This window comes from Bufo bufo, chromosome 6, assembly GCF_905171765.1.
Source record: "Bufo bufo chromosome 6, aBufBuf1.1, whole genome shotgun sequence".
In the NCBI taxonomy this organism is placed as follows: domain Eukaryota; kingdom Metazoa; phylum Chordata; class Amphibia; order Anura; family Bufonidae; genus Bufo; species Bufo bufo.
This window is the reverse complement of record NC_053394.1, coordinates 181,761,715-181,833,803: the sequence shown is the minus strand read 5'-3', so window position 1 is coordinate 181,833,803 and position 72,089 is coordinate 181,761,715. Positions and strand designations below refer to the sequence as shown.

The window sequence follows — 72,089 nt, the reverse complement described above, 5'->3', positions numbered from 1 at the left end:
AAGTTCATTGAAGTCCCCTGATGAGTTATGGTAATTCGGGACGAAACATGGCATGTAGGGCTTTGTACAATAGGGTATAATAGGAAGGCCCCAATACAGCGACAGGTTCCGTATGGGGTCGCCCCTATTGGGGCGGGTGCTCTGTGTTTGGTAGGCAGGTGTACTGTTTAGTCCCTAACCCTCCATCCAGGTAGGGCCGTTATTTCAGGGCATAACAGGAGATTCCATCACTGCCGTTTACCACCTAAGTGCCGGTCACAACTGTCCTTCTGTCATCCACGAAAGGACCATCACGCCATCAGGTGTGGATCTCTCTACTGAATTTGGTAAGATCCACCCTTTTTCTCTATTTCATCTTATGGAATGAGTAGGTGGCGTTCTTATTTATTTGTGTCTTGTCTCACAATGTGGTTCTCTCAAAACCTATTTTAAAAATTACATAGTAAAAGTTATGTTTTAAGATACCCAGTTCACATGATATTCTGATTAGGAGTTGGAACTTTCCCTTCGCTGCTACATCTTGGCACGTCTTTTCTGCTCCACTGTCTAGACTGGAATAAACTAGAACTGGAACCCCTCCCTTTGATAGGAAACAGGACTGGCCCACTTATGCCTAAAAGGGGGAGAATGGAATTGTAAGTTCCATTCTATCTAAGGATGTCTTTGCCATATATCCGCTGCCACCTGCTGGTGAACCAGGCACATTGCATGTCCAAAACTGTTTCATAACAACATTAGGAATGCACAGTGACAGGACCTGAAATAAGTACACAGATGACATTGTGGTTAGCTGTTAAAGACAGTAGCAGGGTGAAGAAATGGTAATACCACTCTGTTGTATTACAAGATGAAAGTCAATTTTGCATTTCATTTGGAAATCAAGATACCAGAGTCTGGCGGAAGAGTGGAGAGGCACACAATCCAAGTTGCTTGAGGTCCAGTGTGAAGTTTCCACAGTCAGTGATGGTTTGTGGAGCCATGACATCTGCTGGTTTTGGTCCACTTTTTTTTATATCAAGTCCAAAGTCAGCACCGCTGTCTACCAGGAAATTTTAGACCACTTTATGCCTCCCTCTTGCTGACAAGCTTTATAGAGATGCTGATTTCAATTTCCAGAAGGACTTTGCACCTGCCCACACTACCAAAGGTACCAATACCTGCTTTAATAACAACAGTATCACTGATTGGCCAGCAAACTCACCTGACTTAAACCCCATAAAGAATTTATGGGGTATTGTCAAGAAGATAAGACACTAGACCCAACAATGCAGACTAGCTGAAGGCCGCTATCAAAGCAACCTGGGCTTCCATAACACCTTAGCAGTGCCACAGGCTTATCGCCTCTATGCCATGCCTACCAAGTATTGAATGCATATATTGTACATACTTTTCAGTAGGCCAAAATTTCGGTATTAAAAATAAATTTTTTAATTGGTCTTATTATAATCTCATTTTTCAAGATGCTGACTTTTGGGTTTTCATTAGCTGTAAGCCGTAATCATTAACATTTAAATAAATAAACGCTTAAAATAGATCACTCTGTGTGTAATGAATCTATATAATATGAGTTTCTCATTTTTTTTATTTTTATGAATTACTGAAATAAATTAACTTTTTAATGATATTCTAATTTATTGAGATGCACCAGAATACTGATGGTTTTACAGATAAGAACCCCAATAACACTTAGGGCTCATGCACATGAACACATTTTTTTTGTCCGTGCCTGTTCTTTTTGGGGCCTATATGCAGAATAATTATCTTAAATGGGGCCGCAAAAAAACGGAAATGACTTTGTGTGCATTCTGTGTCCGTATGAACACATGGCCATTCTACGGAAAAATAGAACATCTCATATATATAAAAATTAATTGCTGTCTGTCTGTCTGGACGTTCTTTATGCGTGACCAAACGACTAGACCGATCTTCACCGGGAAGGTTTTAGACCGGGTCTCAGCTCTCTAGGACGTACCGTTCCTGAAATATTCCCAAAAAAATAACCCATATAAGCCTGCAAGTCTTTCTCTTCAAATCCCAACTGCCATAAACACAGTTTTACTCCAGGTTTCCATAACAACCCAGCCATTTTTCTTTCCTGTTTAAAGGGGCAGTCACTGTCACTGTGGAGGTCACTGTTATTAAATGGGCGGTCATTGTGGAGGTCACTGTTATTAAAGGGGCGGGCGCTATGAAGGTCTGTGTTAAAGGGGCGGGCACTATGAAAGTCACTGTTAACCTGGTCCGGACACATGAGGTACCGGTACGTCATGTGTAGTTCCGATCACCGCCGCCCGGCGGGCGGTGATCAGAACAAGGTGCATGCTCAAATCATTGAGCAGGCATCCTGGTCCCCGTGCGGCTGTAGGGGGGACCCGATGGCATGGAAGGCAGCGCGATGCATTGTAAAGGGGATTAGCCCCCCAAAAGTTGAAGTCCCAAAGTGGGACAAAAAATAAAGTGAAAAAATTTTTTAGGTATCGCCGCGTCCGTATCGACCGGCTCTATAAACATATCACATGACCTAACCCCTCAGATGAACACCGTAAAAAATAAAAACTGTGCTAAATAAAAAAATTTTGGGCACCTTACATCACAAAAAGTACAACAGCAAGCGATCAAAAAGGCGTATGCCCACCAAAATAGTACCAATCTAACCGTCACCTCATGCCGCAAAAAATGAGCCCCTACCTAAGACAATCACCCAAAAAATAAACTATGGCTCAGAATATGGAGACACTAAAACTTTTTTTTTTTTTTTAAAAAAGCTGTTATTGTGTAAAACTTAAGTAAATAAAAAAAAAGTATACATATTAGGTATCGCCGAATCCGTAATAACCTGCTCTATAAAAATATCACATGACCTAACCCCTCAGGTGAACACAAAAAATATATAAACGGTGTAAAAAAAGCAATTTTTGTCACCTTACATCACAAAAAGTGTAATAGCAAGCGATCAAAAAGTCATATGCACCCCAAAATAGTGCCAATCAAACTGACATCTCAACCCGCAAAAAATGAGACCCTACCTAAGATAATCGCCCCAAAACTGAAAAAACTATGGCTCTCGGAATATGGAGACGCTAAAACATGATTTTTATTTTTTGTTTCAAAAATAAAATAATTGTGTAAAACTTACATAAATAAAATAAAAATTATACATATTAGGTATCGCCGCGTCCGTAATAACCTGCTCTATAAAAATATCACATGACTTTAACCCCTCAGGTGAATACTGTAAAAAAAATAATAATAATAATAATAAGTGTAAAAAATGCTATTTTTTGTCACCTTACATCACAAAAAGTGTAATAGCAAGCGATCAAAAAGTCATACGCACCCCAAAATAGTGCCAATCAAACCGTCATCTCATCCCTCAAAAATCATACCCTACCCAAGATAATCGCCCAAAAACTGAAAATACTATGGCTCTCAGACTATTGAGACCCTAAAACATGATTGATTTTTTTTTTTTTAAATGAAATCATTGTGTAAAACTTACATAAATAAATAAAAATTGTATACATATTAGGCATCGCAGCGTCCGTGACAACCTGGTCTATAAAAAACCACATAATCTAACCTGTCAGATGAATGTTGTAAATAACAAAAAATAAAAACTGTGCCAAAACAGCTATTTCTTGTTACCTTGCCTCACAAAAAGTGTAATATAGAGCAACCAAAAATCATATGTACCCTAAACTAGTACCAACAAAACTGCCACCCTATCCCGTAGTTTCTAAAATGGGGTCACTTTTTTGGAGTTTCTACTCTAGGGGTGCATCAGGGGGGCTTCAAATGGGACATGGTGTCAAAAAACCAGTCCAGCAAAATCTGCCTTCCAAAAACCGTATGGCATTCCTTTCCTTCTGCGCCCTGCCGTGTGACCAAACAGCAGTTTACGACCTTGAAATTACAGAATCAGGGCCATAAATACTGAGTTTTATTTGGCTGTTAACCCTTGCTCTGTAAATGGGAAAAAAATAATAAAATGGAAAATCTGCCAAAAAAGTGAAATTTTGAAATTGTATCTATTTTCCATTAATTCTTGTGGAACACCTAAAGGGTTAACAAAGTTTGTAAAATCAGTTTTGAATACCTTGAGGGGTGTAGTTTCTAGAATGGGGTAATTTTCGGGTGGTTTCTATTATGTAAGCCTCACAAAGTGACTTCTGACCTGAACTGGTCCTTAAAAAGTTGGTTTTTGAAAATTTTGGAGAAATTTCAAGATTTGCTTCTAAACTTCTAAGCCTTGTAACATCCCCAAAAAATAAAATATCATTCCCAAAATAATTCAAACATGAAGTAGACATATGGGGAATGTAAAGTCATCGCAATTTTTGGGGGTATTACTATGTATTACGGATGTAGAGAAACTGAAAATTTGAAATTTGCAAATTGTTCCAAATTTTTGGTAAATTAGGTATTTTTTTGTGCAAAAAAAAATATATTTTTTTTACTTCATTTTACCAGTGTCATGAAGTACAATATGTGACGAATGGCCTGGATAAGTCAAAGCGTTTTAAAGTTATCAGCACTTAAAGTGACACTGGTCAGATTTGCAAAAATGGCCTGGTCCTAAGGTGAAATAAGGCTGTGTCCTTAAGGGGTTAATATTTTGGTGGGGGTTTTTTACCCTTTTTTTTAACTGTTTATTTAATAACTATTTCCCCCCTTAAGGGCTAGAACCTGGGATCTTTTGATCACTTGTCCTATTCACCCTGATAGAGCTTTATTAGGGTGAATAGGGCTTCACACTCTCCCTGCTGCCCTGTGCATAGTACACACAGCAGCAGGGAGATTACCATGGCAGCCATAGAAGGCTTCAGTAGCGTCCTGGCTGCCATGGTAACCGATTGGAGCCCCAGGATTACACTGCTGGGGCTTCGATCAGAAGCTGCCACTGCCACCAATAAGGAGGAGGAGGGGACCCTGTGGCCACTGCCTGTCATGCCCTGCTCTGACTATGTGCGGAGGTCGGCCAGAAAAGCAGCACGTGTTTAGTTTTTGTTTTGTTTTGGAGTCGTGCTGGACCCGCCTCCCATCAGGTGCACTGGGTGGGGTCATTGGTTTAAATATCACTCTAGTCCAGTGTTCTGAGCGGGTTATTGGAAATCAGTCTTGCCTTGGAAGCAAGGAAGGAAGGTTGTCTGTTCCAGCTCAGAAAAGATAAGTGTGGTTTCAGTTTTTGTTTATTGCTGTCTAGGTTGTGTTTGTGTCATCTTTCCCATCCAGGTTCTGTGCGAGCAGGCTGCTCCTTTTCCCCTTTTCACCATCTCAGGGAATCTAGGGTGTTTTAGCCCAGGCACGAGGTCACATCATTCCTACCTTCAAGGTCTGAATGTGGGCTGAGCAGAGCAGGGAGAGAAGTAGGGGTTTAGCTAGGAGGTGACCCTTCCCCTGCTTCTCGCCTAGAGCCTTGTTGTTGGTTTATCTGTGTGTCTGAGTTCCCCGTCCGCCGTGACATTATAACCTGCCATACTGTGACTGCCATTACTCAGCGGTTTGGTGATGGCATCAATTGATGCACTGGTTGACCGCATGCAGGGATTATTTATAGAGGTTGCGGATCTGCGTAGTTCGGTCACACGGTGTCAGAATGCTCTGGCATCAGGTGCAGGTCAAATTTGTGTGGAGCCAAAAGTGGCTCTTCCTGATCGATTTGCAGGGGGTACGGATGACTTTATCAGTTTTAGAGAGTCTTTCAAATTGTATTTTCGGCTGCGTCCTTCGTTGTCAGGTGATGAGAGTCAGAGGATAGGTATAATCATTTTTCTGCTTAAAGGGGACGCGCAATCCTGGGCCTTTTCTCTGCCGCCCGGTTCTTGGGCCCTCCGGTCGGTGGAGGAATTTTTTAAGGCCCTGGGATTAATCTACGATGACCCAGATCGGGTCTCGATGGCGGAATCGAGATTACGTAATTTATTTCAGGGTGAACATACTGCAGAGGCTTACTGTGTTGAGTTTAGGAGATGGGCTACCGAATCAGAGTGGAATGATCCCGCGTTACGTAGTCAGTTTTGTCAGGGGTTATCTGAGAGATTGAAAGATGCCCTTGCTTTTCATGAGTACCCAGATTCTTTGGAGAATGCAATGTCTTTAGCAGTACGGTTAGATAGATGTATTAGAGAAAGGTGTAGGGCTTCCTCCGCGCTAGGGATCCCTTCTGTGAGTGGTTTCGTCTCTACTGCTTCCCAGGGTGATGTTACAGGTAGCTCTGGGGTAGCGGAGAAACCCATGCAGCTGGGTCAGGTTTCTTGCCGTTCTGATAGTAGAGACTTTAGGAAATTGCACAAACTGTGTTACTACTGTGGGAAAAGTGGTCATTTTATTTTTGCTTGTGCTTTTGTTAAACCGCAGGTGGAAGAGAAAAAGAAAAAAAAAACTTTCCTGACTCTTGGTGGCAAGCTCCCTGCAGTTCCCATTTTCTCCTTCCAGCTGTGGTGGCGCTACAGTCAAGAAAGATTTTTGTTGAAGTATTCCTTGACTGTGGTGCTGGGGTAAACCTAATTGACTCTCTTTTTCTTCAAAATCTGGGTCTAAGTACTTGCGCTTTAGAAAAAGAGATTCGGGTTTTTGCAATTGATTCTTCCCCTCTTTCTCAAAGGAGTCTTACTCACATTGTTCATGGTATTCACTTAAGGTTGGGTGATTCACATGTTGAGATTATGTCTTGTTTTGTCATGAAGGATTTGCCAGCTCCTATAGTTTTGGGGTTACCATGGTTGACTAAACATAACCCAATTATAGATTGGCAAGCGAGACAAATCATTGGTTGGAGTGAGTTTTGTTCGGATAATTGTTTTGGCACATCTATCGCTGGTGTGTCCACTACGGCTTTACCTCAGTATCTCTCAGATTTTGCGGATGTCTTTTCGGAGGGTGGGGCTCAGGAATTGCCCCCTCATCGTGACTATGATTGTCCAGTTAATCTCATCCCAGGGGCTAAATTGCCAAAGTCTCGGCTTTACAACCTTTCTCAACCCGAAAGAGAGGTCATGCGAAAGTATATCGCCGAGAGTTTGGCAAAAGGTCATATTAGGCCATCTAAGTCTCCGGTGGCAGTAGGCTTGTTCTTTGTAAAAAAAAAAAAAAAAAGGATGGATCGCTAAGACCGTGTTTGGATTTCCGGGAATTGAACCGTATTACGGTCCAGGATCCATATCCCCTGCCTTTGATCTCTGACCTTTTTGATCAGATTGTTGGTGCCAAGGTGTTCTCCAAGTTGGATTTGAGAGGGGCCTACAATCTGATCAGAATCAAGGAGGGGGATGAGTGGAAAACGGCCTTCAATACGCACGAGGGTCATTTTGAGAATCTGGTTATGCCTTTTGGGTTGACGAACGCGCCAGCAGTATTTCAGCGATTCATCAATGACATTTTTCATCATTTGGTGGGGAGATTCGTGGTGGTTTATTTGGATGACATTTTAATTTACTCTCCTGATCTGAAGACCCATCAGGATCATGTGAGACAGGTCTTGACGATCCTTCGGGAGAATAAATTATATGCTAAATTGGAGAAATGTTTGTTTTCGGTGCAGGAGCTTCCGTTCTTGGGTTATCTGCTTTCTGACTCTGGTTTTCGTATAGACCCCAAAAAGGTCCGGGCGGTTCTGGAGTGGGACCGACCAGAGAATCAGAAAGCTTTGATGAGGTTCCTGGGGTTTACTAATTATTATAGAAAATTTATTTCAAACTATTCTACCGTTGTAAGACCTCTCACTGATATGACTAAGAAGGGCGCCGACGTCTCTGTCTGGTCGGATGAGGCATTGCAGGCCTTTTTGGCTATTAAGGAGCGTTTTGCATCTGCTCCCATTCTGGTGCAGCCCAATGTGTCTCAGCCATTCGTAGTGGAGGTTGATGCATCTGAAGTGGGGGTTGGAGCAGTGCTGTCGCAGGATCCATCTCCTGGCAAATGGGTCCCGTGTGCTTTTTTCTCCAAGAAGCTCTCAGTCGCCGAGAGGAATTATGATGTTGGAGATAGAGAGTTGCTGGCTATCAAGTTGGCCTTTGAGGAATGGCGTCACTGGTTGGAGGGGGCGTCTCACCCCGTTACGGTATATACAGACCATAAGAATTTGGCTTACTTGCAATCTGCCAAGCGTCTGAACCCTAGACAGGCCAGATGGTCACTGTTTTTTACCAGGTTCAATTTTGTGGTTACCTTTCTCCCAGGGGTTAAGAACGTCAAGGCGGATGCTTTGTCTCGCAGCTTTCCTGGGGGAGGTGATTCAGAGGATCCTGCTCCGATTTTGGCTGATGGGGTGGTGGTCTCCGCTCTGTACCCCGAATTGGAGATGGAGGTGTTGGGTTCTTGGTTCTTGTCCCCCAGGGAGGTTGTTTGTTCCTGAAGGCCTGCGATACAAGGTGTTCAAGGAACATCACGATACTGTTCTTGCTGGACATCCTGGTGGTAAGTCCACCTGTGATCTGGTGTCTCGGAGGTTCTGGTGGCCAGGGTTACGTAAGAGCATTGAAGATTACGTGGCAGCCTGTGAGACCTGTGCTCGGTCAAAGGTTGCTCATACTCGACCTGCTGGTTCACTTCTTCCATTGTCAATTCCGTCTCGTCCTTGGACGCACTTGTCTATGGACTTTATTACAGATCTGCCGAGTTTCTCCGGGAGAACAGTAATTTTGGTGGTAGTTGACCGTTTCAGTAAAATGGCTCACTTTATATCATTAACTAGTCTGCCTAACGCCAAGACTCTTGCGCAGATTTTTGTGGATAATATTGTGAAATTGCATGGTATTCCTTCGGATGTGGTTTCTGATAGGGGGACGCAGTTTGTCTCCAGGTTTTGGAGGGCGTTCTGTTCTCGGCTGGGCATTCAACTTTCGTTCTCTTCGGCTTTTCATCCGCAGTCGAATGGACAGACAGAGCGTACTAATCAAAACCTGGAGACCTACTTGAGGTGCTTTGTGGCTGAGAATCAGGAGGACTGGTCCTCATTCTTGTCCCTAGCAGAATTTGCGTTGAATAACCGTAGGCAGGAGTCCACGGGTAAGTCGCCATTTTTTGGTGCATACGGTTTCCATCCTCAGTTAGGTACCTTTTTCTGGGACTGGTTCCTCTGGGATGCCAGAGGAGGAGAGATTTTCTTCTGCCTTGTCCTCTATCTGGCGGAGGAGCCAAGGGAATTTGGAGAAGATGGGTGAGAGGTATAAGCGAATGGCTGACAAGAGACGTGTGACTGGTCCAGACCTGTGTGTGGGTGATCTGGTGTGGTTGTCCACTAAAAATATTAAATTAAGAGTGCCATCTTGGAAACTGGGTCCAAGATTTATCGGTCCGTACAAAATATCTGCGGTGATCAATCCAGTAGTGTTTCGGCTGGATCTTCCGCAGACTTGGAGGATCCATGATGTGTTCCACAGGTCTTTACTAAAAAAAATACGTGAAACCGGTGGAACCATCGCCATTGCCTCCTCCTCCCGTTCTGGTCGATGGAAATTTGGATTTCGAGATCTCCAGGGTTCTCGACTTTAGAGTTCTTCGGGGTTCCCTTCAGTACCTGGTACACTGGAGGGGATACGGCCCTGAGGAGAGGACGTGGGTTCCGGCGCTGGATGTCAGTGCCAGCCGACTGGTAAGGGCGTTTTTTATAGATCCCATCCGGATAGGGTTGGTCCGGAGGTCACCCGTAGAAGGGGGGTACTGTCATGCCCTGCTCTGACTATGTGCGGAGGTCGGCCAGAATAGCAGCACGTGTTTAGTTTTTGTTTTGTTTTGGAGTCGTGCTGGACCCGCCTCCCATCAGGTGCACTGGGTGGGGTCATTGGTTTACATATCACTCTAGTCCAGTGTTCTGAGCGGGTTATAGAAATCAGTCTGGCCTTGGAAGCAAGGAAGGAAGGTTGTCTGTTCCAGCTCAGAAAAGATAAGTGTGGTTTCAGTTTTTGTTTATTGCTGTCTAGGTTGTGTTTGTGTCATCTTTCCCATCCAGGTTCTGTGCGAGCAGGCTGCTCCTTTTTCCCTTTTCACCATCTCAGGGAATCAAGGGTGTTTTAGCCCAGGCACGTGGACACATCATTCCTACCTTCAAGGTCTGAATGTGGGCTGAGCAGTGCAGGGAGAGAGGTCAGGGTTTAGCTAGGAGGTGACCCTTCCCCTGCTTCTCGCCTAGAGCCTGGTTGTTGGTTTATCTGTGTGTCTGAGTTCCCCGTCCGCCGTGACACTGCCACCAATGACTTTAATACTGGGGGCTTGAGGAGGGGGGGTGCACTGCGCCACCAATGATAATTAACGTTTAATACAGGAGGCTGGGTGCCTGCAGCAGAATCACATAGCTGTCACCCAGCCTCTATTACCGGAAGCTGCGATCAGCGGCAGTTAACTCCTGGGGTTAACTGCCGCTGATCGCAGCTTCCGGTCATAGAGGCTGGGCGACGGCTATGTTATTCTGCACCCAGACTCCTGTATTTGTATTAAACGTTAACTTTTATTGGTAGCACAGTGTGCCATCCCCTCCTCCGCTCCTCTCTCTCCTCATTGGTGGCAGCGGCGGCACAGGTGGAGGGAGAGAGTGACTTCTTCTCCTCTGTGCTGCTGACTGAGGGAACATGGAGCGTGCTCCATGCTCTGTGATACTAGGCTGTGCAGTAGCGCATCCTAGGATCGAAAAATGTCAAATCCTGGTATCGAGGTCGATACCGGACAAAAGTATCGGAAATTCGATACCCAAAACAACAATCTGCAATATCTGTCCGAGACTTTTCCTCTCCCGATCCCTAGTACTAAATCCATGTTTTGTCTGTGGAAGCACATGTTTGAAAACTGCAGAAAATGTTCGGCAAAATCACAGTGGCCCATGCCTAAAGTTTTTGCCCCTTGCCTACGCACCTTGAACATTTCCTCTGTAGTGAAAATGCACCCAATATGGAACATCTCCTGGGTGAAGGCAAAATGCGTGAAAGGCCAACTGCAGTAAATCTGGAAATATTCTGGGTTGTTACGTGTGAAAATAGCTCAAGTGTAACACTTTTATTTTTGCTACTAATGATAATTCACATTTAATAACAGGTATATACCTATGCGAGTGTATATAGTTCAAATTTAACCCCTTCCCGACATCTGCCATACATGTACGGCACATGTTGGGTCTTTAAAATATGGCGCCATAGCAACCGAGTGCCTGCTGTTTCATACAGGAGAGGTACCCGTGGCTAATGCCCACAATCGGCGGTAATGCAGACATTTAACCCCACAGATGCTGTGATCAAAAGTCTCCACGGCATCTGAGAGTGATAAAAAATAGAAACGCATGCTTCTGGTTCAGACACCCTTTCCCCCGGCAGAGATTGGGGAAAGCGCCCTCTTGTAATAATGAGTTGCATTCTGTACTAGGCTTCCAGGCTCAGTACAGAATAATGGACCATTTTACATTATTCTGTACAAGTTGCAATCTGATGATTGCAAGTTGTGGTCCACTTGGGATCCTAACAAAAAATGTATAAAAGAAAAGTTAAAAAGTTTTGAAAAATATAAAAATTCTAATCATTCCACTTTCCCTAAAATCAAAATAAACAATAAAATACTGTGGGCATCGCCGCATGCAAAAACGGCAATATTATTCAAATATAAAAGAGAATAAAAAAATAAAAAAAACTGATTAGTTGTTTTTTCACGAATAGAAGGGGTTTAAAAAGTCATACACACCCCAAAATGGTATTACCAAAAACGACAGAAAATGAGCCCCCACACATCTCCGTAGACAGAAATATAAAAAAAGTTATGGCGTTGAATAGAGAAAAAATAATTAAGTTTTTTTTTTTTTTTTTTCAGTATTAAAAATGCAAAAAAAACTATACATATTGGTATTGTCAAATTCATACAGACCTCTAGCATTAAGAACACAATTAAATCTTGCCTCATAATGAATGCCGTAATAAAATAAAACTGTGGCAGAATTTTTTAATTTTTTTTCCAATTCCACCCCATTTGGGATCTATTTCCCGCTTCCCACTCCATCTTATGTAAATAGTAAATGGTGGCGGTAGAAAGTACAATTTATCTGGCAAAAAACAAGCCCTCATACGGTTATGTGAACGAAAAAAAAACAAAACTATGGCTCTGGGAAGGCAGGGGGCGAAAAATGAAAATTGGCACATTAGGAAAGGGTTAATGATATCAGGTAAGTTATCTGCAGAAAGCATAGCAAAGGCTAGTCAGGAACTGCAGTGCACCGCATCAGCAGTTGACATGTAATACACAACATGACCATTAGATGGCGCCAATAGACGGCTTATAGGAGCACAGATCAGTACCTAGCTCTAGCGGTGCTGAACGTTATGTCAAAATCAAACTCCCCTTTAATACACAGAACCAATCTGCCTCCCCTCTCTAACTAATCTACACCTGCAACAATCACAGAGTCAAGGGCAGAAACAGCAAGTCTGTGTCTAAATCCCGGGCACCCAAAGGACCTTGTCACGTGACATTGAACGCCTCATCATTAGCGTCACTATTACCCACGTGACCCGGTGACATCGCGCATGACCATAAACTGGAGGCTAGTCTCCTCAATAGAAAACGGATGAAAGGCGGCGTCTTTCTGCTGAATGATAGGACCAATAAGAGTGAAGGGGTGTGAATGTAGAAGGGAAAGTGTAATGATGGCAATCATTTCCGGGGCGGCGCGGCCGGCACAAAGAGGACTGGCAGGGGTGATGTATCAGTGGATGTCCCTGCCTAGAGCAGGAGGTGTGAGGGCCTAATGTTCTGGGACTGGTTGGGCACGACCATAACCCCTGGATACCCATTCTCTAGTACAGCTGTGGTGAAGGTAGTGACTGAGGACATGTGTAGGAGGCTTAGAACAGGTCACCCGTGTCAGATTGATGGGGATCCCAGCGGGAAATAACACAGAGAATGGGGTGAATTCAGAAAGTTCTGTTATTGATGACCTATTCTAAGCATAGGACATCATTATAGGTAGCCCTTTATAGGTAACACCTTTTAACCACTTTCAGGGCTTTTTTTTTTTTTTTTTTTAAATATGTTTTATAGGCTAAAGTTATTTTTGTAATTTATTTTTTGTTCTGCAGCCTGCATGTATTCCATTACATAGCACCCTTCAGTGTGATGGTGGCATGACCTCTGCTCTCCTGAAGGCTTATCTGACTGATCATCATGAGCTTAGATCAGCAGATGCAACCATTAGAGAGATACCCACCCAATCCTGTTGGCATGTTTGTGGTAAAGATGGTTCTGCCAACAGTTATCTCTATGGCCATCTTATTTATTTTACTCACTTATTCCGCAGCGCTTTACAGACATCATCACTTGCTGTCTCCACTGGAACTCACAATCTATAGGGGTCACTTATCAAACTGGTGTAAAGTAGAACGGGCTTAGTTGCCCATAGCAACCAATCAGATTCCATTTTTCATTTTCTAAAGGAGCTGTCCAAAATGAAAGGTGGAATCTGATTTAGGTGTGAAAACGGCTCAAGTGTAACACTTTTCTGTTTGCTACTAATGATAATGCACATGTAATAACAGGTATATACCTATGCAAGTGTAGTTCAAATTTAACCCCTTCCACTGCACCATAGCAACCAAGTGCCTGCTGTTTAATACAGGAGGTACCCATGGCTTATGCCCACGATCGTCTGTAATGCAGACATTTAACCCCTCAGATGCTGTGGTCAAAAGTCTCCACGGCATCTGAGAGTGATAAAAAATGGAAACGCATGCTTCTGGTTCAGACACCCTTTCCCCCGGCAGAGATTGGGGAAAGCGCCCTCTTGTAATAATGAGTTGCAGTCTGTACTAGGCTTCCAGGCTCAGTACAGAATAATGGACCATTTTACATTATTCTGTACAAGTTGCAATCTGATGATTGCAAGTTGTGGTCCACTTGGGATCCTAACAAAAACTTTACAAAAAAAGTAAAAGGTTTTGAAAAATGTAATATAAAAAATAATATATAAAAATTCTAATCGGCTAAACTGGAACTCATAATCTAAGGGGTCACTTATCAAACTGGTGTAAAGTAGAACTGGCTTAGTTCTTAGTTGCCCATAGGAACCAATCAGATTCCACCTTTCATTTTCCAAAGGAGCTGTCTAAAATTTGGCAACTAAGTCAGTTCTACTTTACACCAGTTTGATAAATGACCCCCTCAGTTCCTGTCAGTATGTCTTTAGACATGCTGATTTATGTGCTGTTACACTTAGAGTTGTTGCAATACCAAATTTTTGATTTGATTTCGATACCATAAAAAAGTATTGCGATACTCGATAGCACGCGAAAAAATAAACAAAAAAAGCCACGTGCATTCCGCATTTTAAAAAAATGGCAAATAGCACAGTTTTTGGTTTTTTTTTTTCTGTTCCGGCATTCACAGCATAGATTTTTTTTATATTTTAATAGTTTGGACTTTTCTGACATGGCGATATGTGATATGTGTTTATTTACTTATTGCTTATATATTTTATATGTGAAATTGGGAAAGGGGGTAATTTATACTTAATATTTTGGTGGGGGTTTTTTTACTGTTTTTTTTTTTTACACTTTTTATTTAATAACTATTTCCCCCCCCCCCCCCCCCTCCCCCCCCCCCCCCCCCCCCCCCCCCCCCCCCCCCCCCCCCATAGGGGCTAGAACCTGGGATTTTGTAATGCCTTGTCCTATTCATCCTGATAGAGCTCTATTAGGGTGAATAGGACTTCACACTCTCCCTGCTGCCCTGTGCATAGTACACACAGAAGCAGGGAGATTACCAAGGCAGCCAGGGCTTCAGTAGCGTCCTGGCTGCCATGGTAACCGATGGGAGCCCCAGGATTACACTGCTGGGGCTCCGATCAGAAGCTGCCACTGCACCACCAATGAGAAGGAGGGGAGAGGGGACCCTGTGGCCACTGCCACCAATGAGAAGGGGAGGGAACCCTGTGGCCACTGCCACCAATGATTTTAATGGGGTGGGGGGGAGCACTGCGCCACCAATGATAATTAACCCTTAATACAGGAGGCGGGTACTCGCAGCAGATCAGGGGCAGTTAACCCCTCAGGTGCCGCACCATAGGGTTTAACTGCCGCTGATCGCAGCTCCCTGTCAGAGGCAGGGTGCCGGTTATGCGATTCTGCTGCCGGCACCTGCCTCCTGTAATATGTGTTAAAGACGACCTTATATGGGTTTGGACTTTATTTAGCAGGCTACATAGAGCGGCACCCAGAGATGTCCCAGCACTTACTATTATTCCTGGGCGCCGCTCCGTTCGCCTGCTGTGCCCCATTACTGTCTCCTGCTCCATATGCTAATTACTATCGGAGCAATGGGGAGGAGACATCAGCTTCTCTATTGGGCGTTCCTTTTCCCTGGCTGTAGCGCTGTCCAATCGCAGCGCAGGGAGAAGGAACGCCCAGGAGAGAAGATGATGTCTCCTCCCCATTGCTCCACTAGTAATTAGCATATGGAGCAGGAGACAGTAATGGGGCACGGCGGGCAAACGGAGCGGCGCCCAGGAATAATAGTAAGTGCTGGGACATCTCTGGGTGCCGCTCTGTGTAGCCTGCTACTTAATGTCTGGACCCAGGAAAAGTCCTATCAATGGTGGCGCAGTGCGCCCGCCCCTCTCTCCGTTCATTGGTGGCAGCAGCACAGGGGGAGGGAGAGACTGCTTCCTTCTCCCCTGTGCTGCTGAGAGAACATGAGCGCGCTCACAGCAGCACGCTCATGTTCAGAGATACTAGACTGCGCAGCCCAGTATCGAAAAAATGGAAATACCGGTATCGTATCTATACCGGGACAAAAGTATCGATTGGGTATCGAAATTTAGATACCCGCAACAACCCTAGTTACACCTGGAGTTGAGCTCTAATACCTGCTATAACCATTTTCATGTTCACGCGGGTGTATGCTATTCATGTGTCAATGAGGTGAGTTCTCCTAAGGCCCCTTTCACACGGGCGAGTATTCCGCGCGGATGCGATGCGTGAGTTGAACGCATTGCACCCGCACTGAATACCGACCCATTCATTTCTATGGGGCTGTTCACATGAGCAGTGATTTTCACGCATCACTTGTGCGTTGCGTGAAAATCGCAGCATGCTCTATATTCTGCGTTTTTCACGCAACGCAGGCCCCATAGAAGTGAATGGGGTTGCGTGAAAATCGCAAGCATCCGCAAGCAAGTGCGGATGCGGTGCGATTTTCACGAACGGTTGCTAGGAGACGATCGCAATGGAGACCCGATCATTATTATTTTCCCTTATAACATGGTTATAAGGGAAAATAATAGCATTCTGAATACAGAATGCATAGTAAAATAGCGCTGGAGGGGTTAAAAAAAAATTTATTAAAAATTTAACTCACCTTAGTCCACTTGATCGCGATGCCCGGCATCTCCTTCTGTCTCCTTTACTGAACAGGACCTGTGGTGACCATTCATTACAGGTCAAGGACCTGTGGTGACGTCACTCCGGTCATCACATGAATCCATCACCATGGTAAAAGAATCATGTGATGACCGGAGTGACGTCACCACAGGTCCTGTTCAGTAAAGGAGGACAGAAGGAGATGCCGGGCATCGCGATCAACTGGACTAAGGTGAGTTAAAAAAAAAAAATATTTAACCCCTCCAGCGCTATTTTACTATGCATCTGTATTTAGAATGCTATTATTTTCCCTTATAACCATGTTATAAGGGGAAATAATACAATCTACAGAACACCGATCCCAAGCCCGAACTTCTGTGAAGAAGTTCGGGTTTGGGTACCAAACATGCGCGATTTTTCTCACGCGAGTGCAAAACGCATTACAATGTTTTGCACTCGCGCGGAAAAATCGCGGGTGTTCCCGTAACGCACCCGCACATTTTCCCGCAACGCCCGTGTGAAAGAGGCCTAAGTGTTCACGATGTAACTAGAATAAAAATAGGCCTGCGGGATTAGGGTTCTACTTTACCTACAGTAAAAATGAACTTAAAGCAAAACCACAGTAACTGTACGTCCTTGTGTGACTGAAACACTGGGGATTTTCACACAGGAAGTCTGTGGTGTTATACAGTACCAGCAAAGTGGATGAGATTTTAAGAAAACTTCTCCACGTGCTGTTTAAAAAAATTGAAATGCTGCAGAAGGAAGAAAGAAACACTGGGTGCATGAATAGCACCAGATCGTTAGGGCAAAATATCCGATGGCGCTCTTGCAGTAGGAAAGCTCACCTGGAGCAGCTGTGCTAGTCCCGTAGACAGAAGCAGACCTGGTACTGGTAGGTGATGCTGGGTCCCCCGTACACAGTAGTCACATCGGGACCGCCTTCCTTCTCTTTTTGTCAAACCTGAACTGTCCCATTTTCAGTGGTCACATCTAGATCACCCCTCCCCTTTCAGTGTCCAAAACAGGAATGCCCTCTTTTTATTGGTCACAACATGGAAAATGAAAGGTGGAATCTGATTGGTTTCTATGGGCAACTAAGCCAGTTCTACTTTACACCAGTTTGATAAGTGACCCCCTTAGATTGTGAGTTCCAGTGGAGCTGATTTGCATTTTTATTTTATTTTTGAATTTTTTTTGTTAGGATCCCAAGTGGACCACAACTTGCAATCATCAGATTGCAACTTGTACAGAATAATGTAAAATGGTCCATTATTCTGTACTGAGCCTGGAAGCCTAGTACAGACTGCAACTCATTATTACAAGAGGGCGCTTTCCCCAATCTCTGCCGGGGGAAAGGGTGTCTGAACCAGACTCCCGCTCAGTTATCTCAACAGTAATGGCCCACTTCCAGCAGGACTGCATCTTCCTCAGTTCCTTTGGTACAAAGTCATTTGGTGTGAAGTGGAAGCTCCTGGTCGCCAAGGCTCATTTGCAGGTTGCCATAGGGACATGGCAAAAAGGATTTATTCATCCTTACTTCTTAGCAATAGGAAATTCTCTTCCCACGTATTATTTTGTCTAGATGGGATTAGAAGCATCTTGAGAACCGTCAGGTATATTGTGGTTCAGTCTTGCTTTTTTGGTGATCTTGCAGCTATTTGGGGTCAAGATGAAATACTCTGTGGGTCATCAAACTGATTCACTGAGGATGGGTGAAGAAAAGAAGAATACCACTGATATGATACTAAACCTTACTCTGGAGATTATATACCTGCTGACTGGAGAGGTGAGGGCTTCTGGAGATGCTCAATTAACAATTACAGTGCATTGAGGACATTTTTGTGTATAGTATTTCTTTGTTTCTTAATGTAGAATTATGGACCTTTGAATAAATCAGGTAAACATATGAAATCAATGTGGCAAACATACATATCAGGCAGATGGAGTGGGACCCAGAGCCCCTTTATGGTGCCTTCATCTTGCTCGATCACACAGGAAAAAAGCAACGAGCTGAAGATCCTAGAACTCACCCACAAAATCATTCAGCTGCTGAGTAGAGAGGTGAGCGCTGCTAGAAATATTAGGATATTGCATAGTAACATCAAATTGGGTGTCTGCTTGATGATTATATTATTGCATGTGTCAGGTTCCTATAAGATGTAGGATGCTCACTATCTATTTCTCCATGGAGGAGTGGGATTATTTAGAAGGACACAAGGATCTGTACGAGGACATCATGATGGAGAAACATCAGCGGCTGGCACCACAGGGTAAAAAGGGAGAGTACTTTTCAGGATCACTTACATACAGCCATCATCACATGCAATGACTGAGTACATTGTGTATGTTTCATTCAGACGGAACCAGTAACAGAGATCCACCAGAGAGATGTTCCAGTCCTGAGCATACCCAGAATTGTCCAGTGCCACAACTCCATGTCCCACAAGATTCTCAGGTAGATAGAACTTAGCTCTTACCAAAGCATTATTGTGCATTACAGTGTTTCTCCAGGCTGCAGATATTTATGAGCTATCCTCCGTATAGGTCACCAAATCAGTGGGGGTATGACACCCGGCATCCCTACCAGTCAGCTGTTTTGGGCTGCTATGATACTGGATAGTATACATTATATGGAGATGGAGGCAGACAGCTATGTACAGTTTGTAGTGGCTGTACTGGGTTTCTGCTCATCTCTTCTTCTGCTTCGGTACTGTACACTGCCAGGGTCTGGCACCACACCATACAATGATCAGTGAGGGTGCCAGGTATTGGACCCCCATCAATATCTGTAGCCCCGAAAACTCCTTTTCAACACCTGTTAAGTATCAAAGAAAAGTTCAGCTCACCTCTGTTGCGTCACCCAGACTGGTAGGTGCACAGAAAACCCCCGAGCAGAGCAGGGTGAACGTGCAAGATAAAGCAATCCAGCACTCTAGCTTCTTGAAAAAATCCACAGGCTTTATTGAAAAGATAAAAAGACACCATGTAGCACAAGGACCGCATGCCTGGCCTACGTGCTTCAAACCCTGCGGTTCTTAATGGCCCCCTCACATTTTATCAAGAAGCTGGATCGCTTTATCTTGCAGATGTTATTCATTGGTTATACTGTTATTTAGGCTGAAGACTTCATCAAGATTAAAGTAGAGGAGATGGATGAAGAGCAAGTGATGAATGGTCAGAACTATGAGGAGGAAGTGTCTGCAGATTTATGTCCAGGTGAGTAATGGCTCCTAATCCAAGACCAGCTTTTGCGTAATTGAACAGTCTTGCATTGCATTATCAGGCCCTTTCCACTATCCACCGGCAGTAGGCATCACCAGGTTTATTGTTTTTCGGCATGCTTGTTGCTTTATGCCCATGGGTAGGGATGAGCGAACATGTGTTTTCAAGTTCAACGTACAAGGTTCGAATTATCTAAGAATTCAGTTATAGATTCTGCTACCACGGACCATAAGTTATGGTCTGTGGTAGCGGAATCCATAACGGAATTCTTAGATAACCCAAACCTTGTACGCTGAACTTGAAAGTTCGCTCAACACTACCCATGGGTGATAAGACTGAAGTGTCTGGCAAGAAGCATGTTTATGGGAATGAGCTGACAGCTGTCTAATAAGCCAGCTCTACTTTCATTATATCTCAATCTTATGCTTAAACTAGGTGATGCAATATAATTTTTAGATTTTTTTTGTAAATGGGCGCTGTAGTTTCACACAACTTTGCATAAGTCCATAGTACAGGCGAAATCACCCTTGTTACATTGTAACTAACTTTTAGATTAGTTTAGTTAAATATATTCTAAATGCTCTGAAACTCATTTTTGTATTAAACTTGATCAATTTTACTATTTCACTGAAAGAAATAGGCACCTGAAGTTTAAAGTGTCTGTAGCACTTTGGAATCCGTACATTTGTACACCGCTAACATGTACAAAGTGCTGCTAGAACAGAGGCTGCAGCAAGCTCTGTATACAGTGGGGGAAATAATTATTTGACCCCTCACTGATTTTGTAAGTTTGTCCAATGACAAAGAAATGAAAAGTCTCAGAACAGTATCATTTCAATGGTAGGTTTATTGTAACAGTGGCAGATAGCACATCAAACGGAAAATCGAAAAAATAACTTTAAATAAAAGATAGCAACTGATTTGCATTTCATTGAGTGAAATAAGTATTTGAACCCTCTAACAAAAAAAGACTTAATACTTGGTGGAAAAACCCTTGTTTGCAAGCACAGAGGTCAAACGTTTCTTGTAATTGATGACCAAGTTTGCGCACATTTTAGGAGGAATGTTGGTCCACTCCTCTTTGCAGATCATCTCTAAATCCCTAAGGTTTCGAGGCTGTCTCTGTGCAACTCTGAGCTTGAGCTCCCTCCATAGGTTTTTCGATTGGATTAAGGTCCGGAGACTGACTAGGCCACTCCATGACCTTAATGTGCTTCTTCTTGAGCCACTCCTTTGTTGCCTTTGCTGTATGTTTTGGGTCATTGTCGTGCTGGAACACCCATCCACGACCCATTTCAGTTTCCTGGCAGAGGGAAGGAGGTTGTCGCTCAGGATTTCACGATACATGGCTCCGTCCATTTTCCCGTTTATGCGAATAAGTAGTCCTGTGCCCTTAGCAGAAAAACACCCCAAAGCAAAATGTTTCCACCCCCATGCTTGACGGTGGGGACGGTTGTTTTGGGGGTCATAGGCAGCATTTCTCTTCTCCAAACACAGCGAGTTGAGTTAATGCCAAAGAGCTCTATTTTGGTCTCATCAGACCACAGCACCTTCTCCCAGTCACTCTCTGAATCATTCAGGTGTTCATTGGCAAACTTCAGACGGGCCTGCACATGTGCTTCCTGAGCAGGGGGACCTTGCGAGCCCTGCAGGATTTTAATCCATTGCGGTGTAATGTGTGTTCCAAATGGTTTTCTTGGTGACTGTGGTCCCTGCTAATTTGAGGTCATTAACTAACTCCTCCCCGTGTAGTTCTAGGATGCTTTTTCACCTTTCTCAGAACCATTGACACCCCACGAGGTGAGATCTTGCGTGGAGCCCCAGAGCGAGGTCGATTGATGGTCATTTTGTGCTCCTTCCATTTTCGAACAATCGCACCAAACAGTTGTCACCTTCTCTCCCAGCTTCTTGCTAATGGTTTTTGTAGCCCATTCCAGCTTGTGCAGGTCTACAATTTTGTCTCTGACATCCTTGGACAGCTCTTTGGTCTTTCCCATGTTGGAGAGTTTGGAGTCTGCTTGATTGATTGAGTCTGTGGACAGGTGTCTTTTATACAGGTGACTAGTTAAGACAGGTGTCCTTAATGAGGGTGACTAATTGAGTAGAAGTGTCTAACCACTCTGTGGGAGCCAGAACTCTTAATGGTTGGTAGGGGTTCAAATACTTATTTCACTCAATGAAATGCAAATCAGTTGCTATCTTTTATTTAAAGTTATTTTTTCGATTTTCCTTTTGATGTGCTATCTGCCACTGTTACAATAAACCTACCATTGAAATGATACTGTTCTGAGACTTTTCATTTCTTTGTCATTGGACAAACTTACAAAATCAGTGAGGGGTCAAATAATTATTTCCCCCACTGTATATCGCTGCTCCAGTCTATACCCGCTCCGCTTGGATAACTCATTGCCTAGCACATCAACACGGCAACAGGCAGGAGCTTTGCATAACACATCAGTGCTCCTGCCTGTGCTTGCACCACTCAGCTAAATCCTGACATAGCACATCAGTACAGGAAACGCTGCACCAATATCCTATGCCAGGATTTAGCTGAGCAGTAAAGTCAATAAATACATTTCATTACAAAAAAATGAGTTTCTGAGCATTTAGAATACTTTTAAATAAAGTTATGGAAAAGGTTGTGTTCAACCCTTTCCCAACACAGGGAGTATATGTACGGCGCTTATCGGGTTTTTAAAGACGGTGCCTGCTCTGAAGCAAGTCCCATGCAGTTGCCTGCAGTTTTACACAGCAGATGGCTGGAGACAATGTCTGTGTTCAGCGATAGCACCGATCATGGACATTTAATCCCTCAGTTGCCATGGTCAGTTGCAGCAACGGCATCTGAAGGATCCGAGGCCTGCCAAAGCTATGTTTCAATGGTGCCCTGCCTGTGGCATGGCTGCATAGGAAAATAGCAATCTGACGATCACGTGTTAAAATGCCCAAGGGGACTTAAAAAAAAGTCTAAAAAAAGTAAAAATAAAATGTTTTAAAAATATTTTAAACAAATATAAAAACATCATTGGTAAAGCTGCTTCACAAAATGTTCATTAAAATACAAAAATTGTTAATCTGTATGGTGAATTATACAAAAAACTAAATGTAGCAGCAGCACAGTCAATGTGAATTCGGGTGCAATCCCTCCTGAACTTTAGGCAAAAGTCCACAGACAATATCCAAAAAGCGAATGAGGCAGCACTCCAATATCAGTGAAGGGTGTTAGACCCGTTTATTTCCCCAGTTGCAACGTTTCAGCCCAGCTCAATGAGGCCTTTGTCAAGCGTGAAACGTTGCAACCGGGGAAATAAATGGGTCTAACACCCTTCACTGATATTGGAGGGCTTGCCTCATCATTTGCTTTTTGGATATAATCTGTATGGTGAACTCATTAACGTGAAATAATTCTTTTTTTTACAATTTACTGTTTTTTTTCTTCACTTCTCGCCTCCCGAAAAAAAGTTTTTAATAAAAAGTGATAAAAAAAGTTCTAAACACACGCCAAAATGGGGATCAATAAAAACAACAGATTGCCCTGCAAAACTTTAGGCCTCACTGAACTCTGTAGACATAAATATAAGTATAAAAAAGTTATGAGGGTCCAGAAGAAGGCGATGCAAAGAAAGAGAAATAAAAACTGGAAAAATGTTTAAATATTAAAATACAAGAAAAACTACGGTATATAGATCTGGTATAGCTTGTGATCTTACTGACCTAGAAGAATGAAGTTGACATATCAGTTTTACCGCATAGAGAACGCTGTTAAAAACAAAGCAAATAAAATTGTGGTGGAATAGCTTTTTTTCCCCAATTCAATTCCATTTGGAATTATTTTACTGCTTCCCACGACATAGTATGCAATACTAAATGGTGCCATTAGAAAGCGAGAGTAAAGACGCAGGAATATGCTCTGTCTTTGGATGAGCAGATAGTCTTCACCCACAAGCCCTGAGATAACTGAGAATTACGAGGCCGCATGTGCAGGGGAAAACTGCTAAAAAAAAGTTCTCCCACTCATGGAGGGTCTGAAATTTACTTGTAGGTGCATTCCCACTCTGAGAGACAGAATAAATTATTTAAAAAAAAATCATGAAATCACATTGTATGATTTTTTTAAAAGAATTTATTTGTCTTGCAATTACAGAGGTCAAACGTTTCAGTAGTTCTTAACCATTTTTCTTTTTATTGGGTGGAAAAAACCAATTAAAATCGTAGTGCCACTATGGAAGGGGGAGAGTCGTTTTTCCATAAGCAGGGGATTAACAGGTGAGCTGACATGAGTAGCATAGTCGGGAGGTTGTTCTTAGATGGCGTTAAAGTTTTGTTGGGACACCCATAAGAGAACTAATTTGGGGGTCGAGTGTGATATGCAACGAGCAAACTTGGTTGATTAGGGTTTCGATCTGGGTCCAAAGGGGCGTATTTTCTGACACTCCCACCAAATTATGGGATAGGGTGCCAGCTGCCACCCCCGCACCTCCAACATGCATTCTGGAATTTCTGGGTTTTAGTTTATGCAAAAATTCAGGAGTTTTGTACCTCACTTGTAAGGAGCTTATAGGAATTTTCCTGTATTTTATGCACCTGTTGAATCCGCGTGATTTGGATAAAATAGATGCTTTTTCCTGGTCAGTGAGGCTGGGTTCACACGGGCCTCATGTTTTGGCTCCGGATGCGTCCCGGGTGCAAAGCAACAAACCCCGCCGTGAGTAGGTACGCAATTGCAGTCAGTTTTGACTGCAATTGCGTTCCGTAGTTCAGTTTATTATCGCGCGTGTGCAATGCGTTTTGCACAAGCGTGAATAAAAAACTGAATGTGGTACCCAGACCCGAACTTCTTCACTGAAGTTCAGGTTTGGGTTCAAGGTTGTGTAAGATGTAATTATTTTCCCTTATAACATGGTTATAAGGGAAAATAATAGCATTCTTTAATACATGGAGATGCTTAGTAGAAGTCAATTGAGGGTTAAAAAAATAAAATAAAAAATCTCGCCCTCCTCCCTCCAATTGATCGCGTAGCTGCCGGTCTCCTGTTCTTTCTTCAGGACCTGTAGTGACGTCACTGATCTCATCACATGGTCCATCACCACGGTGATGGACCATGTGATTGGACCATCTGATGTGACTCACCACAGGTCCTTTAGCGGCAGCTCATGATTAAAGAAGTAAGAAGAGATCGGCAACTACGCCGATCAAGAGGAGGAGGTGAGTTAATTATAATTATTTTTTTTTAACCCTCATTTGACCTTCTACTAAGCATTCTGGATTAAAGAATGCTATTTTCCCTTATAACCATGTTATAAGGGAAAATAATACAGTGAATAGACTGTCATCTTAGCAACCATGGGTGAAAATCCACACCACATCCGCACTTGCTTGCGATTTTCACTAGGGGTGCACCGAAATTTCGGCAGCCGAAAATATCGGCCGAAAAGCACCTAATCCACTTCGGCCGATATTGTTACATATCGGCCGAAAATATGGGGTGTGGGATTTGTCACCCACCATCTGCGGGCGGGGCGGTTTACTTTGTCACTGCATCTTTATTTTACCTTACAATCGTGAGGCTCTAGTAACTAACAACTCTGCAGGCAGAGCGGAGGCCGGCGTAACGTCACTTACTCACGTGACGCGCCTGCTCCGCCTCCTTCATTCATAAAGTGGGCGGAGCAGGTGCGTCCGTGAGTAAGTGACGTTACGCCGCCCTCCGCTCTGCCTGCAGAGTTGTTACCGGAGCGTCACGATTGTAAGGTAAAATAAAGATGCAGTGAGTGATGCTGTGAGCAGCAGGGCCGGGGCTGTTATGGGTAGGGGGATCGGTCTATGGCACTGCTATGGGGAGGGGGGATCTGTGCACTGTTATGGGGGAAAGGGATCTGTGCACTGTTATGGGAAAAGGGATCTGTGCACTGTTATGGGAAAAGGGATCTGTGCACTGATATGGGAAAAGGGATCTGTGCACTGTTATGGGAAAAGGGATCTGTGCACTGTTATGGGAAAAGGGATCTGTGCACTGTTATGGGAAAGGGATCTGTGCACTGTTATGGGGAAAGGGATCTGTGCACTGTTATGCCCATAACAGTGCACATATCCCCTTTCCATAACAGCGCCACCCACAGATCCCCCTCTCCATAACAGCGCCACCCACAGATCCCCCTCTCCATAACAGCGCCACCCACAGATCCCCCTCTCCATAACAGCGCCACCCCACAGATTCCCCCTCTCCATAACAGCGCCACCCACAGATCCCCCCTCTCCATAACAGCGCCACCCACAGATCCCCCTCTCCATAACAGCGCCACCCACAGATCCCCCTCTCCATAACAGCGCCACCCACAGATCCCCCTCTCCATAACAGCGCCACCCACAGATCCCCCTCTCCATAACAGCGCCACCCACAGACCCCCCTCTCCATAACAGCGCCACCCACAGATCCCCCTCTCCATAACAGCGCCACCCACAGATCCCCCTCTCCATAACAGCGCCACCCACAGATCCCCCTCTCCATAACAGCGCCACCCACAGATCCCCCCCTCTCCTAACAGCGCCACCCACAGATAAATTTCATTCATGAAAAAGAATTATTAATAAAAATCATTAAAAAAAAAGTTTTTTAAAAGTATTTGGGCAAAAAGGCGGTTTCGGTTTTCGGTCAAGGGCATCCTGAATTTTCGGTTTCGGTTTCGGGACCCAGAATTTTCCATTTTCGGTGCACCCCTAATTTTCACGCAGCTCCATTCACTTCTCTTGGGGCCTGCTTTGCGTGATAAACGCACAATATAGAGCATGCTGCGATTTTCACGCAACGCACAAGTGATGCGTGAAAATCACTTGCTCATGTGCACAGCCCCATATAAATTAATGGGGCCGGAATTCAGAGCAGGTGCAATGCGTTCACCCTCACGCATTGCACCCCGCGCAGAAATCTCGCCCGTGTGAACCCCAGCCTGAGAGTCAGAGAAAGTTATTTTTCTCATAATGTCAAATAAGCGCAACTCTGGAGGTGAGGAGGAGAGCAGCTCCCTATTCATTAAAGATAAGGGTTTTGGGGGGGGGGGTGGGTTTAGCGGCATCTAGTTTCTTTTCGAGCCAGGTGGGTGAGCTATGAGAGAAAGCAGGCAATTGAAGGTTCCGAATATCTCGACGGAAGTTCAGGGCATGTAGGAAGGGGGCAGTGAGAACTTTAGGTAGATTATTATCGATTTCGATACCATAAAAAAGTATTGCGATATTCGATACCACGCGAAAAAAATAAACCAAAAAAGCCAAGTCCATTCCGCATTCTAAAAAATGGCAAATCGCACAGTTTTTTTTTTTGTTTTTTTCTGTTACGGCATTTACCGCATAGATTTTTTTTAAAAATATTTTTAATAGTTTGGACTTTTCAGACGTGGCGATGTTTGTTTATTTATTGTTTATATATTTTATATGTAAATTGGGAAAAAGGGGTAATTTATACTTAATATTTTTGGTGTTTTTTTTGTAACCTTTTTTTTTTTTTTTTTTTTTTTTTACTGTTTATGTAATAACTATCCTGGGATCTTTTCATCCCTTGTCCTATTCACCCTAATAGAGCTCTATTAGGGTGAATAGGACTTCACACTCTCCCTGCTGCCCTGTGCACACAGCAGCAGAGAGATTACCATGGCAGCCAAGGCTTTAGTAGCGTCCTGGCGGCCATGGTAACCGATCGGTAGCCCCGAATTACGATTGCTGGGGGCTCTGATCAGATGCTGGCCACTGCACCACCAATGAGGAGGAGGGAGGGGACCCAATGATTATAATACTGGGGGGTTTGAGGTGGGTGGGTTGCACTGTACCACCAATATAATTAACCTTAATACAGGAGGCAGGTACTGGCAGCAGATCAGGGGCAGTTAACCCCTCAGGTGCGGCACCTGAGGGGTTAACTGACGCTGATCGCAGCTCCCTGTCAGAGGCAGGATGCTGGCTATGTGATTCTGCTGCTCGTACCTGCCTCCTGTATTATGTGTTAAAGACGACCTTATATGGGTTTGGACTTTAAGTAGCAGTCTACATAGAGTGGCTCCCAGAGATGTCCCAGCACTTACTATTATTCCTGGGTGCCACTCCGTTCGCCTGCTTTGCCCCATTACTGTCTCCTGCTCCATATGTTAATTACCAACGGAGCAATGGGGAGGAGACATCATCTTCTCTAGTGGGCGTTCTTTTTCCCTGGCTGTAGCGCTGTCCAATCGCAGCGCAGGGAGAAGGAAGGCCTAGGAGAGAAGATGATGTCTCCTCCCCATTCCTCCCATAGTAATTAGCATATGGAGCAGAAGACAGTAATGGGGCACAGCGGGCGAACGGAGCGGCGCCCAGGAATAATAGTAAGTGCTGGGACATCCCTGGGGGCCGCTCTATGTAGCCTGCTACTTAAAGTCCGGACCCATGAAAAGTCCTATCATTGGTGGTGCAGTGCACCCTCCCCTCCTCTGCCCCTCTCTCCCCATTGGTGGCAGCAGCAGCACAGGGGAAAGGGAGAGACTGCTTCCTTCTCCCCTGTGCTGCTAAGGGGGAACACAAGCGTGCTGACAGCAGACACGCGTCATGTTCTGTGATACTAGACAGTGCAGCCCAGTATCGAAAAAATACCGGTACAAAAGTATCGTTTGGGCTTATCGAAATTTCGATACCGCAACAACTCTAGTCTAGGCGTATCTGGGAAGGTGATGTCTTGTAGCGTGAGATCGGTAAGCGTACCTGATGGTACCAATATCTTTGATGTATTACAGTACAGACCAAAAGTTTGGACACACCTTTCTCATTCAAGAGTTTTCTTTATTTCATGACTATGAAAATTGTAGATTCACACTGAAGGCATCAAAACTGTGAATTAACACATGTGGAATTATATACATAACAAACAAGTGGGAAACAACTGAAAATATGTCATCTTTCTAGGTTCTTCAAAGTAGCCACCTTTTCGCTTGATTACTGCTTGGCATTCTCTTGATGAGCTTCAAGAGGTAGTCCCTGAAATGGTTTTCACATCACTGGTGTGCCCTGTCAGGTTTAATAAGTGGGATTTCTTGCCTTATAAATGGGGTTGGGACCATCAAGTGCGTTGAGGAGAAGTCAGGTGGATACACAGCTGATAGTCCTACTGAATAGACTGTTAGAATTTGTATTATGGCAAGAAAAAAGCAGCTAAGTAAAGAAAAACAAGTGGCCATCATTACTTTAAGACATGAAGGTCAGTCAGTCAGCCGAAAAATTTGGGGAAAACTTTGAAAGAAGGGCTATTTGACCCATGAAGGAGAGTGATGGGTGCTGCGCGCCAGATGACCTGGCCTCCACAGTCACCGGACCTGAACCCCAATCGAGATGGTTTGGGGTGATGCTGGACCGCAGAGTGAAGGCAAAAGGGCCAACAAGTGCTAAGCATCTCTGGGAACTCCTTCAAGATGTTGGAAGACCCATTTCAGGGGACTACCTTTTGAAGCTCATCAAGAGAATTCAAGAGGTGTGCAAAGCAGTAATCAAAGCAAAAGGTGGCTACTTTGAAGAACCTAGAATATGACATATTTTCAGTTGTTTCACACTTGTTTGTTATGTATATAATTCCACATGTGTTAATTCATAGTTTTGATGCCTTCATAGTCATGAAAATAAAGAAAACTCTTTGAAAGAGAAGGTGAGTCCAAACTTTTGGTCTGTACTGTATGTCTGGAGAAGGTGCAATGGAGTGTGGGGGTTAGGGAATTGAAGCATGTGGTCCTTGTAGAGTTTAGACCACTCTACCAGCATACCCTTCCAGATTGGGGAAAGGAATGACTTATTGGGTGAGCAGGAGGTGACCCCCCAAAAGATAAGTTTCTCCTGGTTGCTAAGGAGGAACTGCTCTACCTGGGCACATAGGGTGTCGGATTGGCGAGAAAGAAGTGTTAAACTTATACTATACGGCTTCTCTCCTCTGAAAATGTGTATGTCGGGGAGTCCGAAACCACCAAACCTCTTTTCTCGCATCAATGTAGAATATGCAATTCTAGGTGATCTGCCCTTCCACAGAAAGAATGAGAACACTTGGCGTACCTCAGTAAAAGAACGAAAGGGGGAGCCAAATTGGTTAGCGACCTGCAATGGATAGATACATTTGGGCAGTATGTACGTTTTAAGGTAGTTCTTCCTCCCAATCCAGGAGATGAAAGGAATTTTGAGAGATTGCAAGTGTGACCTGGCGGATTGGAGCAGTGTGAAGAGTAGTTGAGGCAGGGCTTCAGGATGGCGACCAAAATGGTCGCCAATGCGACTTAGAATTGCTAAATGGCGACAAAGACTTTGTAGTCTGGTCGCCATTTGCGCCTAGACCCTCCGCTGCTCTGCCACTTCCATTAAACTGCCATGGCACGCGCTGCTGCTGTCAGGCGCGTGCCATGTTCTCCTCAGCAGAACAGGGGAGAAGGAGGCAGTCCCCTCCCCCCTGTACTGCTGCTGCCGTTGCCACCAATGGGCTGATAGCAGAGGAGGAGGAGGGGCTGGGCTTGTGGCCACTGCACCACCATGAATATAGTTTATGCCTGAATACAAATGCAGGCTGTGCTGCGGGTGCCGGCCCATATCCATACCCGGCACCAGCCTCTATGACTGTGTGCTGCGATCCGCCGCTATTAACCCCTCAGGTGCCTGAGGGGTTAATAGCGGCGGATCACAGCGCGCAGTCATAGAGGCTGGGTGCCGGGTATGGGATATGGTTGGCACCTGCAGCGCAGCCTGCGATTCTGGCGCATATGCAGTGTGTCTGTCACGGTAGGTAGGTAAGCAGGGAAATAACCAAACACAGAGAAAACAACCAGAACAATTTACTAGGCCCAAAAGCTAGGGAGAAAAGGGTCACCTCCTAGCGATCCCTAAGGCTTTCCCTATACTGCTGTGCACATGTGCATACCCTTATGGTGAATATGCACATGCCCTCGTGCCTAAGTCTATATACCCTGGGAAAACCCTGAGCAGTAGGGAAAGGGGAAGAGGCGACCTGCTTCTTCAAACAGGAGGAAGCAAGCGTCTCCCTAAAGGCCTTGATAAAAGACACCAGGGGAAGAAACAGAGAGGACTTATCTTGAGCTGAGCTGAAGCAAACGATCCACAACACATCCAAAGCCCACAGGAATTAACTATATCCCGCACAGGCCACTGGGAGAAGGAGGAATAAATAGCCTCGCTAACAATCAATCCAGTACACCTGAGGGAAGGTGGATCCAGCTCAAACCCAAAACAAAGAGAAGAGTCAGACATGTGCAGCCAGCCTGGCAGATCTCCGCACATTCACAGGGCAAGGCGTGACAGCGTCCTGTGAGGCCGATTCCAGGCGCTGACATGTGTATCCACGGCGCATGCGCGAGCTTATGGCTCAGCGAACGCATTCCATGGATACACATGTCAGCGCCTGGAATCGGCCTCACAGGACACACTGCACATGCGCCAGCTGGCAATGAGGAGTGAATAAATTAGCAGTCAAGCAGACTGATGTGATGATGTTAAAAGCTCTGTCACTAAAATCCAGTTGACCGAATCCCTTTAAGCATAATTATATGTATTTTAAATTTGGCGACTAAAAATTTAAATTTGGCGACTAAATTTTTCAGGTTAGGAGCCAATGGCTCCTTGATATTTTTTTTTTTTTCTGGAGTCCTGTGAGGGCAAATAAAGCTTTAGTGTTAGCAGTAATTTGGATATCCAGGAACTGTATGGCCCGTGACGCCCAGGTAAATGGGGTGGAGCGTTTTAGGGAATTAACTAATGAAGTGGGGCAGAAAATGTTTAGGGCAAGGGATTTGCTATAATTTATTTTGAAATTGGACACGTAGCCAAATTCGTCAAAAAGGGTGAGTAGTTTTGGGAAGAAGGTTTTTGGGTTGGAGGTCATTATGAGGAGATCATCAGCGAAAGCCGCAGTGAGGTAGGTTTTTTGGCCAAGTTCAAAGCCTCTAATATCCGGTTCTTGACGGATTTTACATAGTAAGGTTTCCATGACTATTATAAAAAGGGCTGGGGAGAGAGGACACCCTTGTCTTCTGCCATTAGAAATGGCAAAGGCGGGTGATAGGGTGCCATTGACTTTGACCCTGGCAGAGGTAGCTGAATACAGTGTGAAGATGGCCTCAATGAATTGGTCTGGTAGGCCAAATTTCGACAGGGCCAGCGACATAAATTTGCCAACTGACCTTTTCGAAGGCCTTTTCCGTGTCTGTACTTAAAAGTGCTAAGGGCGTAGAGGTGTTCCTTGCCCAATCGATAAGGTGACGTAGTCGCACAGTGTTTTCATTTCCCTGCCTGCCATGTACAAAGCCAACTTGTTCACTAATAATAATATCGGGGAGAATCGCTTGAATGCGAAGGGCCAATATTTTCGCCCACCATTTGATGTCTGTATTCAAGAGGGAGATCGGACGATAGCTACCACAGCAGAGATGGTCTTTTTTCTCTTTGTGAATAATTCTGATGTGGGCTGTCAATGATTGTGGTGGAAGGGAGCCTCCATTGAGAAGGTGGTTACATAAGGTAGTAATGTGGGGTATCAGTATATCTTTAAAAGTCTTATAATAGGAGATGGAGAAGCCATCAGGGCCGGGGCTCTTTCCTGAGGGAATAGTGGATAGTACTTTGAGTGATTCTGAATTAGTGATTGGGGCTGTGAGTTGAGAATCTTGAGTGGGTGATGGAGGGAAGGTTTAGATTAGCAAGAAACCTTTCAGTAGCCTCTGTTATCTGTTCTGGAGTTGATTGGGCAGGGGGTAGGAGGTTATAAAGGTCTGCGTAAAAATTACAAAAAGCTTTAGCAATCTCTGCAGTGGTTTTACAATGGGTGCCTTTAGTATCTTTTATAGAGGGGATAAAGAAGTCAGCTGTTTGTTTTTTGGCTAGGGCCGTCATTAGTTTATTGCCTTTGTCCCCATGTGCGTACGCTTTAAACTTGGAGCAGAAAAGGATTTTTGCAGAAGTTACATTGAGGAGATTTTTTAATTTGGTGCGTGCTTCAGAAAGTTCAGCTGCACTGGACAAGGCTTGAGTTCGTTTATGGGATAGTTCAAGTGCGGTTATTTGGGCGAGAAGAGCATTCATGGCTTAAAAACGTTTTTTCTTAATGAATTAGCCTAGGGCAATGAGTTCTCCCCTAATCACCGCTTTGTGGGTTTCCCATATAATTGAGGGGGAGGGAGATAAGGGACTTACAGGGTTGAATTTGAAGAATTCCGTGAGAGAGGCTTGAAGTTTCGAAACATTAGTCGGATCTGTGAGGAGGGTGTCATTGAGGCGCCAGTTTCCTTCCTTCCTAGGAAGGGCAGATAGAGAAACAGTTATGAAAATCGGTGCATGATCAGAAAGTGTGATGTTACCAATCTTGGCATTGATGACCGACTGGACATGTGTGGTGGAGAGAAAAAGGTAATCTAACCTATGGTAAGATGACTTGGCGTGGGAATAGAAAGTATAATCTCTCCCTGTGGGGTGTACTTGTCTCCAAGCATCTAACAGATGGCTGATCATCCGGTGGAGGAGTCAAAAATCGGTTCTAATGCCACGTTGAAGTCTCCTCTCAGAATGATCAAACCATCTTTGTCTGGAGACAGCAATTTAAGGGTCTGAACGAGCCATGGTATTTGGCCTCTATTAGGTGCGTAGAAGTTAGCCAGTGTTACCGGGGTATCTGCAATGGTTCCTCTCACGACCAGGTAGCGCCCTTCTGGATCTGTCGTAATAGCTGAGGGCTTAAATGATCGATGTTTTTGAATGGCTATGCTGACACCTCTACTAGAGAAATTATGGGTACTATGGAACCATTGTGAGAATTTTCTAGGGGGAAGTTTAAGGATTTTCCTGGATTTAAAGTGTGTTTCTTGAAAATTCGTAATGGACGCCTTATCTTTTTGCAAGAAAGAAAGGACCTGGGAACGTTTACACGGCTCGTTCAAGCCCCGTACATTAATCGAAGATACTACAATGGATGACATAGTGCAATAAGAGGGTACGGGGGTAATACCAGCAGCTTCTGTAGTGTGAAGCACATAATGGAAAGGAGTAGAGGCAAGAGGGTAGATGGGAGGTAAACCTCAGGAGTAGGGTCATATGGAGTGGGGTTACAAAACAGTCTAACTGTAGTCAGGTAACGAGCAATAGGTAACCATACAACAAAATATGAGAAATACTCCACTAAGCGCCTGGGAGAGGTTGAAGCAAACGTGAGCAATATGACAATAGGAGAGTTAGCAGGCGGGGGGGTCCTGTGAAGTATCAAGGGGCCTCAAGAGGGCCAACAAGAGAGGGAAAAAGAGGCCTATCAAGGGAGAGAGAAACCGACCAGTGCTCTGCAGGGGGGGTAAAGTAGTACAACCTGATAGAGGGTAATATGAGAAGACAGAATAGAATAAGATGTTCGAATCTTTGGGTCTAGGAGAGAAGACAGTATGGAGAAAGGAGTGGGGTGCGGAGGGATGGCAGCAGGTGATATGGAAGTCGTAGGGGAAGGGGGAGGAATAGGTAGAATGAGTAAGAGTGAAAATGAGGGGGAAAACGCAACAGGCATTTTGGTCCACTCCTCTCCTCTAGATCTGTCAGGTTTCGGAGCTGTCACTGAGCAACACAGAGTTTCAGCTCCTTCCAAAGATGTTCTATTGGATTTAGGTCTGGAAACTGACTAGGCCACTCCAGAAACTTGATATGCTTCTTACGGAGACACTCCTTGGTTATCCTGGCTGTGTGCTTCGGGTCATTGTCATGTTGGAAAACCCAGCCACGACCCATTTTCAATGCTCTGACTGAGGAAAGGAGGTTGTTGCTCAAAATCTCACAATAAATGGCCCCATTCATCCTCTCCTTAGTACAGTGCAGTCGTCCTGTCCCCTTCGCAGAAAAACACCCCCAAAGCATGATGTTACCACCCCCATGCTTCACAGTAGGGATGGTGTTCTTGGGCTGCAGCTCATCCTTCTTTTTCCTCCAAACACGACGAGTGAAGTTTAGACCAAAAAGTTCTACTTTGGTCTCATCTGACCACATGACTTTTCTCTCATGCCTCCTCTGAATCATCCAGATGGTCATTGGCAAACTTCAGACGGGCCTGACATGTGATGACTTGACATGAACAGGGGAACCTTCCGCGCAATGCATGATTTGAAACCATGATGGTGTAGTGTTCTACCAACAGTGGCCTTTTAAAACTGTGGTCCCAGCTCTCTTCATGTCATTGACCAGCTCCTCCCTTGTAGTTCTGGGCTGATTCCTCACCTTTCTTATCATCAGTGATACCCTACGAGGTGAGATCTTGAATGGAGCACCAGTCCGAGGGAGACTGATAGTCATCTTTAGCCTTTCACATTTTCTAACAATTTCTCCAACAGTTAATCTATTTTCACCAAGCTGCTTGGTATTTGCCCCATAGCCCTTTCCAGAATTGTGGAGGTCCACAATTTTGTCTCTGGTGTCTTTTGACAGCTGTTTAGTCTTGCCCATGGTAGTAGTTGGCGTCTGACTGACTGTGGGGTGGACAGGTGTCTTTAAAGAGCTCAGACAGGTGCTACTAAAGTTAGATTAATGAGTGGAGTAGAGGTGGACTTTTTAAAGGCACAGTAACAGGTCTTTGAGAGACAGAATTCTTGCTGTTTCTCAGGTGTTCAAATACTTATGTTCAGCAGTGTAAGACAAATAAATTCTTTAAAAATTATACAATGTGATTTCCTGAATTTAAAAAAAAAAATATATATTCTGTCTCTCAGAGTGGGAATGCACCTACAATGTGAATTTCAGACCCCTCCATGATTTCTAAGTGGGAGAGCTTGCAAAATTGCAGGGTGTTCAAATACTTCTGTTCCTCACTGTATATACCAGATATGGCAGCTTATTCTAAAAAGTCATCTGAAATGACAGCTACGATTTAAAGAGGACCTGTCACCTCTCCTGACATGCCTGTGTTAATAGTTACATGCATTCCCCATGTAATAACAATTCTGGAGGCTCTATTCTTATGTCAGTAGGTTGTGCCATTCCTGTATTATTTCAATTTAGAAGTTGTGAATGAATTTCTAGCAGTCTACAGTAACAGTACAGAGGGGTGGTAACCAGTTGGGACTCACCCTATCCAATCAGTGCTGCCATTTTCAGACTGTGCAGGTACACCGCCCCCCCCGACTGGTTACCACCCCTCTGTACCCTTACTGAAGACTGCTAGCAATTCACTCATAACTTCTAGTAGAAATTATAAAGGAATGACACAGCATAGAGCCATAAGAATAGATCCGCCAGAATTGTTATTACATGGGGAATGCATGTAGCTATTAGTCACAAAGGGGTCTTAGGCTGGGCCGCAGCGATTTTTCAGTCCCTGCAGTGGGGAGTGGTGGCTCAGCTCCTGAATCTACTGAATTATACTGACATAGTGTTGTCAGTATAATTCTGCATAAGTAAGGTCATGCAGAGACATAAATCATTATAATGCCGCATGGTCCTTCAAATTGAGCAGTGTCTATAAGGGGAAATCATGCTGACACAAGGAGCGTGATTTCCATATTGAACATACTCATCTGAAACAGACCTTAGGGTATATTAGTTGAGAGCTGCATTAAACCCTTCTGGACACAGCCATTTTTCACCTTCAGGACGCAGCCTAATTTTGCTAATCTGACATGTGTCACTTTATGTGGTAATAACTTTAAAATGCTTTTACTTATTAGGGCCATTCTGAGTTTGATTTCGTGCCACATATTGTACTTCATGACAGTGACAAAATTGAGTCAAAATATTTCATGTTTATTTATAAAAATATACCAAATTTACCAAATTAGCAAATTTCAATTTCTGTACTTTTATAATAGATAGTAATACCTCCAAAAAGAGTTATTACTTTACATTCCCTATATGTCTACTTCATGTTTAGATAATTTTGAAAATAATATTTTATTTTTTGGGGACGTTAGAAGTCTTAGAAGTTTAGAAGCAAATCTTAAAATGTTTAAGAAAATTTCCAAAACCCAATTTCTTCAGGACCAGTTCAGTTATGAAGTCACTTTCTGGGGCTTATATATTATAAACCACTCATAAATCACCCCATTTTAGAACCTACACCCCTCAAGCTATTAAAAAAAGGTTTTTACACACTTTGTTAACCCTTTAGATGTTCCACAAGAATTAAAGGAAAATGTAGATGAAATTTCTTAATTCCACTTTTTTGGCAGATTTTCCATTTTAATCATTTTTTTCCGTTAACAAAGCAAGAGTTAACAGCAAAACAAAACTCAATATTTATTACCCTGATTCTGTAGTTTACAGAAACACCCCATATGTGGTCGGAAACTGCTGTACAGGCACACGGCAGGGCGCAGAAGGTAAGGAACGCCATATGGTTTTTGGAAGGCAGTGCGATCATTTTAAGTTGCTATGTTACAATTGAAGACCCCCTGATGCACCTCTAGAGTAGAAACTCCAAAAAAGTGACCCCATTTTGGAAACTACAGAATAAGGCAGCAGTTTTGTTGGTACTATTTTAGGGTACATATGATTTTTGGTTGCTCTATATTACACTCAAGGTAACACATCAAGGTAACAAAAATTTGCTGTTTTGGCACCGTTTTTATTTTTTGTTATTTACAATGTTCATCTAACAGGTTAGATTATTTGGTATTTTTATAGAGCAAGTTGTTATGGACGTGACAATGCCAAATCTTGGGAAAAAAATGTTTTTTAGTGTCTCCATATTATGAAAGCCATAGTTTTTTGTTTTTTTTTGGGCGACTGTCTTATGTAGGGGCTAATTTATTTTCGGTATGAGATGACGGTTTGATTGGTACTATTTTAGGGTGCATATGACTTTCTGATCGCTTGGTATTACACTTTTTGTGATGTAAGGTGACAAAAACTGGCTTTTTTGACACACTTTTTTTTTTACGGTGTTCACCTGTAGAGCAGGTCGTTATGGACATGGCGATACCTAATATGTATTCTTTTTTATTTATTAAAGTTTTACACAATAACAGCATTTTTGAAGCAAAAAATAAAATAAAATCATGTTTTAGTTTCTCCATAGTCTGAGAGCCATCATTTTTTATATTTTTTTTGGGCAACTGTCTTATGTAGGATATCATTTTTGCGGGATGAGGTGACCGTTTAATTTGCACTATTTTGGGGTGCATATGACTTTTTTTGATCGCTTGCTATTACACTTTTTGTGATGTAAGGTGAAAAAAAATGGCTTTTTTGACCCTGTTTTATTTTATATTTTTACGGCGTTTGCCTGAGGGGTTAGGTCATGTGGTATTTTTATAGAGCAGGTTGTTACGGACGCGGCGATACCTAATATGTAAACTTTTTTTACATTTAACACAATAAAAGCATTTTTAAAACAAAAAAAATCATGTTTTAGTGTCTCCATAGTCTGAGAGCCATATTTTTTTTTATTTTTATTGTCTTAGGTAGGAGATCATTTTTTGTGGGATGAGATGACTGGTACTATTTTGGGGTGCATATAACTTTTTGATCACTTGCTATAACACTTTTTGTGATGTAAGGTGACAAAAACTGTGCTAAAAAAAAACTTTTTTTTATTATTATTTTTTTATGGTGTTGACTTGAGGGGTAAGGTCATGTGATATTTTTATAGAGCCAATCGATGCGGAGGCCGCGATACCTAATATGTCAACTTTTTTTATTTTCCCTATTTGAAAAAATATATTTTTTTACTTGAAACTTAAATTTTTTTATAATAAAAAAAAAACACACTTTCTCACTTTTTTTTACTTTTTATATTTGTCCCACTGTGGGACTTCACGTTTTCAGGGTTTGATCCCTGTTTCAATTCAGTACAATACATTCTGATGCAGCAAGGGCCCGGCTGTTACTGATCACATCACGTACATGCACGTGGGAATGCGGTAAGGAACCACATTCCCCCACGTACATGTATGTTATTTTGCGCAAAGGGGTTAATAAATAATATGTACATTGTTAAATAAGCTGATATGTCTGAATGGCAACCATGTTATATTACACTTTTTTACAGTTGAATTTACTTTAATTTTTGTTAAACTTCCAGCAGATGGACACCTGATTAATACCACAGAGAAATGTCTCAGTCTATATCCAGAAGTTGAAGATGATAGCATACTACGAAATCATTCAGTACAAAATCCTATTACTCCAAATATACACCCAGCCCTTCATGTCCTAGACCACTCATATGACCCCACTAATGTGGCTCAAATGGTTACACAGAGTTCTGCTCACATTGATAATGCAATATATGCAGGTTTAGATTCTCATAATGACTTTTTGTTAGGAAAACATGACCATGTATGCCTTGAATGTGGTCGGTGTTTTGGACAGAGATCTAACCTTATCAATCATCTTAAGACACACACTGGGGAGAAACCATTCCTGTGTTCTCAGTGTGGAAAAGGATTTGCTAAAAAGTCAAATCTTTTGGAACATCAACGAGTTCATACAGGGGAGAAGCCGTATGTATGTCCTCATTGTGGGAAGAGTTTTGCCCAAAAATCCAATCTTCTTGGACATCTTCGAGTCCACACAGGAGAAAAACCGTTTCCTTGTTCTGAATGTGGGAAATGTTTCAAGAATAAATCTCATCTGGTGGAGCATCGGAGAACTCACACAGGGGAGAAGCCATTTCCATGTTCTGAGTGTGGAAAAGGTTTTACAAACAAGTCCAGGCTTCTTGAACATCTCAGAATCCACACGGGTGAGAAGCCGTTTTCTTGTTCACAGTGTGGCAAGTTATTCACAAAGAAATCAAACCTTGTTATACATCAGAGAAGTCGTAATCATTTATGAAGACTGAAGCCTTATCCTTTTATGAACCAATTAATGGAACCAATTAATAAAATGTTTTTCAGGAGCTTTTTCTCTGTTATATGAGTTGTTATTTCAGATTTGGAGCTTCTGTCCTGTATTCAGTATGTTCACTGGGGTAAGGGTAAGAATCTAAGAGGTTCTCCAGGCATTTTAGGTAAGGCTGAGTTCACATCAGCATTCAGCCTTTCCATCCTTCTGCTCCTCAGAGCGGACACCTAACATACCCCATTATAGTCTATGGGGTCCGTAGGCTCCATTCGGCTCCGTTATATGCGGAATCCATCCTTTCCGTTCTTCTGCCCCTATAATGAGGCAGAAGGACGGAAAGGCTGAACCCTGATGTGAAATCAGCCTCATCTGTCCTTTATACTATAATGTGGAAGTTAATACTTACCCGTCCCTTGCTCAGTTGATGCTGCTGTCTTCAGTGCACTCACACCAGTTGCAGGCTCTTCCACCTGGGTCCTGACAAGATGTGAGCCCTTCTCTTCCTGTTCTGTTGCGCACAGATGAGTTGCGCACCCAAGAGGAAGAGCCCACAGCCTATATGAGTGCATAGGAACGGACAGATTCGGCACATAACTGAGCCGAACATAGCCCACGGGCGCCATAGACTATATAGGGGTCCGTTAGGTTTCCGCTCGGAGGAAGATTTTTGAAGCGGAGACAAAAATTGTGCATGCCCCCCAAGTAGATTCTCTTCTCGGGAGCACCTATATCCCTGTCAATTTATTACCTGAAACAGGGTCACTTATGACATATCCACTGGATGTGCTATAATTGTGTGACAGGACTAAAAATTTTAGGCCAATCATATTTACAGTGGGAAACACTGTGTATAGGAGCGCAATTTGCTGTCCTGAACTCTGCTCCTTTGACATGCCCTCAAGACTTATAATAATTTATAATTCTATGTGTCCCTACTCACCTCATATCTACTGAATTGCACTGACAGAATGCCATCAGTACAATTCTGTAGTTATGAGGTCTGGCATGGACACAACAGCATTATAAATCATAACGCTGCCCTGTCAGAGGAGCAGCGCTCAGGACTGGAAATCGTACGCCCACACTCGCGTTTCCTGCAGTGAACTCGCTCATTTGAGACTATCCTTAGAAATGGGTGCGACAGTCCACAAAACCCTGACTTAAAACTGAATCTGTCACCCCAATTGAAAAAGGAAAGATATTGCCCTGTAACACCGATTTTGGACTATTATCTACGGTAAGACATTAGTTGTACTGCAGATAAGGAGTCCAGATCACAATTATTTTTTACTTACTCCTCCGGTTCCCCTGAAGTCATTGCTCAAAGCTGCAGTAAAATATAGATTGAACTGCTGTGTGTGCTAACATAATGGAGAGTCCTGACAATAGATTTCAACACAGCTCTGAGCGCTGACAGCAGGGGGGTAGGGGGGTTCATAAGAAAACACTGAACTCCATATTTGCAGTACTACTCATGTACAGTATAACTGTAGATAACGGTCCAAAATTGGGGTGACTGATTCCATTGAAATGTCTGTAGTCAAACCAAAGAAGTAAGGAACATTTCGACAGATCCAGCGAATAATGAATATTAAGCTTGAAAATGGGTGCAGCATTTGTATTAATTCTATAATAACCAAACGCCATATATGTACGGAGGTTTGCTGGACTTGAGTCTGAGGAGAAGATAGAAGCAGTTTATTACCACTTCTGCCCTCTCTTTTGCTTGGTGCAGAGCACTCAAATCTCAATGTCCCCTAGACCTCTTGGGCCAATCAAAATGTTTCTGTTACGTACAGTGTGCCAACTAACCAGTTTGGCATAAAGCTAAACCTACAGGGATCTGGACTTCACCGCAAGGATACAACCAGGCCGCTACCCCCTGGAGTACTCCTGGTGTAGTTGGCTGCTGACCCACTGGGGTCAGATACACTGGTGCGAAGGACACAGGCAAAAGCCTAGTCTGAACACAGTCCAATAGTCAGGGCAGGCTGAGTACTTGTGTATTCCAAATAGCAGTTCCAAGGTCAGGCAGTTTCAAGGACGAAATTACCTTCACTGGTTACTAGCAAGGAGGAACCACAGCCCAGTTAAAGGGAGATTGATCAGCAACTTAACCAGCAGGGGAAAGCATTAAAGGGGTATTCCCATCACAGACAATGGGGGCATATTGGTAGGATATGCCCCCATTGTCTGATACGGAGTGGGGAGAGTGGTGCAGCCGCCCTCCATTCATTTCTATGGGACCGCCGAGCACTGGCTCAGCTATTTCAGTCGGCCCCATAGAAATTATTGGGAGTGTTGGCCGCGCAAGCGTGGTGCGCTCCCTTTCACTTGTATTGGGAGAGCGCTTGGTGGTCCTCCAGCTACCACTCTCCCTGCACCGTTCTCCGTTCTTCCCGCTCTTGTTCTCTACCAGGGGTTTGCCCCTATTGTCTGTGATGGAAATACCCCTTTAACTCTCTCAGTGATGAAGGTAAGTTCACAGAGCTGAAATCCCAATTCACACAGGGAGAGCAGAGCAATGTCTGCACCTGCTCGGGACAGCAAGACAGCGGTGGGCATGGACTGCAACAGTAATCAACAATAAACAACTGACTCATTTAGGGGACTCATTTAAAGGGGTTGTCCTGCGATAAATATTCTACAGTTTCAAACCAGCACCTGTATTTGAATACTTTTGTCATTGCATGTAATGAAAAATTTTGCATAGCCACTGAGTAAGGGTCCATTCACACGTCCGTAGAATGGGTCTGGATCCATTCATTCTCTATGGGGCCGGAAGAGATGCGGACAGCACACAGTGTGCTGTCCGCATCCGCATTTCCAGAGCGCGACCCCGATCTTCCGATCCGCGGCTCCCGAAAAAAATATAACATGTTCTAATTTTGTCCGACAATTGCGGACAAGAATAGGCAGTTGTATGGGGGTGTCGGCCGGGTGCATTGCGGATCCGTAATTTGCGGATCTGCAATACACTACGGACGTGTGAATGGACCCTAAAATGTATCTGTACAGCACCACCTGCTGCTTGTTTTTTTTCTTATATCTTTGTCCTGCCGCACATGCTCAGTTTCATCCTTGAGCTGCCTCCTGAGCTGTGATAGGGAGACCATGGACACGCCCCCTGAGCTGCCAGCTTAATATGCATCTAGCAGAGCAATGAATGGGGAGATCTATGTGGGGTACAGGGCTGGTTCTAGCTTTGGTAGAAAGGTACTGTAATGTACTATATGATGTCTGATGTTTATTTTTACATTAGACATGGGATAACCCCTTTAAATTTATTTTGGTGTAATTTTTTATACTTAAAAAAAGGAAATATAAAGTTAGGACTGCTAAATCACCACGTGCACTAAATCACAAAAAAGTGGTCATCAAAGGGGGTTGTCTCTCTTCAGTAAATGGCATTTATTACAGTTGTGTTCAAAATTATTCAACCCCCAATGCTGTAAAGGGTTTTAGGGAATTTAGTGTACATTTGTAATTGTGTTCAGAATGAAATCTTACAAGGACTTTTTAAAGAACTAAATGCAACTAAAATGACATCAATTGTTTTTGTAATACAGTATTAAATGTTTTTTTTGTGATTTCTTCATTGACACAATTATTCAACCCCTTAAAGACTACCACTCTTGAGGTTCATTCAAGTGTTTTCGATCAGGTATTGAAAACACCTGTGGATGTCAAGGAGCAGCAATCAAGCATAATAAGCACCAATTGGGCAGATTTAAAAGGACTGTGATAGTCAGCTCCTTCTAGACATTTACTGGTGTGTTTACAAACATGGTGAAGTCAAGAGAATGGACCAGGAAGACAAGAGAAGAGGTGATTTCTCTTCACAGGAAGGGCAATGGCTATAAGAAGATTGCAAAGATGTTAAACATACCAAGAGACACCATAGGAAGCATCATTCGCAAATTCAAGGCAAAGGGCACTGTTGAAACGCTACCTGGTCGTGGCAGAAAGAAGATGCTGACTTCGACTGCTGTGCGCTACCTGAAGCGTGTGACTGCTGAGGAACTGAAAAAAGATTTGTCAGATGTGGGTACTGAAGTTTCAGCTCAGACAATAAGGCGCACACTGCGTAATGAAGGCCTCCATGCCAGAACTCCCAGGCGCACCCCCTTGCTGTCTCCAAAGAATAAGAAGAGTCGACTGCAGTATGCCAAAAGTCATGTGGACAAACCACAAAAGTTTTGGGATAGTGTTCTGTGGACTGATGAAACAAAATTAGAACTGTTTGGGCCCATGGATCAACGCTATGTTTGGAGGAGGAAGAACAACGCCTATGAAGAAAAGAACACCTTGCCTACTGTGAAGCATGGTGGGGGGGTCAATCATGCTTTGGGGCTGATTTGCTTCTACAGGTACAGGGAAGCTTCAGCGTGTGCAAGGTACCATGAATTCAGTACCAGGAGATATTGGATGAAAATGTGATGCAGTCCGTCACAAACCTGAGGCTTGGGAGACGTTGGACCTTTCAACAGGACAATGATCCCAAGCATACCTCCAAGTCCACTAGACTAGAGCATGGTTGCAGATTAAAGGCTGGAACATTTTGAAGTGGCCATCGCAGTCACCAGACTTAAATCCGATTGAGAACCTCTGGTGGGACTTAAAGAAAGCAGTTGCAGCGCGCAAGCCTAAGAATGTGACTGAACTGGAGGCTTTTGCCCATGAAGAATGAGCGAAGATACCCGTAGATCGCTGCAAGACACTTGTGTCAAGCTATGCTTCAAGTTTAAAAGCTGTTATAACTGGAAAAGGATGTTGTACTAAGTACTAAGATTTAATGTCACTTGGGGGTTGAATAAAACTGATAATGATGTGAGCACAGAAAAGACATTTGTGGTTATTTCATTATAAATGTTATGTTATATTTGTCTGACTTACAAGTGCCTCTTTGATTTAATTGTAAACAAGATGACTGAAATGATCAAAATCAATGTCAAACTGGCCAAAACACTCAATTTCAGTGGGGGTTGAATAATTTTGAACACAACTGTATATAGAGAAAGTTAATACAAGGCACTTAGGCTACTTTCACACTTGCGGCAGAGTGATCCGGCAAAACGTATGCCAACTGATGGCATTTCTAAGACTGATCTGTCTTAAAAATGCCTGATCAGTCAGAAAAATACATTCAAATGCCAGATCTGGCAAAACGGATCCGGCATTTATTTTTTTCACCTTTTTTTCAGTGTGCGCATGCGCAGACCGGAAGGACGGATCCAGCATTCCGGTATTTTGAATTTAATACATTCCTATGGGAAAAAATGCTGTATCTGGCATTCAGGCAAGTCTTCAGTTTTTTGGGCCGGAGATAAAACCGTAGCATGCTGCGGTTTTATCTTTTGCCTGATCAATCAAAATGACTGAACTAAAAACATCCTGATGCATCCTGAACGGATTACTCTCCATTCAGAATGCATAGGGATCTACTGTACCTGTTCAGTTCTTTTCCGACATTGAACCCTTTTGATGGAACTCAGTGCCGGAAATGAAACACTAGTGTGAAAGTACTCTTACTAATGTATTGTTATTATCCATATTGCTTCCTTTGATTCATTATTCCATCACATTATATACTGCTCGTTTCCATGGTTACGACCAAAGCAGTGGCCGTGCGTGCGCACTATATGAAAACGCACTAGCCTATGTGCGCTTCCATGGTCCCAGCCAGCAGAGAAGCCAGCACTTTTTCCTATAGTGCGCAATCATGGCCACCACAGATGGATTTCTGGGTTGTCGTAACCATGGAAACAAGCCATTTATAATGTGATGGAAAAATGAATAAAGCCAGCAAAGGAAGCAATATAGACAATCACAATACATTAGTAAGTGGCTTGTATTAACTTTCTCTACATGATAAATGTCACTTGCTGAAGTGACAACCTCTTTAAGGCCTTTTTATCTGCCCATGATATCAGCCTTGGACAAAGCTAAGTAAATTATATATATACTCTCATGGCTAATGCATGGGATATGACATTAGTATAGGACACTTAGAATTTATTGTGTCAGGACGTTACCATATTAGCAGATATACCAAAGAGTATATAATAAGCCTCTTTGGGGGACATTTATGAAGTTGAAATATGTCTATATTAGGCGTATTTCAGGCGCAACAGCCAGTTGCGCCGCAATCTGCAACTTTTCCCCGCTCACGCCAGGTCTAAAACTGTGGGCGGGGAAGAGCCAGCAGGTCTGTCTCATTTACCATTTTCTACACCTGTTTTAGGCATAGAAAAAGGTCTAAATGTAAGACAGCAAGGGAGCTGTCTTACGTTTAGAAGTGGCGGTGGATCTGTCGAAGTTATGTAGAGGCTGGCGCATGATATGCTTCCCAATGTTATCTTTTTCTGACTTCTAAATGCACTAAAAATGATCTTTATTCTCTGCTCACACTGTATGCTAATGATTAAGGAGGCCGGCAGCTCCTGCCATGAGGTCAGCTCCTCACTGTGCACTTCTGTTCTGGAGCATGCTCTCAGAGTTCAGGCCGAGCACAGTGAAGAGAACAAGAATGAGTACGTCCAGCCTTACTGCTTATTGGCTGAAAGCGCTACACAACATCACATGAACGAGAGGCCAGGCGAGATCTCAGGAAGGACCAGGGATGACATTCCCAGTAGAAGGAGAGGGCGGAGCGTTTAGGCTGACTTCCGTGCAGTAGTTGATGTAAAAGTTCTCATTAGCATACAGTGGGAACTGGGAATAAAGATCATTTATAGTGCAAGTCAGAAAAAGAAGACGACAACACTGGGAAGCACATCATGATACCATAAGGGTGTTCTAGTTCGTTTGGAGGGTAGAAACAGGCCAACACATTTAAGCATCTCCTGTTTATTGGCCCAAGCCTTATATATCTCCTTTGGAAACTGAAAGGTGGAATCTGGTTGCTATGGGCTACTAAGCCAATTCTACTTTTACACCAGTTTGATAAATCTCCCCAATAGTCCTTAGAAGATACTGAGTAAATCCAACCTCATAAAGAACACTTATTAAAAAACAAAGCCGCAATTCAGAATCTGTGTGTGAAAAACTAAGTACACCCTTAGACCAATTTTACATCAACATATACAGTCCTTGAAATGCACTCTGTGTGACGGCAGTGTCTCAAACTGATAAACTCAATGCCTTAAAATTTATAATGCTGTGTGTTCCTGCCCAACAGCGTATGTACTGAATTGTACTCGGATAATGCCAACATTAGTATTAGACCCGAGTTCAGCCAGGAACACACAGCAATATTGACTGCCCTGATGAGATTCTGCATGGCCAAAGATAGCCTACCACTCTGCTCATATTAAAAATCTGAATCAGCGTTGTCCCTTGAGGCGGTGGAAAGAATCATAGAAGTGAGATCGCCAGCCGTAATGAGAGAGACCTGAGGATGCTGAGAGGAGCAGAACTTGTGAGACAAAACCCTAGGTTGCTTATGGGACCTGTCTCTGGAGGTGGAGTGTGACCTGCAAAATATTGTTACGCGGGTGCACGTGAAATATGTAGTGATCCCGGTGGGGTGAGGGAGGCTTGTGGGTGCCTTCCTTAGAAGAGGACATATAGCCTGGGGAAAAAGCCTGAAGGAAAAAAAAAGTCAGCCAGAGGCCAGATACCCCTACAGGGAATCCACGCTTTGAAAGTATTGGGAGGGAAAGAAGCCCCTCCCAAGAATAGATGAAGGCAGGGAAGGCGCCAAAAAAAAGAATTGGAAGAAGAAAGAGGCAGAGAAAGGTACAGCTTATTTAGAATGGAAGCTGGGGCCTCGAGTAGAAAGCCGGGAACTAGGCACTGTTGGAGCTTCAGGCCATGAAACATTGCGGTGCAGAACGAACCACCCCAAAAAGAAAAATACTACATTGAAAGCCACCCTGGGAGAAGCAATGGTCATCCTGGGCAAAAAATGCGCCTGAGTCTCGGGAGGCGGTGAGAGACTGGCAAGGCCTAGGGGGCAGAGCAAGGGGGCAGAGGAAGGTAGAGGACACAAGCACTAAGGTGGATAAAGAAAGCAAAAGGAGAAAGGCCCATACTTACCACCTGGAATCTATGAGTGCAGCAGGGTGGCCACTTTGGCAAACTCGCACATGAGTGGAATTGCCAGCATTCAAATGCAGATGCAGTAGTGGGGGACGGGGTGATTGGCGAGGTTACCGAAGTATGGGCCCACAGAAGGTTCTACTAAAGTGGAGACCCATGATGAAGACCCGCCTGCCGCAGGACAAAAAAAGCAGCAAGACCTGCAGAACAAAATGAGGCATATCATGTAGTGACGGGGATGAGCCTCCTTATCGCACCCGGATGTTTTGATCCAGGCGACGGGGAGATGCAGTGGCGGCCGTGCATGGAGCAGGAGCGAAGCAGGTGCCGGGGAGCGGGGTAAGTATAATCTGTATGAGAGGCCCGTGCATTGGTGGGCATGTTTTAAACATTGGATAACCCCTTTAAACTTACACTTATCTGATCACTGGTAGATGCATACTGATAGGGAACTTAGAATGTGAGCCCCATTGGGGACAGTTGGATGCAAATGTCTGTAAAGCGCTGCGGAATATAGTAGCGCTATATAAGTGCATAAAATAAATAAATAAATACATTGCCCTGCATCAGCACTGTAATGTATTTTCCCTGTCAGTGCTTGGCTTTCATACATTGCAACCCTCGTGGCCCTTATTAGGCCTCTGGTTACCAATGGGACTAGGGCTGGGTGAATATGGCAAAAAAAATATCTTTATGGATGATTATCAATTATAATCACAAATGCATTATTTCTTTTGTCTTGCAATTTTTATTTTTATGTTGGGGGTGCACTGTATGTAGAGGGGTGCCCATACACAGTAGGTACTGTCCTCCAGTCCCCTCTTTATATACTATCTCTTAATATATATATATATATATATATATACATACAGTACAGACCAAAAGTTTGGACACACCTTCTCATTCAAAAAATTTTCTTTATTTTCATGACTATGAAAATTGTAGATTCACACTGAAGGCATCAAAACTATGAATTAACACATGTGGAATTATATACATAACAAACAAATGTGAAACAACTGAAAATATGTCATATTCTAGGGTCTTCAAAGTAGCCACCTTTTGCTTTGATTACGGCTTTGCACACTCTTGGCATTCTCTTGATGAGCTTCAAGAGGTAGTCCCCTGAAATGGTTTTCACTTCACTGGTGTGCTCTGTCAGGTTTAAAAAGTGGGATTTCTTGCCTTATAAATGGGGTTGGGACCATCAGTTGCGTTGAGGAGAAGTCAGGTGGATACACAGCTGATAGTCCTACTGAATAGACTGTTAGAATTTGTATTATGGCAAGAAAAAAGCAGCTAAGTAAAGAAAAACTAGTGGCCATCATTACTTTAAGAAATGAAGGTCAGTCAGTCAGCCGAAAAATTTAGAAAACTTTGAAAGTAAGGGCTATTTGACCATGAAGGAGAGCGATCGGGTGCTGCGCCAGATGACCTGGCCTCCACAGTCACCGGACCTGAACCCAATCGAGATGGCTTGGGGTGAGCTGGACCGCAGAGTGAAGGCAAAAGGGCCAACAAGTGCTAAGCATCTCTGGGAACTCCTTCAAGACTGTTGGAAGACCATTTTAGGGGACTACCTCTTGAAGCTCATCAAGAGAATGCCAAGAATGTGCAAAGCAGTAATCAAAGCAAAAGGTGGCTACTTTGAAGAACCTAGAATATGACATATTTTCAGTTGTTTCACACTTGTTTGTTATGTATATAATTCCACATGTGTTAATTCATAGTTTTGATGCCTTCATAGTCATGAAAATAAAGAAAACTCTTTGAATGAGAAGGTGTGTCCAAACTTTTGGTCTGTACTGTATATATATATATATATATATATATATATATATATGTATATACATTTCTGTCTCTCTGTCTGTTCTTTATGCACAGCCAAACGACTGGACCGATCTGCACCAAATATGGCACATAGGTACATCAGGTGTCTGGAAGGTTTTAGACGGTGTGTCCTAGAGAGCTAAGACCCGGTCCTAGAGAGTTAAGATTGGGTCTTAGCTTTCTAGGACGCACTGTTCCTGAGATATTCCCAAAAAATGTATTAGCCAATAGGAGCTTGCAGCTTCACTCACATTCTAACTGCCATTCACACAGTCACAGACATGACCCTTATTATCAAATAGCTACTCACAGGTCTGTCACGTACCGGCAGGACAGGTAGTGGATCCTCTGGACCAGAGAGGCGATGGCGCGGGTTGTACTAGAGGACCGGTTCTAAGCAGTTACTGGTCTTCACCAGAGCCCGCCGCAAAGCGGGATGGATTTGCTGCGGCGGTAACTACCAGGTCGTGTCCCCCAGTAACAACTCGACGTCTCTGGCTGGTGATATGGCGTGGTACACAGGGAGAAGGCAAGAGCGAAGTCGGACGTAGCAGCGGTCAGGGCAGGCGGCAAAGGTTCAAAGGCGAGTGGACGGTAGCAACGGGTACGGCAACAGGTAAGGCAAACAAACATAGAAAGGAACGCTTTCTCTGAGGCACAAGGCACAAAGATCCGGCAGAAAGCTGTGGGAGGAGAAGGTATAAATGGGCAGTGCACAGGTGCAGCCTAATTAAGTCAGCACTGCCTCTCACAACCTTAACCCTTAATAACCCCTTTGGACCAGGCACTAATCACCGGTGCACTGGTCCTTTGAATCTAAGAGTCCCGGCGCGCGCGCCCCCTAGAGAGCGAGGACGCACGCGCCGAGACGCTGGAGTGCTGCCTGGGGGCATACGCTGTGAGCGCTCCGAGGCCAGCAGGGGACCAGGAGCGCTCAGCGTAACAAGGTCATTCAGTCTGGACATACACAGTTACACCAGGTTTCCATAACAACTCAAAACTTATATTAGCTTTTATATTAAGGGGACAGAGTTCTGTGGAGGTCTTATATTAAGGGGGCATAGCGCAGTGGGCGGGGGGGTGTGTGTCACTGTTAAAGAGGAGAGGCACTGTGCAGGTCAATGTTAAGGGTGCAGGCCACTGTGTAGGCCCTCTGGGGGGGTCACTGTTGAGGGGGCCGAATGCTCTGGAGGTCACTGTTAAGGGGGTCAGCCGCTGTGGGGGGATCGCTGTTAAGGATGCAGGCTGGTGTGGAGGTCAATGTTAAGGGGGCGGAGTGCCATAGAGGTCACTGTTAAGGGCTACTCACTGTGGAGGTCACTGTTCAGGGGTGGGCCACTGTGTAGATTACTGTAAATGGAGTAGGGCACTGTGAAGGTCCCAGTTAAGTGGGTGGGGTTCTGTGGAGGTCACTGTTAAGGGGTCAGGTCACTGTGGAGGTCACTGTTAGGGGGGCGGGTGCTGTGAAGGTCAAATTTAAGGGCAGGGTGCTGTGGAGGGTCAATGTTAAGGGGACGGGCCGCTGTGGAGAACACTATTATGGGGGCTGTGAAGGTCACAGTTAACAGGGTGGGGCACTGTGGAGATCACTGTTAAAGGGGCGGGCTGCTGTGGAGGTCAACGTTAAGGGGGTGGGCTGCTGTGGAGGTCGCTATTAAGGGGGAGAGGTGCTGTAGAGGTCACTGTTATGGGGAACACTGTGGATATCATTTAACCTCACTCACAAACATTAATGAAATAGTCGAAATATACCCGTACAAAGCCGGGTCATCCTGCTAGAGGACTGGATGAGAGTATCTGATGTATACAGTGGGAGTAGGGTATATAGTGTATACAGAGGTAGGAGTGGAAGAGGGTAGATAGTGTATACAGAGGTAGGAGTGGAGGAGAGTATAGAGTGTATATAAAAGGAGAACTGGAAGAGGGTATATAATGTATATGGATGGAGGACTGGAGGAGGGTATATAGTGTATATAGAGGGAGGACTGAAGACGGGTATATATGTATATGGATGGAGGACTAGAGGAAGATATATATATAGAGAGAGAGAGGTAGTACAGGAGGAGGGTATATATTGTAATGTATACAAAGGTAAGACTGGAGGAGGGCATATAGTATATACAAAGGTAAGACTGGAGAAGGGCATATGTGAGAAATGGACAACATTTCTCATAACTTTTATTATCTGTGTATGTGTTTATATCTGTTGTGTGACTCTATATGTTTTCATGCCACTTGGTATGTTCCCGTTCTGTCTAGATCAGTAGGAGCTATTCACCTTTCATACGATTCAAATTAGCATCCTCCTGCTAACAAATGTAGTAGTAACGAGATTTCTTGTACGGGACACTAGAGCCTCCTGGAAATGCATACACCCAGACAAAATGGAACGTTACCCAGCAGGGATCCAGCAGCTTTTCAAATAGAGAAAAGAAGATAAAGAAAATATCTCATAAGTAATAACACATCTCTCTGTACAACTCATGTATTAATAATTGTAATCATTGCATTCAGTGTAATGTGGGCATTGTAGGGAGTCCAAACATCCTAGCCCTGACAGCCAGCTGTCCCACATAACAAACATCTCACCTTCTGGGACCCCTAGACCGGTCATATGTGGTATTAATGATCACCCTGATAATTATATACATCATTAAAACATGTTGGCGCCCGAATATCTATTAGTGTGTACGGGAAGCCATTTTTTATTAATATTTCCTGTCTGTCTGGGCCGTTTCTAGGGAATTTTACCAACAGGGCGAACATTAAAAAAGCGCCCCCCCCCCCCCTTAAAGGGGATGTCTTACTTCAGTAAGTTGCATTTATCATGTATCAGTATCACACATGATAAGCTAAGATACAGTGGTTCAGCCGGCAGTATCATACACAGCCTTTGGCTGCTATTAGTAATATTTTCCTTTTAATCTACCACTGTATTTCCAGTAACAGCCTTCCCATCACATGATGACAGCCTCACATACCTCTTACATCCAGTGATGTCTCCTTTGATGTAGATGTTCTCTTTCCTCATCTTCTTTCAGACCAGACCATCATTTTTCAGCCATTTTTGGTCTCTGCAGTTTGACAAAAAAATCTTAGTTTACTACTTTTCCATCATCCTCCCATCTTCTGGACAAATCATCCTACTACCCCTAATACTGTGCCACTGTGCTCCCCAATATTACACTGTAGAAACCGATAAACCCCCTATTAATACTAGTACCACACAGAGCCCCCCATTTAAAATACACCTTCTTTGTGGCCTCAGTAGAAGCCCCCATAGTGTTCCACTCCCCCCTTCCCCCATATAAAATACCCTTTCTTTGTGGCCTCAGTAGATGCCCCCATAGTGCCCCCCAATAATGTGCCAGTAAGAAGTGCCCCCATAGATGCCCCCCAATCATGTGCTAGTAAGAAGTGCCCCCATAGATTCCCCCCAATAATGTGCCAGTAAGAGGTTCCCCCTATAGATGCCCCCCAAATCATGTGCCAGTAACAAGTGCCTCTCCAGGCCCCCCCCCCCCAGATCATGTGCCACAAGTATTGTCCCGTATAAAAATAAAAAACACTTATACTTACCTCCATGGCACCTATGCGATGCAGGCCTCTACCGGCCTGTGTCCCGCGATGTACGGCTCAGGCGGTGCGATGACGTCATCCCGCCGCCTGCACCGGCCTCTGATAGGCTGTGGGCCTTGTGGCCGGCAGCCTATCAGAGGAACAAGGAGGGGACACGCTGTCACGGAACCATGAACCAGACGTACAACAAGGGATAAGTGAAAATAAGAAGGCTTTATTGAAAATAAAGCTGTAAAGCAAAAGTCCAAACGGATGGCGAAACCGAAGCAGAGTCTTTGCGAAGCCAGAGGTCAGGAACCAGAAGGGTAGTCAGACGAAGCCAGGATCAGGAACCAGCAGGGTAGTCAGACGAAGCCAGGATCAGGAACCAGCAGGGTAGTCGGACGAAACCAGGATCAGGAACCAGCAGGGTAGTCGGACGAAACCAGGATCAGGAACGAGAAGCAGCAGCAGTCTAGAAGCATGTGAACACAGGAGGACCAAGCAAGGAACTGAAGCCACAGACCTCCTATATATATGAGCTAGGCATCCAGCTCCTCCCAGTGGGAAGGAGGAACCGCAGGGTGGGAGGCTACAAGAAACCCAGAAACCAAGATGGCCGCCAGCACATGTCAAACGAAGGAGAACAGCAAGAAGGTAAGACCATGACAGTACCTCCCCCTCAAGGGCCCCTCCTCCGCGGAGTAAAGAACGGTTTCTGAGGGAAGCGTGCGTGGAAGGCTCGGAGCAAGGCAGGAGCATGGACATCTGCGGAGGGAACCCAGGAACGCTCCTCTGGACCATAACCACGCCAATGGACCAAAAACTGCACCCGACCAGGCGTGAGTCCAGGATATTGCTCACCTCATACTCCTCACGATTACCCACTTGGACCGGACGAGGCCGAGGAACCGAGGAAGTGAAACGATTACACACCAGTGGCTTCAACAGGGAGACATGAAACACGTTGGAGATCCGCATGCCAGGAGGAAGCGCAAGGGCATAGGCTACCGGGTTTACCCTGCGAAGCACTCGGAAGGGACCAACAAAGCGAGGCGCCAGCTTGGGAGTGGGCACTCGAAGGTTGAGGTTGCGGGTGGACAACCATACACGGTCTCCGACCTGGTAGGAAGGAGCAGGCGCTCGTCTGCGATCAGCCTGGAGTCTCTGGCGCTGCGCAGAGACCTCAAGGGACTTCTGGATCAGTACCCAAGAAGCACGTAGGACGGAAAGGTGATCCTCCACAGCCGGAATATCCTGGGGAGAGAATACCTCCGGTAACACGGCAGGTTGGAACCCATAATTGGCCATGAAGGGAGACGTCCCAGAGGAAGAGTTCACCGCCGTGTTCCTGGCAAACTCAGCCCAAGGCAGGAGGTCAACCCAATTGTCTTGGTGATCGGAGACATAGCAACGAAGGAATTGCTCCAAGGCCTGATTGGATCGTTCTGCGGCCCCATTGGACTGAGGGTGGTAGGCCGAGGAGAAGGAGAGATGAATCCCCAACTGGGAGCAAAAGGCGCGCCAGAACCTGGACACAAACTGACTCCCCCGATCCGACACAATCTCCTTGGGCAAACCGTGCAATCGGAAGACCTCCCTGGCAAAAATCGTGGCCAACTCTTGTGCAGAGGGTAACTTCTTGAGAGGAACACAGTGGCACATTTTGGAAAACCGATCCACAATCATGAGAATGACCGTATGGCCTCGGGATGCAGGGAGGTCCACAATGAAATCCATCCCCAGGTGTGACCATGGGCGCTCCCCGGTGGCTATGGGTTGCAGAAGGCCCAACGGAAGGTGCCGAGGGGACTTACTCTGGGCACAAACGGAGCATGCCGCTACATATGCGGCGATGTCGGAACGTAGGGAAGGCCACCAGAACAGACGTGAAACAGCCCAGGACAGCTGATTCTTTCCAGGATGCCCCGCGGTCTTAGAGTTATGGTAGGTTCGCAACAACCGAGTGCGCAACTCCTCAGGCACAAAACATCTGCCGTTGGGCCTCCCAGAGGGAGCACCAGATTGAGCCGCCAAAATCTGCTCACCCAGGGGAGAGGTCAGGCTGGTGCGAATGGCGGCCAAGATCTGATTCGGAGGTATGACCGAAGTCGGAATCGACTCCTCCCTGGACAGCTCGGAGTACTGCCGTGATAAGGCATCCGCCCTGATGTTCTTGGAACCGGGTAGGTAGGAGACCACGTAATTAAAACGTGACAAGAACAGAGCCCATCTGGCCTGACGTGGTGTCAATCTCTTGGCCTCAGAAAGGTAGGTCAGATTCTTGTGTTCCGTCAGGATGAGGACCGGAACCACCGAACCCTCGAGCAAGTGCCTCCATTCTTTAAGGGCCTGCACGATGGCCAATAACTCCCTGTCACCAATCTGATAGTTGCACTCCGCGGAAGACAGTTTCCGGGAGTAAAACCCACAAGGAAGCAGAGGACCCTCTGGTGTTCTACGCTGAGACAGAAGGGCGCCTACTCCCGTCTCAGACGCGTCCACCTTGAGGACAAAGGGCAACCCAGGGTTGGGATGCGACAGAATCGGAGCCGACACAAAGGCGGACTTTAGAGCCTCAAAAGCTCGGATGGCCTCGAGCGGCCAGACCTGGGAATTACTGCCCTTCCTGGTCAGATCCGTGAGAGGCTTGGCTAGCATGGAAAAGTCCCTGATGAACTTCCGATAATAATTGGCGAAGCCCAAAAAGCGCTGCAGGGAACGAAGACCACTGGGCTGGGGCCACTGTAAGACAGCCGAAACCTTCTCAGGATCCATGGAGAACCCCTCAGCGGAAATGATGTAACCTAAGAAGGTTACCTGGGATCGGTGAAATTCGCATTTCTCAAGCTTACCGAACAGCCTGTTCTCTCGTAACCGTTGCAACACTCGTCTGACATCCAGAATGTGGGCCTCCATGGATTCAGAATATACCAAGATGTCATCCAAATAGACCACCACACACTGCTGCAACAGGTCACGGAAAACATCGTTGATGAATTCCTGAAAGACTGCGGGCGCATTGCACAACCCAAAGGGCATAACCAAGGATTCATAATGACCGGTCCTGGTGTTAAACGCGGTCTTCCACTCATCGCCCGCCTTGATCCTTACCAGGTTATATGCCGCCCTCAGGTCGAGTTTGGTAAAGACCGTGGCCCCTTTAAGGCGATCGAACAGCTCGGAAATCAAGGGTATCGGGTAAGCGTTCTTGATTGTGATGCGATTGAGACCCCTGTAATCGATGCAAGGCCTCAACTCACCGCCCTTCTTTTTTACAAAGAAAAATCCAGCCCCTGCCGGGGACGAGGATTTGCGAATGTGTCCGCGTGAAAGCGCCTCCCTCACGTACTCCTCCATGGCCTCATTCTCCGCTACCGACAGTGGATAGACTTTGCCACGAGGAGGAACGGCACCAGATTGTAACTCTATGGCACAATCGTATGGGCGGTGCGGAGGTAGGGCAACCGCGCGCACCTTATCGAATACATCCCGGTACTCCTCGTATTCAGGAGGCAACAGAGAGTCCGAGGAAGTACACAGCAACTTGACAGACCCATGGATGCAACTAGCCCCACACTGCGGTGACCACGAGAGGATCTCGGCCGATCTCCAATCGAAAGTCGGATTATGCTTCCGGAGCCAGGGGTACCCCAAGACCACCGAGTAGTGTGGAGACGAAATAACCTGGAGGCAGACCGACTCTCTGTGAACGGCACCAATGGCTATCCCCACTGGAAGGGTCTCATGAGTCACGTGTGGCGGCAGAAGGGGTCTGCCGTCTATCGCCTCAAGAGCCAGTGGGGAACCTCGAGCCTGCAGAGGAATGGAATTGGCGGCAGCGAACACATTATCAATGAACAAACCACCAGCACCAGAGTCCACCAACGCCCGACAGGATCTCAGGTGCGAGCGTTTCCCGGACGGTTCGGACATGCCAACCGAAAATGCCCACCGAGACCACAGTACATGCATCGGCCCTCGCGTCTCCGGAGTACCCTCTCCCCCTCGGACAGGCGAGCAAACCCCAGCTGCATGGGTTCACCCCCAGACAAGTCATCCCCAGGAGGCGTGGGAGGAGAGGGAGGCACGGGTGGGACAACAAACGTAGGCGCCAATCTGTTAGAAAACCTCCGCAGGCTCTCCTTAAAGGAAGGTCTCTCCCTGAGTCTGGTGTCAATCAAAATCAGGAAAGAAATAAGAAGGCTTTATTGAAAATAAAGCTGTAAAGCAAAAGTCCAAACGGATGGCGAAACCGAAGCAGAGTCTTTGCGAAGCCAGAGGTCAGGAACCAGAAGGGTAGTCAGACGAAGCCAGGATCAGGAACCAGCAGGGTAGTCAGACGAAGCCAGGATCAGGAACCAGCAGGGTAGTCGGACGAAACCAGGATCAGGAACCAGCAGGGTAGTCGGACGAAACCAGGATCAGGAACGAGAAGCAGCAGCAGTCTAGAAGCATGTGAACACAGGAGGACCAAGCAAGGAACTGAAGCCACAGACCTCCTATATATATGAGCTAGGCATCCAGCTCCTCCCAGTGAGAAGGAGGAACCGCAGGGTGGGAGGCTACAAGAAACCCAGAAACCAAGATGGCCGCCAGCACATGTCAAACGAAGGAGAACAGCAAGAAGGTAAGACCATGACACACGCCTCTCCCTCCCCTGCCCCGCCGCAGCACAGCCATCTGTATAGCTGTCCTGAGGACGGCGATACAGATGACTATTGAGCTGAGCGCTTCCACAATGGAAGCGCTCATCTCCCCGATACGCTCTCCGACCGTTGTTGCCCCCTCTTCTTGCTGGAGACACAACTCGCCTGGCTGTAGAAATGGCCCTGGCTCCACCCTCTACTGAATAGTGATAAAAATTAATGATTGGGAACATTTCATGGACACAATTTGGGGATCTGATCAACATTGGGTTGTGTTCCACGTCTTTCAGTCCCCGGAAAACAGAACAGATGCTTATCATACAATTTGTGGAGTAAGAACATTTCTGTTTTTATCCTTTTATTTTTATAACTGTTTTGTGCACGTTTTGTATTCGGTTTGCGTTACCGTGTATTTGCTATAACTGTGGCCTGTGCTACTGTGAGCCTGCTTGCTAGTGGGGCGCTGTGAGGTTTTCTATGAGCCCCTAATTAATTGGTGTATTAATTTAAATGTCATAAATGGTGGCGTATTGGGGGTGCATGAAAGGCTGTGTTGGGGTGTGATCTAGGTTCAATCTCAGGCCTGTGTGTAGCGAGAGATTGAGTGCGTGAAATAGATCGACCCTTGGCAGTCGCACCCGGGTCACATGACAGGCCAGTTCCCATACGTGACAGCATATAATGTATGTAGAGGAAGGACTGGAGGAGGGTATGTAGTGTATATAGAGGGAGGAATGGAGGAGGGTATATAGTGTATATAGAGGGAGGACTGGAGGAGGGTATATATGGGGTAATTTATCAAACTGGTGTAAAGTAGAACTGGTTTAGTTGCCAATAGCAACCAAGACAACTTCTTTGAAAAATGGAAACTGATTGTTTGCTATGAGCAACTAAGCCAGTTCTACTTTACACCAGTTTGATAAATGTCCCCAATAGTATATATAGAGGGGGACTGGATGAGGGTATATAGTGTATATAGAGGGAGGACTGGAGGAGAGTATATAGTATGTATATGGAGGGGGACTGGGAGAGAGTATATATTGTATATAGAGGGAGGAGCAGAGGAGGGTATATAGTGTATATGAAAAGAGGACTGGAGGAAGGTATATAATGTATATAAAGGGAGGACTGGAGGAGAGTGTATAGTATGTATATAGAGGGGGACTGGGAGAGAGTATACAGTCAGGTCCATAAATATTGGGACATGGACACAATTCTAACATTTTTGGCTCTATACACCACCACAATGGATTTCAAGTGAAATGAACAAGATGTGCTTTAACTGTAGACTGTCAGCTTTAATGTGAGGGTATTTACATCCAAATCAGGTGAACGGTGTAGGAATTACAACAGTTTGCATATGTGCCTCCCACTTGTTAAGGAACCAAAAGTAATGGGACAGAATAATAATCATAAATCAAACTTTCACTTTTTAATATTTGGTTGCAAATCCTTTGCAGTAAATTACAGCCTAAAGTCTGGAACTCATAGACATCCCCAGACGCTGGGTTTCATCCCTGGTGATGCTCTGCCAGGCCTCTACTGCAACTGTCTTCTGTTCCTGCTTGTTCTTGTGGCATTTTCCCTTCAGTTTCGTCTTTAGCAAGTAAAAAGCATGCTCAATCGGATTCAGGTCAGGTGATTGACTTGGCCATTGCATAACATTCCACTTCTTTCCCTTAAAAAACTCTTTGGTTGCTTTTGCATTATGCTTTGGGTTATTGTCCATCTGCACTGTGAAGCGCCGTCCAATGAGTTCTGAAGCATTTGGCTGAATATGAGCAGATAATATTGCCAAAAACACTTCAGAATTCATCCTGCTGCTTTTGTCAGCAGTCACATCATCAATAAATACAAGAGAACCAGTTCCATTGGCAGCCATGCATGCCCACGCCATGACACTACCACCACCATGCTTTATGATTATGTGGTATGCTTAGGATCATGAGCAGTTCCTTTCCTTCTTCATACTCTTCTCTTCCAATCACTCTGGTACAAGTTGATCTTGGTCTCATCTGTCCATAGGATGTTGTTCCAGAACTGTGAAGGCTTTTTTAGATGTCGTTTGGCAAACTCTAATCTGGCCTTCCTGTTTTTGAGGCTCACCAATGGTTTACATCTTGTGGCGAACCCTCTGTATTCACTCTGGTGAAGTCTTCTCTTGATTGTTGACATTGACACACATACACCTACCTCCTGGAGAGTGTTCTTGATCTGGCCAACTGTTGTGAAGGGTGTTTTCTTCACCAGAGAAAGAATTATTCGTTTCCACCACAGTTGTTTTCTGTGGTCTTCCGGGTCTTTTGGTGTTGCTGAGCTCATCGGTGCATTCCTTCTTTTTTAGAATGTTCCAAACAGTTGTTTTGGCCGCGCCTAATGTTTTTGCTATATCTCTGATGGGTTTGTTTAGTTTTTTCAGCTTAATGATAGCTTGCTTCACTGATAGTGACAGCTCTTTGGATCTCATCTTGAGAGTTGACAGCAACAGATTCCAAATGCAAATAGCACACTTGAAAGGAACTCTGGACCTTTTATCTGCTCATTGTAATTGGGATAATGAGGGAATAACACACACCTGGCCATGGAACAGCTGAGAAACCAATTGTCCCATTACTTTTGGTCCCTTAACAAGTGGGAGGCACATATGCAAACTGTTGTAATTCCTACACCGTTCACCTGATTTGGATGTAAATACCCTCAAATTAAAGCTGACAGTCTGCAGTTAAAGCACATCTTGTTCATTTCATTTTAAATCCATTGTGTTGTTGTATAGAGCCATAAATGTTAGAATTGTGTCAATGTCCCAATATTTATGGACCTGACTGTATGTTGTATATAGAGGGAGGAGCAGAGGAGGGTATATAGTGTATATGGAAGGAGGACTGGAGGATGGCATATATAGTGTATATAGAGGGAGAAGTGGAGGATGGTATATAATGTATATAGAAGGAGGAGCAGAGGAGGGTATATATTGTATATGGAGGGAGGACTGGAGGAGGGTATACAGATGATATACGCTCCTCCAGTCCCCCCTCTGTATACACTATACACCCTCCTCCCTCTATATACACTAAATATCCTCCCCAGTACTCCCTTTATATACCCTTCTCGAGCATACCTCCCAACTTTCGAAAAGAAGGAAGAGGGATACCACGTAATAAGTAATTAAAATGTGGCTCTCACCTGCCCCTTCTATGCTGTGACAATGGAAAACCGCACCAGGATGCGGATAACTTGAAGTCCAAGTGAAGAGCAAAAATCCAGCTCAGGATACTTTATTTAACCACCTCAGCTCCCCTAGCTTAAACCCCCTTAATGACCAGACCACTTTTTACAATTCTGCACTACACTACAGGGTGGGCCATTTATATGGATACACCTTAATAAAATGGGAATGGTTGGTGATATTAACTTCCTGTTTGTGGCACATTAGTATATGTGAGGGGAAAAACTTTTCAAGATGGGTGGTGACCATGGCGGCCATTTTGAAGTCGGCCATTTTGAATCCAACTTTTATTTTTTCAATAGGAAGAGGGTCATGTGACACATCAAACTTATTGGGAATTTCACAAGAAAAACAATTGTGTGCTTGGTTTTAACGTAACTTTATTCTTTCATGAGTTATTTACAAGTTTCTCTTTGTTTACAGCCATTGACATGTCGCCGAGGTTAACACGTGAGGAGCGGATAGAAATTGTGTTGATGTCTGGTGAACGCAGTAACCGGGTCATTGCAGCAGATTTCAATGCAAGACACCCTACGAGACCACCCATCTCCCATGCTACAGTTAGCAAACTGCTTGCTAAGTTTCATGAAACTGGTTCAGTGTTGGATTTGCCAAAATGTGGACGCATGAAATCTGTCTCTAATGAAGAAACCTCAGTGGCTGTCCTAGCTTCATTCAGCAAGAGCCCACAGCGTAGCACTCGCCGCATGTCACTGGAGAGTGGCATTAGTCGAACATCCCTTCGGTGGATATTAGCTACTCACAAATGGCACCCTTACAAACTCCAGCTACTGCAGCATCTCAACGAGGATGACCCAGATCAGCGCACTGAATTTGCAGAATGGGCAAAACAAAAATTGGAACAGGACCCTCAGTTTACGCAGAAGATTTTGTTCAGTGATGAGGCAAACTTTTATGTGAATGGTGAAGTTAACAAACAAAACCACCGCTATTGGTCTGACACTAACCCACATTGAATAGATCCCTCCAAGACTGTTGGAACAAAAAAATTGATGGTATGGTGTTGTATATGGGGTACAAAGATAGTGGGGCCATTCTTCATCAATGGAAACCTCAAGGCCACTGGATATGCGAAATTGCTACATGATGATGTGTTTCCCTCTTTATGCACTGAAGCTGGCACGTTCCCTGAGTTTTTCCAGCAAGATGGTGCACCACCACATTATGGGTGTCAGGTCCGAGCATTCCTAGATGAACAGTTTCCTGGAAAGTGGATTGGTCGTCGTGGGCCAGTTGAATGGCCCCCAAGGTCTCCCGATCTGACCCCCTTAGACTTTTATCTTTGGGGTCATCTGAAGGCAATTGTCTATGCTGTGAAGATACGAGATGTGCAGCACCTGAAACTACGGATACTGGAAGCCTGTGCTAGCATTTCTCCTGCGGTGTTGCTATCAGTGTGTGAAGAGTGGGAGAAGAGGGTTGCATTGACAATCCAACACAATGGGCAGCACATTGAACACATTTTATAAGTGGTCAGAAACTTGTAAATAACTCATGAAAGAATAAAGTTACGTTAAAACCAAGCACACCATTGTTTTTCTTGTGAAATTCCCAATAAGTTTGATGTGTCACATGACCCTCTTCCTATTGAAAAAACAAAAGTTGGATTCAAAATGGCCGCCATGGTCACCACCCATCTTGAAAAGTTTCCCCCCTCACATATACTAATGTGCCACAAACAGGAAGTTAATATCACCAACCATTCCCATTTTATTAAGGTGTATCCATATAAATGGCCCACCCTGTATTTTCACGGTTTATTGCTCGGTCATACAACTTACCACCCAAATTAATTTTACCTCCTTTTCTTCTCACTAATAGAGCTTTCATTTGGTGGTATTTCATTGCTGCTGACATTTTAACTTTTTTTTATATTAATCAAAATTGACCGAAATTTTTGCAAAAAAATGCCATTTTTCACTTTCTGTTGTAAAATTTTTCAAATAAAACTACATTTCTATATAAATTTTTCTCTAAATTTATTGTTCTACATGTCTTTGATAAAAAAAAATGCAATAAGTGTATATTTATTGGTTATAGCGTTTACAAACTATGGTGCAAAAATGTGAATTTACGCACTTTGACTTTCTGAGCACCTGTCATGTTTCCTGAGGTTCTACAATGCCCAGACAGTAGAAACACCCCACAAATGACCCCATTTCGGAAAGTAGACACCCCAAGGTATTCGCTAATTGGCATAGTGAGTTCATGGAAGTTTTTATTTTTTGTCACAAGTTAGCGGAAAATGATTTTTATTTTTATTTTTTTCTTACAATGTCTCATATTCCACTAACTTGTGACAAAAAATAAAATTTTACATGAACTCGCCATGCCCCTCACGAAATACCTTGGGGTGTCTTCTTTCCAAAATGGGGTCACTTGTGCGGTGATTATACTGCCCTGGCATTTTAGGGGACCTAAAGCGTGAGAAGTAATTTGGAATCCAAATGCGTAAAAAATGCCCTGTGAAATCGTAAAGATACTCATTGGAATTTGAGCCCCTTTGCACACCTAGGCTGCAAAAAAGTGTCACACATGTGGTATCGCCGTACTCAGAAGAAGTAGGGCAAAACACATTGCCCAACTTCTCCTGAGTATGGCGATACCAATGTGTGACACTTTTTTGCAGCCTAGGTGCACAAAGGGGCCCAAATTCCAATGAGTATCTTTAGGATTTCACAGGGCATTTTTTACGCATTTGGATTCCAAACTATTTCTCACGCTTTAGGGCCCCTAAAATACCAGGGAAGTATAAATACCCCACAAGTGACCCCATTTTGGAAAGAAGACACCCCAAGGTATTCCGTGAGGAACATGGTGAGTTCCTAGAATATATTTTTTTTGGGCACAAGTTAGCGGAAAATGATTTATTTATTTATTTATTTTCTTACAAAGTCTCATATTCCACTAACTTGTGACAATTTTTTTTTTTTTACATGAACTCGCCATGCCCCTCACGAAATACCTTGGGGTGTCTTCTTTTCAAAATGGGGTCACTTGTGCGGTATTTATACTGCCCTGGCATTTTAGGGGCCCTAAAGCGTGAGAAGAAGTCTGGAATATAAATGTCAAAAAAATTTTATGCATTTGGATTCATAAAATATATCTGCAACAAATGAGTGCTGCAGATATAGTGGGTCCACATCTGTGTCCATAATTGTGCTGTCACATGACCCAGAATAAATGCTGCCATTCACATATATCAAATAAAAAGCCATGTGTTCCATTTACTAAAAACATGTCTATATTCGACAATACATTTAAGGTGGGAAACATACATTGTTGTATCCAGTCTTTTATTAAGTCCCTCTGGCTGACGGCTACTCAACTGAAAAATCCAGAAAGACTCCCTATTCAGGAGTTTCCTCCTGTAATCACCTCCTCTCACAGGTGCCTTAACTCTCTCGATTCCTTGTACCAGCATGCCGGACGTGTCCCCACCATGGGAAATCGCAAAGTGTAAACTAGCCGCAGAGGATGAGGATGATTTGATACACTTCAAACAGATGAAATATAATCGGGACTTACTTGATTATAAATCAAAACAAGAATATACCTGGACGGAGGCTAAAGCGAATACGCCCCGTTCTATACTAAATAAGCTACACTTAAAAAGAAAAAACTCACAAAAGGTTTCATTTAGTTCCACGGACATGGACTCTCCTGATTCGGAACTAGATACAGCAGCTCCCTCTACTATTCATGCTTCCTCCCCGGCAGTGAATACCTCCCATAAGATGGCTGAAAAAAACTACGGGCGGGTAGGCGGCATAGAAAATCGCCACTATCCAGCACGACACAGGAGGGACAAAATAAATTACAAGTGATCAATCTGTCTGCTTCTTTGCTCTTTGGGGAAGAAATCAGTGTTTTAAAAAGAGGTCTAACATTTTCACCTACCTGCCACTTTGACCTGTATAAAACCATCCTGGATGTTAACAGGCTTGCTCGCAGCCTCACATTAAGAGCCGGTTCAGACTTGAGCGTTTTACAGCGCGTTCCTACGCGCCGTAAAACGCTCAACAAGGAGAAACCAATGCTTCCCTATCGGCATGGTTCTCACCTGAGCGTTTTACAGCGCGTACGATCGCGCTGTAAAACGCCCGACGCCCCAAGAAGTTCAGGAGCTTCTTTGGGGCGTAGTGTCGCGCGTTCCCGTACATAGACTTCCGGGAACACGCGACAATGGGCGTTCGCTTGTCTCCGCGGCGCGATTGTAAACGCTCGTACAATCGCGCATACAGAGCGTATGTTCAGTACGTTCTGGTGTGAACCCTTCGTAAGACAACATTTTCGGGATACTTCCGAGAATGTTGCCGGTGGTGACGGAGGCGGCAGCCCCTTGACAACCAAGGTAATATCTCCTGATACAGGCATTATTCCATCCAGTATGTCCATGAGTTTTGTCGAAATAATACATGTCTGTAACTTACAGGAGTCCCGTACAGTGCGAGAAGACCATGAATTGACATCCACTTGTTTCAATACTATAAACCAGGATTTTTATCCGATTCAGTCAAGGTCCCCGCACTGGATCGGTACCAGGAGCTGGTTGAAAAGGAGTTGGTCCTGTTGGACAACAAACTAAGTCCAGGGGTGAGCGTCCTCGTTATAATATGACTAAGGCCTCCTGCACACGAACGTATTTTTTTGCGCTCCGCAAAAACGGGTCCCGTTTTTCCGTGATCCGTGACCGTTTTTTCGTCCGTGGGTCTTCCTTGATTTTTGGAGGATCCACGGACATGAAAAAAAAGTCGTTTTGGTGTCCGCCTGGCCGTGCGCCTGTCCTGAATTACAATGCAAGTCAATGGGGACGGATCCGTTTGACGTTGACACAATATGGTGCCATTTCAAACGGATCCGTCCCTATTGACTTTCAATGTAAAGTCTGGAGTCCCTTTTATACCATCGGATCGGAGTTTTCTCCAATCCGATGGTATATTTTAACTTGAAGCGTCCCCATCACCATGGGAACGCCGCTCTATGTTAGAATATACTGTCGGATATGAGTTAGATCGTGAAACCTCATTTCCGACAGTATATTCTAACACAGAGGCGTTCCCATGGTGATGGGGACACTTCTAGTTAGAATATACTACAAACTGTGTACATGACTGCCCCCTGCTGCCTAGCAGCATCCGATCTCTTACAGGGGGCCGTGATCAGCACAATTAACCCCTCAGGTGCCGCACCTGAAGGGGTTAATTGTACTATCATATCCCCCTGTAAGAGATCAGGGCTGCCAGGCAGCAGGGGGCAGACCCCCCCCCCCCCCCTCCCCAGTTTGAATATCATTGGTGGCCAGTGCGGCCCCCCCCCTTCCTCCCTCTATTGTAATAATTTGTTGGTGGCACAGTGTGCGCCCCCCCCCTTCCTCCCTCTATTGTAATAAATCGTTGGTGGCACAGTGTGCGCCCCCCATTGGCCCCCCCTCCCTCTATAGCATTAACAACATTGGTGGCCAGTGTGCGGCCTCCCATCTCCCCCCCCTCTCCCCCCCCCCCGTCCCGATCATTGGTGGCAGCGGGTTACTAGCAATAGTACAATAGTAAAAGATTCATACTTACCTGGGAGCTGCGATGTTAGTGTCCGGCCGGGAGCTCCTCCTACTGGGAAGTGACAGTTCATTTAGCAATGCGCCGCATAGACCTGTCACTTACCAGTAGGTGGAGCTCCCGGCCGGACACGAACATCGCAGCAGCCGGTAAGTATGAACACATGGCTTTTTATTTGAGGATTTGATATATGTGAATGGCAGCATTTATTCTGGGTCATGTGACAGCACAATTATGGACACAGATGTGGACCCACTATATCTGCAGCACTCATTTGTGTCTTATCATGTCATGAGTAAGGGCTTACATTCCTGGTAGCCCGAAACGCGGAGACTAAGACTGCTTATACTGGATGTATTTTTAACCGCTTAAATAAAGTACCGTTTTAACCTCTGCGAAACTGAGCTGGATTTTTGGTCTTCATTTGGACTACAAGGAAGATGGATAGTATGCAATTTTTTTCCGCACTAGGCCACGCCTCTAAATCCGGCCAAAACATTACTACATACCTAATCCCACCCAGTCCCCTAAATGCCCCCACATAGTAATTATTCCCACTTTATGCCACCACACAGTAGTCATGCCAGCATTGTGCCCCCTTCACAGATTATGCCCAGATATGTGCTTCCTTCATAGTAGTTATTCCCAGATATGTAGCGATGCCCAGATGCCCCCTTCACAGATTATGCCCAAATATGTGCCTCCCTCATAATAGTTATTCCCAGCACAGTAGCGATGCCCAGATAGGTTCCCCCTCACAGTAGCAATGCCCAGAAAGGTGCCCCCTCAAAGTAATATACCCAGTTGTGTCCCCTCACAGTAATATGCCCACCTGTGCACCCTAACAGTAATATGCCCAGTTATGTGCCCCCTCACAGTAGTTATGCCCAGATTTATGCCCCCTCACAGTAGTTATGCCATTATGTGCCCCCTCACAGCAGTTATGCCCATTTATGTGCCCCCTCGCTGTAATATGCCCAGCTGTGTCCCCCTCACTGTAATATGCTCAGCTCTGCTCCCCACACTGTAATATGCTTCACTGTGCCCCTGACAGTAATATGCCCAGTTGTGCCCCTCACTGTAATATGCTCAGCTGTGCCCCCCTCACTCTAATATGCCCCACTGTGACCCTGACAGTAATATGCCCAATTGTGCCCCTCACTGTAATATGCCCAGCTGTCCCCCCTGACAGTAATATGCCCAGTTGTGCCCCTCACTGTAATATGTCCAGCTGTGCCCCCTGACAGTAATATGCCCAGTTGTTCCCCTCACTGTAATATACCCAGTAAAGTGCCCCCTTCACAGGCAGTAAAAAAACAAAAAACAAACTCCACATACTTAACTCGTTCCCCAGCAGCAGCAGCACCAACAGCAGGACACATGGAGCTCCGTGCTGGCCGGCACCACCCCTGCCCCTGCCTAGACCTATTGGGACCGCAGGACAGCCACTGAAATCCGGGACTGTCCCGCTGGATCTAAGACGGTTGGGAGATATGCTCCAGTCCCCGCCTCTGTATACACTATATACCCTCCTCCCTCTATATACACTAAATACCCTTCCCATTACTCCCTCTATATACTCTTCTCCAGTCCCCCTCTGTATAAACTATCTACCCTCCTCCAGTCGTCCCTCTGTATAAACTATATACCCTTCTCCAGCCCCCCTCTGTATAAACTATATACCCTCCTCCAGTCCCCCTTCTGTATACCTGGGTATACACTGTATACCCTCCTCCAGTCCTCCCTTTATATACCCTCCCCAGTACTCCCTATATATTAGGTATATACTCAGCATCATCAGCCTCCATCTTGCCAAACCAGCGCAGCTTCTTAGGCAGTCCTGGACTTAATTCGCAGCCGTCCTGCACAGAAGATGATAATCATACGCTGGAGTACAAGTAATGAACTCTTTCTCTCTTGACCCCTGCGGCCAGTTATAAAAAGTCCAGTTATAAAAGCTTATTAATTCAATTAATCGCACCGCCGTAAGTGGAACCCTGCTATCAGATTACATGGACCCAATGGTGCACAGAAGGAAATGATCCCTCTTTAAATCATTTAAATGCCACAACATATCAGGGTTGAACCACCTGGACTGGAGCTAGCTCCAATATCAGGCGTTGCAGCAAAACATGCTCTATATTACAGCCAGATACTGCTGCAGACGGTCTGGGATCCTGAACCCACATCATACAACGGAACTACCACTGAAGTAGCTGCAATGGGGCCCGCGTCATAAAAAAAAGATGTCTGGTATCCATTACGGACAGAATTGATGCAATGCCAGTGACGCCATGCCTGCCAGGCCGAGTAGGAGAGCATAGAGGCTGAAAATCATTGCTCTGTCTGTGCGTGCTCTGAGCTGAACATGTGCAGTTATGTCACTGCACTGCGTCTGCTGGGGGAATGGCATGTGCTCAGTTCATCTGGGGAATGGGGCTGGGTGAGCATTACTTCTTTTATTTTATTTGCACCACAGGGATTTCCCTAATGTTAGGGGCACTAAGGGGAAAACTATTGTTTTGGGGGGCACTAAGGAGGCAAAACCACTGTGTGTGGGGCACTAAAGAGGCAAAACCAACATGTGAAGGGCACTACCATGTGGGAGTCACTAAGGAGGCAAAGCCACCGTGCGGGGGGGGGGGGGGGGGCACAGGGGAGGCAAAACTACCACATGGAAGGGGCAAAAAGGAGTTCAAAATACCTTGCAAGAAAGGGGTTGTATGGTGAGCAAAGTAACTGTAGGTGACTTTACAAGAAGAGCTTACAGCAGCATTCAGACCCCTTAGGCTGGGTTCACACTTGAGCGTTTTACAGCGCGTTCAAACGCGCTGAAAAACGCTCAACACATGAAAACCAATGCTTCCCTATGGCCCTGGTTCTCACTTGAGCGTTTTACAGCGCTGAAAAACGCGCTGTAAAACGCCCTACGCTCAAACAAGTTCTTGAGCTTCTTTGGGGCGTTTTGTCGCGCGTTTGTGGCCATAGGATAGCATAGGAACGCGCATATATGCTATTTTGAGCGTTTGTGACCATCAAAACGCGCGTACGGCACATAGCAACAGGCCATAAAAGGACACACCCCTAGTGAGAGGCTAATGTGCAGCCTGAGCAACATGGAGGAAGCAGGCTGTGATAGTGAGACTCTGATCAGGCTTGTGCGTTCCAAACGCTGCCTGTATAACATCCAGGATGCCAATTTCAAAAATAGGATAAGCAGGAAACAGGCATGGGAGGACATTGGCCGTACCATCTGGCCACAGTGGATGAGCTTATCCAAAACTGCAAAAGAAGGCCAAGGTATTGACATGTGTGTTCTGAGTGTAAAAAGGAACTCCTTGTGTGCACTGGTGTAAAAACTATATGTAATAGTCCAGCCCAGCTCTACCTGCGGCCCTCCAGCTGTGGTCTAACTACAACTCCCAATATGCTGTGCTGTATTTTACTTGCTGTAGCCTGTCCAGGCATGCATGGAGTTGTAGTTTTGCTACAGCTGGAGGGCTGCAGCTTCACCCTCCCTGTTCTAGTATATGGGCAGTCAATGTTTCCCGTCACCCACATTCTGGCACAATGTAGTGGGGCAGTATGCTCAATTTGCACTTGTTCCACTGTGTTTCGCCAGATGGCGCTGTTCCAATCTGGAAATGTATTCGAAAATCAAATTGTGGCCTACATTTGTGGGTCGGATTGGTGGTATAAAGTTGATATGGATATTGTCGACGGTTAAACATTATTGTGCTTGTGGGCTATTGCAGCACTGGCACATTATAGGTGAGTGTATGTGTACAGTCCCAGTATTGGCCACATAAATGGGACCCCTAATTCCGCCCACATTGTTTCCCCTTGTTAATGGCCGAGTATTGGGCCCATAAATGGGACCCCTAATTCCGCCCACATTGTTTTCCCTTGTTAATGTAGGAGTATTGGTGGGCACTATTGGTGCTTCTACAAGGGCCACTATATAGGTGAAAAAAGGGCATTGCACACATTCACTCTTCAAATTTTTTAATGCAGCCATTACACTAATCCAATCAAATAAAATGGAATAATAACTGATAACGAATCAATCTTTGCTGGGGGAAAAAACAACATATTTGAACATTATATGGCTTGCATTTGCCAAGGTAACTCCCCCTGTGGTGACATGAAATATGCAGTGATGTGTGGTCCCACGAACACCGCTGCGAATAGTACTCTCCATGGAATGGCTCAAAGAATCCTCAAAATTGAAGCCATCCCTTTGTCTGACAAAATTGTGAAGAGCACATGCTGCCTTCACAGCCGAGATGGCGGTCTCCAATTTAAGATGTATGGGTGAGTGCAGAACTCGCCATTTGTTGGATAATATACCGAATGCACATTCCACCACCCTGCGTGCTCTTGTCAGACGATAATTAAAAACACGGCGCACAATGGAGAGACCACGGCTGGAGTATGGCCTCATAAGATGCTCACCTAGAGCAAATGCCTCATCCCCAACAAAAACAAATGGCATAGACGGAGAAGTGGTGCCAGGCAGTGTGGTGTTCCCGGGAAGGTCAAGGGAATTATTAATGAGCATTTGACCAAAGTCTGAATGAACAAAAAAAGCAGAGTCCGAGCTGCTGCCATAGGAACCCACATCGATGTATCGGAAACAATAGTTAGCATCACATACTGCAAAAAGAACTATAGAAAAGTATTTTTTATAATTAAAGAACTGACTGCCACTCCTCATTGGCTTCACAACGCGGATGTGTTTGCCGTCAATTGCTCCTACACAGTTTGGGAAATTGCATGTTAGCTGAAAAGTATCCAAAATTTTCAGCCACTCCTCCTTGTTTGGTTGGCCCATGACAGCAGCATGTAGGACATGCCAAATGGCGATGCAGGTTTCCTTCACGATTACACTGGCTGTGGATTTCCCGATCAGGAAGGTGTAGTGAAGACTGATCAAAGAGTGGCCAGTAGCTAGATAGCTGCAAAAAAAGTTTGAAAAACTGGATTAAAAATAATGGATGATGCTTTTTTTTTAAATATAGTCAACCTTTTGAAAAGCAAGTGGAAGAGCCTAAAAGATGCTTTTGTTCGACATCGGCGTAAGGAGAGGGAGCAGAGGAGCGGAGCTTCGCCAGGGGCACGGTCGAGTTATGTGCATGCCGAGCAAATGTCGTTTCTTATCCCATGCACTGAAATGCGTAGGTGAGTCCAGTGCATACACATGCAGGAGAGGGTGTGTTATGACATGCATTCATTTTCAAATCTTGCACATACTTATGTATATTTTCATGTTCACAGCACCGATAGTAGCTGGTCCCAACCACAACAGCAGGAGGAGGAAGCGGGGGAGGTCAACCGAGACAGTGAGGCCTGTGCGTCAACGGGGCCACTAAGTCCTCCACCACCCGATCCCACCCCTACATTCCAAACCCCCACACAGCCTGCACCACTTGTCGCGGAACCCGCAAACATTAGGGTTCACCGACCAAAACGGAGAAGGCCATCACGCCAGGAGGACCGGCTAATAGCATGCCTGGATGCGCTTGCCCATCCTGCCCCCAAACTCTCGTGTGATGGGCTTTTCCTCTTGAGTTTGGAGGAAAAAATGCTGCAAGTGCCCAGAAAAAGAATCAGCGAAGCTAGGGACACATTAACAAGGGTGCTTGACAGCTTCATCCCATGTTCTGAGATCACACAGGCCAGCAATGCACCACAACATCCACCACAACATCCACCACAACATCCACCACAACATCCACCACCCACTCACACATACACATCACAAACATACCCCCAAACTAACATACCACACCCTCACGACACATGGCACACACAACCCCACTCCTCATACACCTATCCCTCCACCAGCATGGGC

At 44.8% G+C, this 72,089-nt stretch overlaps 1 protein-coding gene across 10 annotated transcripts; it reads left to right on the top strand.

The window, feature by feature from the left end:
* Positions 1-12,631: 12,631 nt before the first annotated feature.
* Positions 12,632-39,401, top strand: LOC121005332 (gastrula zinc finger protein XlCGF49.1-like). Of its 10 annotated transcripts, none has more exons than XM_040438001.1 (9): positions 12,632-12,705; positions 17,980-18,111; positions 18,198-18,222; positions 18,321-18,386; positions 18,472-18,595; positions 18,683-18,780; positions 19,442-19,541; positions 36,824-36,886; positions 38,590-39,401. In XM_040438001.1, exons 5-9 carry the CDS (start codon positions 18,490-18,492, stop codon positions 39,342-39,344), a joined length of 1,122 nt encoding a protein of 373 aa, XP_040293935.1. In that variant the 5' UTR covers positions 12,632-12,705; positions 17,980-18,111; positions 18,198-18,222; positions 18,321-18,386; positions 18,472-18,489; the 3' UTR covers positions 39,345-39,401. The 10 variants fall into 10 exon arrangements, with proteins under 10 accessions (XP_040293935.1, XP_040293931.1, XP_040293930.1 ...); XM_040437996.1 differs by adding an exon at positions 12,833-12,878 and having other exon boundaries at positions 12,642-12,785; positions 18,198-18,386; positions 38,593-39,401; XM_040437995.1 differs by adding an exon at positions 12,833-12,878 and having other exon boundaries at positions 12,642-12,785; positions 18,198-18,386.
* The last annotated feature ends 32,688 nt before the right edge of the window (positions 39,402-72,089 follow it).

Bases quoted from the DNA above. Each gene is read 5' to 3' on its own strand.
- LOC121005332 (XM_040437995.1), top strand. From the start codon at position 12,843: ATGGGGATCCCAGCGGGAAATAACACAGAGAATGGG. The intron at 12,879-17,979 runs GTGAATTCAGAA...GTGATCTTGCAG, and splicing joins GAAATAACACAGAGAATGGG to CTATTTGGGGTCAAGATGAA. The intron at 36,887-38,589 runs GTAAGGAACGCC...TTAAACTTCCAG, and splicing joins CACACGGCAGGGCGCAGAAG to CAGATGGACACCTGATTAAT.